General features: G+C 43.3%; 1 protein-coding gene and 1 non-coding gene across 2 annotated transcripts; both read left to right on the forward strand.

Moving 5' to 3' along the window:
• The first annotated feature begins 3563 nt into the window (after positions 1-3563).
• Positions 3564-3669, forward strand: LOC133240167 (U6 spliceosomal RNA). Its single transcript, XR_009734147.1, has one exon. It is a non-coding gene; the product is annotated as a U6 spliceosomal RNA (small nuclear RNA).
• A 2195-nt stretch (positions 3670-5864) lies between these two features.
• AGPAT5 (1-acylglycerol-3-phosphate O-acyltransferase 5) lies at positions 5865-53607 on the forward strand. The gene is made up of 8 exons (XM_061404073.1): positions 5865-6445; positions 21654-21723; positions 28190-28305; positions 31641-31730; positions 34512-34602; positions 44196-44357; positions 49915-50038; positions 51040-53607. Exons 1-8 carry the CDS (start codon positions 6227-6229, stop codon positions 51263-51265), a joined length of 1098 nt encoding a protein of 365 aa, XP_061260057.1. The 5' UTR covers positions 5865-6226; the 3' UTR covers positions 51266-53607.
• The last annotated feature ends 18482 nt before the right edge of the window (positions 53608-72089 follow it).

Below are 72089 nucleotides of genomic sequence, written 5' to 3' on the forward strand. Positions count from 1 at the left end.
CTGTGAGGCTGAGTATCATGAATCCTAATAATCAAGGATAAAAAACAAGTTTACATTTACCATGCTGGAAAGGTGAGTACTTTCCTGTACATAAAATATAAAATGTTTTTCATAATCAAAAGAAAGTTACACTCTATCACCAATCTGTAATACAGCTGGTCTTCCCAGATGGCACTTCCAATGCAGGAGATGTAAGTACATAGGTTTGATCCCCTGGAGGAGGGCATGGCAACCCATTCCAGTATTCTTGCCTGGAGAATCCCATGGACAGAGGAGCCTGGTGGGCTACAGGGTCACAAAGAATTGGACACAGCTAAAACACCTTAGCACGCAGGCATACACATGATACAGTTATATAATAAAACATTTTTCTGAGTATTCTATTTTTGTGGAATGTCAGCCTATAAACATTTATTTTCTCATTCTAAATAAATATCCATATTAAAATCCAATTTTGTATTTGTAGTTATATTCTTTTATTTTTTTCCCCTCCCGAAACTTATGTTCTTAAAGCACTCTCCATTGTCCCAACTGAGGAAGTTCCATGCCCCACAGAACCTGTTTCCACCCTTCAAGGATGAAACCAAACTCCATCTGGTTTACTCAAGCCTGAAACTGAAGAGGCATCCTTCACTCTTCCCTCCCCCTCCTTATCACTAAGGTCAAGTAACTCCCTCGGATCACACCTTCTGGCTATCTCTTGCCAAAGTCACCTCTTGGCTTGTTTTTCTGCATTATTTTTATTTGCCTCTGTAACAAATTAATCCCATCGTCCACCCCAGGCCAGCAAAGGTCATGGCCTCAGGGTCTTTATCTGTTCTCTCTTTTATCTCTGACACCCAGCAAGAAGTGGGATGTGGAATGCTGGATACTTATTTGCTAAATCAATATTTTTTTGTTAAAACTTGAAATGATACAGGAAGTCCAGCTGGCCTTCATTTAATCTTACTTCCTCTCCCCTGAGAAAACCACTGTCATCAGTAGTTTTTAGACTTTTACATCTAGAAATAGAGATTTTTGTTCTTTTTTTTTACAGAAATGGGATAATAGTGCATATATTATCTAGCAGGCTTTCCAGATGGCTCAGTGATAATCTGCTTGACAAGCAGGAGACACAGGAGACTCGGATTCGATCCCTGGGTCCAGAAGATCCCCTGGAGGAGGAAATGGCAACTCATTCCAGTATTCTTGTCTGAAAAACCCCATGGACAGAGGAGCCTGGCAGGCTACAGTCCATAGTGTTGCAAAGAGTCAGACTCTACTGAGCATGCATTATCCAGCAACTTGCTTTTTTCACCTAACCTGCAGATCTATGATGATACATTTGGGTCTACTTTTTTTTTTTAACTGCTGTGTACCATTTCATTTCTTGTGTCATCTTGGTGTATTCATGCAACCACTCTGCTACTGACTGTTCATTTAACTAGATTTATTGAGTCAATGGTATCTGTCCATTTGATCTGCCTCAGAAGATTCCGGGAGTCCAGAACACCTTGCATTTCACAATGTCCCATTCACTTGCCCCTTCTCCATCTTCCATACGATTCTGCACTCAGATGGGAAAGGTATAATAACTTTAGCACACAAAGAATAACTTAATTTCTTTTTTACTGAAGGATAATTGCCTTACAGACAGCTTCCTTGAACTGTTGTTGTTCAGTTGCTCAGTAATGTCCAGCTCTTTGCGACCCAATGGACTGTGGCACGCCAGGTTTCCCTGTCCTTCACTATCTCCTGGAGTTTGCTCAAACTCATGTCCATTGAGTTGGTAACTGAGGTATCATTAACACAAACTTTATTTACAGTAATTATCAGATTTTGTGATATACAATGATTAAATTGTACATTGCTAACAGCCATAGCTCAATCCAGAAGAAATTTTAACTCTTAGGACCCTGATAACACAGTCTGATCAATAAAAAAGACTTGGAAGCATAAAATATATTCTGTGAAGATAAAATGATGTGGCAGAAGTGGAATGAAAATGTTTTCAAGGAGATAAAGAATCAACGTAAAATTCTAATTGGGAAAAATCTTGTTGATGTTCAGTCACTAAGTCTTGTCCGACTCTTTGCAACCCCACAGACAGCAGGACTCTAGGCTTCCATGTCCATGAGATTTTTCAGACAAGAATACTGAAGTGGATTGCCATTTTCTTCTCCAGGGGGTCTTCTTGACCCCGGGACCAAAACTGAGTGTCCTGTGTCTCCTGCATTGCAAGCAGATTCTTTACCCACTGAGCCAACCCATGGGGTCCACTTAAAAGATTTCTGTAATCACTTAATTTAAAAATTTTATTCACAACTCATGGGAACTTACTTCTTTTTTAACTGATTAAACTTATGATAAAAATAATTGTAGATATTAGCTTAAAAACAAGTGAGGGAAATACACAACATACTTCGAGGGGGCATCTGAATTAAAAAAAATGTAGGACACATTACTTGCTGAACACAGGTTTCCTCCACCTTGAGAACCTGTGAGCTCTTAACTTCAGTCCTTCAGACATGCTGTTCTCACTTGGAAGGTGCTTCCTCTTCCTTCTCATCCCTAGTTTTACCCTAGCAAGCTCACACTCTCTACCTGAGAAGCCTTCTATGTGCCCAGCCTAAATGAGATCTCATTATATGTCCATATGGTACCATGAATTCCCCCTTTACATAAAACTCACCCCACTGCAAGGGGTTAAAATATGTACAAGGTAAGGAAGTACAGGCAGAAGGTGTGGCCTGAGTACAGCCTAAGAGGTGGACAGGAGAGTAAATTTGTGACTGGGAGTCTGCAGATAAAGAAGCTGCAGGGCACAGGGGATAATCGAGTGGGAAGGGGCTGAGTTTGGATATAAACAGAGGACAAGGGCAGCTCAAGTTCTCAGTGTCTCCACGTCAGAACCTGGCACAAAACTTTACAACCTGCTGACCAAGAGTAATACAAGGATGCTGCTGCTGCTGCTAAGTCACTTCAGTCAGTCCTGTCCGACTCTGCGTGACTCTAGGGACAGCCCACCAGGCTCCTCTGTCCATAGGATCCTCTAGGCAAGAATACTGGAGTGGGTTGCCACTTCCTTCTCCAATAGAGGGATAATCCACAAGAAGTAACATATTTACACATATCACACACATTTACTGACTTCATGTGTACAGATTGTAATGTTAACACTGAACCAGTTTTATCCCTTCATGTCTGCGTGCTTAGTCACTCAGTCCTATCGGACTCTTTGCAACCCCATGGAGTGTAGCCCGCCAGGCTACTCTGTTCATGGGATTCTCCAGGCAAGAACACTGGAGTGCATTGCCATTTCTTTCTCCAGGCGACCTTCCCAACCCAGGGATTGGGAAGATTTCGTTCTGTTCCTTTCCTTTATTGCAGGTGGGTTCTTTGCCTTCTGAATCACCAGAGAATCTTATCCCTTCATACATTTCCCTAGTTGTACAGATGTCTGGTCTCATTTAATTCAAGGAAGCATGGGGCCACTGATTGTGCACATTATCCATATCCATGACTTTTTCCCTCCAGTATGAATCTAGTTCTCACTGGGCATTGCTTTCCACAGAAAGAGGGGCGTGCTCGCTTTGGCAGCACATATACTAAAATTGGAATGATACAGAAAAGATTAGCATGTCCCTGTGCAAGGATGACATGCAAATTCATGAAGTGTTCCATATTAAAAAAAAAAAAACAACAACAAAAATCCTGTTGAAAATTTCTCTATTGTGAATGCTTACCTGCTGGCAATATACCTGTGCAAACACTTGTTCCTTGAGCAATTTCCATTCATCTGGCTTTGTCCCTCAGGGTGATCATTTACCAGTCATGTTACATGTCAACTGTGTACAGACGGTCAAATCAGGTAGCCACTGTTCTGGACCTGATTACAATTTTCCACTAAAATGACACTAAATGCATTTGGCTGGGCTTCCTTGGGTTCGATCACTAGGTCAGGAAGATCCCCTAGAGAAGGAAATGGCAACCCACTCCAGTATTCTTGCCTAGAGAATTCCATGGACAGAGGAGCCTGGTGGGCTACAGTCTTTTGGGTTGCAAAGGGTCAGACAGACACTTTCTCAGGCTTGCATCCAGAAAAAAAAGCTTTTTCTTTTTTCACTTAAAGGATTACACAGTAAACCACACTCACGGTAGTCAAAGGATGGTAGAAGAATTCAAAAGGCCTCAGAATCTGTTTTCCTAACAATAAAACAGCTGCCCTGATGTCTTAGATTTTTGTGAAGGTCACAGAAGTATGTCAGTACTTTATTTCACATGTCCATGCGGACATGGCAACCCACTCCAGTACTCTTGTCTGGAGAATCCCGTGTACAGAGGAGCCTGGTGGGCTACAGTCCTTGGGGTCGCCAAGAGTCAGACACGACTGAAGCGACTGAACTACCACGAAAGTACCTTCAAGAACTACACAAAAAATGAGGCTAAGCATAAGCTATCAGGAAGACATTAAACAGCCAGGCCTAGGGAAGTGAAGCAAGAGTGAATCTGATAAGCCTGGAAGGGAAGAGAGTTTGGGTGAGAATGGATCCATGTATATGCATGGCTGAGTCCCTCTGCTGTCCATCTGAAACTATCACAACATTGTTAATCTGCTACGCGCTGTGCTGTGCTTATCAGTCCTGTCCGAGTCTTTGGACCCATGGAATGTAATCCTCCAGGCTCCATGGGGATTCTCCAGGCAGGAATACTGGAGTGGGTTGCTATGCCCTCTTCCAGCGGATCTTCCTAACCCAGGGATCAGAGCCCCAGTTTCCCCGCATTGCAGGCGGATTCTTTACCATCTGAGCCACTACGGAAGCCAGTTTATCTGCTATACCGCAATATAAAATAAAAAGTTAAAAAAAATAAAATTTGGCATCCAACAATTAAAAAAAATGAGTGAATCTGATAAAGAAACTTGTAAAAAGGCTGTCCAGCTACGCGTGAACGTACAGTGATGTGAAATGTCATGTATGAAACGAGATGCCAGTCCAGGTTCAATGCACGATGCTGGATGCTTGGGACTGGTGCACTGGGACGACCCAGAGGGATGGTATGGGGAGGGAGGAGGGAAGAGGGTTCAGGATGGATTTTCTTTTAAAAATTTAAAATAAATTAAAAAATAAATAAAAATAAAACCAGCTTAAAAAAAAAAAAAGCAGAGACATTACGTTGCCAACAAAAAAAAAAAAAAAAAGAAAGAAGGGACCTGATTCGGACACACGCTAGAGGGCGAGTGAAGGGCAGGAAGCGGGGTCCTGGGCACCCGGGGGGAGCAGAGGCAGGAGCCGAGGAGAGCGGGTGGGCGCCGCCGTGAAGAGGAAGGGCAGCCTGACTGTAGAATCCAGGCCGAGAGCCCCTTTGGCTCTTCTGTAACTGCCCCGATTGTCTTCTGCTGGCCTTGACCCAGCCGGCCTGACGAATCTGTCATCTGGGCAGCCAGGGTCTGCAGCACCTTCTAAGTGCCGAGCTTCACCTGTGCGCCCCACGGGAATGGGACCTCTCGGCTCGAGGGCGCATCCCGGCGTCCTGAGGCCCTCGGTCGTATGAGCAGGTGGTGGGGCGTCCCCTCAAGCCCACCTGTGCTCAGAGCCCGACCACGGGGTACACTGCCACCCAGATCCACTCGGCGACCCGCACCCACAGCACCGCACGCCTACAGCCAGTCACCGCGTCGCTCCCGCGCGCGCGCCCCCGGAGCGGGGCGGGGCTGAGAGACCTTTGGAACATGCACAGTAGCCTGAACAGGGCAGTCCACGCGGCTGGGCAGCAGATGCGTTTCAACCGTCTACAGCGTTCAACCAATCAGGAGGCGAATTCTTGCCGCGGGACCCCGCCCCCGGCGGGAGACTATAGCAACGGGCGGCCTATCGGGAAGCGTGTTGTTGGCGTGGAGCCCCGCCCCCGGCCGGGGCAGAGGGTCATGGGGTGTGAGCGATCTTGAGCTCCCCAGCCCTTGAGGGCCGCGGCGTCCCTGCCCCCGGGCCGCGATCAGCGCGCCCCGCCCTTCTCTCGCCAGCGCGCCGGCCCTCCGGCGGCGGCCCGGCCCATGAGGCTGGGGGCGGAGGCCCGAGCGGGCGCGGGCCGGGCGTCTCAGGTGCGGCGGGCGGCCGGGCGCGGTGAGGGGGCGGCGGCGGGGCCGGGCGCGGCCAGCTGATTGGCCCGCGAGCGAGGGCCTCGCGGCGGCGGGAGGCGGCGGAGCAGCCTAGGGCCGGCCGAGCGCCGGGCGCGCGGAGACGGGAGGATGCTGCTGTCCCTGGTGCTCCACATGCACTCGGTGCGCTGCGTGCTGCCGGCCGCCGTGCTCCTGGGCACGGCGCCCACCTACGTGCTGGTCTGGGGCGCCTGGCGGCTGCTCTCCGCCCTCCTGCCCTCGCGCTTCTACCAGGCGGTGGACGACCGGCTCTACTGCGTCTATCAGAGCATGGTGCTCTTCTTCTTCGAGAACTACACCGGGGTGCAGGTGAGGCCCCTGCGCGCGGGCCGCCGCCCCTGCCGCTGTCGGGGGGCCGGGCGGCGGGGTGGGGGGTCGCGGGCGCATCTCCTAGCTTCGACCCGCCCCGTGTCCCCCAGCCGGTGCAGGTCCGGCCCTGCGAACACGTGCCGCCACCCCATCCTCTCCCTGTGGGCCACGTTCACGGTCGCGCTCCGGGATTTGGCCCGATGCTTCGGTGCGGGCACCCCGAGTCTCTGGGTATAGCTGCAGGAATGCTGTTCTGCGGCCACAAATGGGATCAACCGCTCCCCTTCCCCGTCTCCCGGCTTCTGTAACTGTCTGTCTCGTGCTTGGCGAAGTCGGTGCAGATGGACATTTAAGTAGGGCAGGCAGTTGACAGTTTCTGGCGCTTGGTCTGAGAGGAGATGGTCATGCTGGAACTCGAAAGTGCGCTCTTAGAAATCGGACACCTTCTCTGCAGACAGATTGGTGTTACTCTTTGGACAGGCAGTGCAACTTTGTGTTCGCGTTCTTCCCCAGGATGATTGAAAGCTGGGCATGAAAAGTAATACATTTGTTACTGTAGAAGCCTTAACGGAGATAACATTTTTGCCAACTTTGACTAGGCTTAAGTGTGTGGCTAATCTTTTTTGTTTTTCCTTCTGTTCCTTTCCTTCTCTGTAGAGAATGGATTATGTGTAGATTAAATTTGTAAAAAGTAGAAGGCCCTCTTTATTTTTTAAAGTCTTACACAAAAATAGCAACTATGGGAAAAAATTGTGAATTTTCCTTTTGTTCTCCAATTTGGGGGGGAAAATAGAGCTTAATTCTTGGTTTTCCTTATACCTAGCCCTCTTCTTTTCTTGTTGCGGGTGAATTGGAGTGAATGGGATGGCATTATTTTGTCTTTTTGTCTTTTCTCCCTGCTAGTTCTGTTGCTTACACCCTCTTGTCCACCAGCTATTATTTTGAATTTGCAGTTGCATTGCTGTTAATGCCTGATGACTCTGAACTTGCCCCAGTTGGAGGTTTGAGGGGTGGGAACTAGAAGCCAGGCCCTCTGTTTAAATCAGTATTTGTGTTTCCTAGAAAAGAAAGAAAGACTGCTTTTCCAGATAATGGTTTCCTGATCTTTGACTTTTACAATGGGCTTCATTTAAAATTTTCACTAATTCGGAACAGTCATTTCCCCACTGTGTTCTTACTTCACCACAGTTGTCTAAACGTATGGTTTTGTCATGATACGTATTGAAGTTTACATCATATGTCAGTTGGTTCAGGCTAGGAAACAGACTCAGAACATGTAACACAGTCATTTACCTTTTCGAAAAAGAATTCTACCTACAGTGGTTTTTTTTTTTTTTTTTCAATTTTAGTTAAAAGCCTGTAACATATACGGCTGAAATAATTTCTGTAGTAAGTTTCTTATTTTAAAAAGTGGGTCTGAACTTTCCAGTGTTTCTGAATTTGTATATCTCACCTTACATCTGTTCAGTACAGACCTCAGCACATGGTTTTTTAAAAGTTTAGTCTGTTGACTAAACTCCTTTTCCTGTTTGGAACCAGTCTGTTGTTCCATGTCCAGTTCTAACTGTTGCTTCCTGACCTGCATACAAATTTCTCAAGAGGCAGATCAGGTGGTCTGGTATTCCCATCTCTTGAAAAATTTTCCACAGTTTATTGTGATCCACACAGTCAAAGGCTTTGGCATAGTCAATAAAGCAGAAATAGATGTTTTTCTGGAACTCTCTTGCTTTTTCCATGATCCAGCGGATGTTGGCAATTTGATCTCTGGTTCCTCTGCCTTTTCTAAAACCAGCTTGAACATCAGGAAGTTCACGGTTCACATATTGCTGAAGCCTGGCTTGGAGAATTTTGAGCATTACTTTACTAGCATGTGAGATGAGTGCAATTGTGTGGTAGTTTGAGCATTCTTTAGCATTGCCTTTCTTTGGGATTGGAATGAAAACTGACCTTTTCCAGTCCTGTGGCCACTGCTGAGTTTTCCAAATTTGCTGGCATCTTGAGTGCAGCATATTCACAGCATCATCTTTCAGGATTTGGAATAGCTCAACTGGAATTCCATCACCTCCACTAGCTTTGTTCGTAGTGATGCTTTCTAAGGCCCACTTGACTTCACATTCCAGGATGTCTGGCTCTAGGTCAGTGATCACACCATCGTGATTATCTGGGTCGTGAAGATCTTTTTTGTACAGTTCTTCTGTGTATTCTTGCCATCTCTTCTTAATATCTTCTGCTTCTGTTAGGTCCATACCATTTCTGTCCTTTATCGAGCCCATCTTTGCATGAAATGTTCCTTTGGTATCTCTCATTTTCTTGAAGAGATCCCTAGTCTTTCCCATTCTGTTGTTTTCCTCTATTTCTTTGCATTGATCGCTGAGGAATGCTTTCTTATGTCTTCTTGCTATTCTTTGGAACTCTGCATTCAGATGTTTATATCTTTCATTTTCTCCTTTGTTTTTCACTTCTCTTCTTTTCACAGCTATTTGTAAGGCCTCCCCAGACAGCCATTTTGCTTTTTTGCATTTCTTTTCCATGGGAATGGTCTTGATCCCTGTCTCCTGTACAACGTCAGGAACCTCATTCCATAGTTCATCAGGCACTCTATCTATTAGATCTAGGCCCTTATATCTATTTCTCACTGCCACTGTATAATCATAAGGGATTTGATTTAGGTCATACCTGAATGGTCTAGTGGTTTTCCCTACTTTCTTCAATTTAAGTCTGAATTTGGCAATAAGGTGTTCATGGTCTGAGCCACAGTCAGCTCCTGGTCTTGTTTTTGCTGACTGTATAGAACTTCTCCATCTTTGGCTGCAAAGAATATAATCAATCTGATTTCGGTGTTGACCATCTGGTGATGTCCATGTATAGAGTCTTCTCTTGTGTTGTTGGAAGAGGGTGTTTGCTATGACCAGTGCGTTTTCTTGGCAAAACTCTATTAGTCTTTGCCCTGCTTCATTCCGTATTCCAAGGCCAAATTTGCCTGTTACTCCAGGTGTTTCTTGACTTCCTACTTTTGCACTCCAGTCCACTATAATGAAAAGGAGATCTTTTTTGGGACAGACTTCATCAAGGACCCATGCTAAATAAAATTTTAAATTATACTTGAGACCATCAGACATCCTTTTATAAATACATGAAGAACCAGTATCTAGTGATAATCTTCTAAATGTCAGGATTCATTTTTCTTGTGTATTTAAAAAAATGTTGCAACTTTCTCCTCTTTCTACTGGAATATAGGAAAAACTGATCATTGATATTTGCAGACCAAAATATATAGTGATACACAACATGCTTCCTCATTAAAACCTAAGTATTTTAGTTACCATTTTCTTCCTGCTTAAATCAGTTAGTAACAACTGGTTTACTTTAAAATAGATTTTACACTAATGACTGCTAATACCTACCTCCCAAAATGCTAACATGATACATTGTAATAGTCAAATATGAAATTCGGTATGAAATAAATTTAGTTTTTCAATTGACCTGTTTCAAATATAAAATAGTTTAAATACCACTAGAAGTAAGACAGAATTAAGTCTAAGATTTTGATGTTTATATAATGTGTTCAATTAGAATACTCGATTAATTTACACATTTACTTGAAAGATTGTTTCAAGTTCGTGAGAAACCCTCAAGGCCTTCATATCTGGAGGCCATTTATAACTGGTTCTTTATTTTGGTAGCACTGTGTCCTCAAAAGTAGTGCTAAACTCTTAATGAGATAAATTTGTATTCCGTATCCTGTAAAAAGCGGGCTTCCCAGGTGGCGCAGTGGTCGAGTCCTCCTGCCAATACAGGAGACGCGAGAGACTCAGGTTCCATCCCTGGTTCAGGAAGATCTCCTGGAGAAAGAAAATGGCAACCTACTCCAGTATTCTTGCCTGGAATATCCCATGGACAGAGGAGCCTGGCAGGCTACAGTCCATGAAGTCTCAAAGAGTGAGACATGACTGAGCATGCATCTTGTAAAAGCAGCTAAGCTATTAGAATGAAACGTGTGTTTAGAATCAGAGAAGGGACCTCACAAGTCCAAGCCCTTTATCACTTTTGGATTCTTTCTGCATTTCTGCTGAAATGTTGCCCAGATTCTTCCCAAATATTAGTAGTCCTATGTAGAATATAAATATTTCCTTGTCTCCTTTTATTTTTACCTTCCTCTACTTATTTATCATCCTTGTGAAGACTTTTAAAGACCTTAGACTAAGGTCTTTAAAAGCTAAATCTTCAGTTTAGCTAGGAGGCACAGAACCCAGAAGATGCTTAAGCAGAACACAACCTTTGAAAGAGGAAATTAAACATTTCTCAATCAAATACGATTCCAATCTAACACAGTTTAAGTCCGGCCAGGGAACAGACTTATAAGAAAATCTTAGAGAAATGTAATCAGAACCTTGTTTTTATACTGTCTAGAAATATCAATCCTGGACTGTAAGCAACACAGTTATTTTGGGTTGTATCCATATAAAAATTTTTTAATTACCTTATTTTTGTAAGTTACAGGTGCAATAAAATATTCAAACACTGCAAAAAGATTTTGAGACAGTTAAAGTTCCCTTATCTACACACCTCCTCCCAGCCTGCAACATTTTGGTGTGTAACTTTGGATTTCTACCAGGAGCTTTTAAATAAATGTATGAATTGTGGAGAGTCTCCTTCTCCATTTTAAATTAAGTTCTTGGATGGGTTTTATGGGTTGTATAGTAGCACTAAATGTAATCTAACCTATGGGGACACTTCTGTGCCATTATGATGGAAAACAAAAGAAAAGAGGGCTTTCTGTATATACAGTTTACTTTCCCTTTTTCCTAAATGGGTCTAGTTTTATAGACTTTATAGAGTCTTTTATAGACTTTTATAGAGTCTTTGTGACTCTGCTAGATTATTCAAGAAGGCTGTATCAATTGTTATGAACCACTCTGAGCTTTTATACTTCAAGCAGGAGTAACATGCTGTGTTTTATTCAGGTGATAACTGAGTAAAAATGAAAACTCCTAAGCATGGCCTTCAAGGCTGTCACAGTTCCGCCCTGGCCAGCTTTTCCATTCACTGATTTCACTTTTGCGAAACTGCTGCTTCCTTCCCAGTACCCGCTCCCCCGGTGCATTCGCAAGGATGCGCCCTTGCGCCGCTCTTCTCGGTTGCTTTCTTCCAGCTCAGGCACTCTTCCTCTTCACCTGTCACGATCTCACCCCATCTCAATGTCAGGATCATTTATGTGTAACATTAGCATGTGATATTAACATAGCAGGAGCATATTTTAATATATATATATAGTCCCTTTACATGATTGTAGCTCCTTGGAGGTGGCAATAGTGATTTGACTCGATGGTTCCCTTGAGTCGGACATGACTGAGCGACTTCACTTTCAGTTTCATGCATTGGAGAAGGAAATGGCAACCCACTCCAGTGTTCTCACCTGGAGAATCCAGGGATGGGGAAGCCTGGTGGGCTGCCGTCTCTGGGGTCGCACAGAGTCGGACACGACTGAAGCGACTTAGCAGCAGCAGCAGCAGCAGGAAAACATTTTATGTCAGTTTTTGAATTTTTACTCAAGGCTTTCTTACCTCCTTGTGGTTAATGTTCAAAGTGGAAAAAAAAATTACATAAGCTTCTAATACATGGGACTCCTTCTCATTTGACAATTTTTATTTGGAATTTTTCCAGGTAATTTGTTATATTCAAAAGATTTTTGGATGTTGGGTGAGATTCCTAGTTCTTTGCCATTTTCTGTTAGCTTGAGTAAACCAACTTTTCAACTCAATATTCTCATTCTTAAATGGAATACTTATTTTCCTGTTATTTTGAAGACTGAGATAATATGTGAAGCTGTTTAGCTCAATGACAGATCCATCACAGATACTCAGGAAAAACAAAATCTGTAAATGAAGACAGTATCAAGTGATACATATGACGAATATATTGTATAAAGAGAGCTTTGTGATTTGTAAGGTTCTACTTAAATGTTGCATAATAATTATTTTTATACTGATTATTAGACAAATGACTATGTTTATATTTTAACTTTGTTTCAGAAGGGCATCATACTTTTCCTGTTCAGGGAAATGTTTCAAGCTGGGCAGAAAAAGACCATCATTTCGTGTGTATTACAGTAGAAATCTTGTGTGTGATCTTGAAATAATATATTTCATTGACATAGAAATACATTTAAAAATTCACTTTAAATAATTATAAACAATCACTGTGTGAATTACATATGCAAATGCTGAAATTATAGCTGCATTGCTACATAATCAGACCTTTTTTTTTTTTTTAAAGGAAGATAAACTAGCTATCTATTTCTCTTATCCATTCATCATTTAACACAGTTTTGAGTGAACAGTTTCACCATATTGGATAATAATAATAACAACATGAGCTTCCCCTGTGGCTCAAATGGTAAAGAATCTGCTTGCAATGCAGGAGACCCAGGTTCGATCCCTGGGTCTGGAAAATCCCCTGGAGAAGGGAATGGAAACCCACTCCAGTATTCTTGCCATGGACAGAGGAGCCTGGAGAGCTACAGTGCATGGGGTCTCAGATTCAGACAGGACTGAGCGACTAACACTACTACTAATAGCAACAGTTAACGTTTTGCGGGGATCGTTACTAGGAATCATGTGAAGTAGTTTGCTGCTGCTGCTAAGTCGCTTCAGTCGTGTCCGACTCTGTGCAACCCCATAAACGGCAGCCCACCAGGCTCCCCCATCCCTGGGATTCTCCAGGCAAGAACACTGGAGTGGGTTGCCATTTCCTTCTCCAGTGCATGAAAGTGAAAAGTGAAAGGGAAGTCGCTCAGTTGTGTCCGACCCTCTACGACCCCATGGACTGCAGCCCACCAGGCTCCTCTGTCCATGGGATTTTCCAGGCAAGAATACTGGAGTGGGGTGCCATCACCTTCTCCGGTGAAGTAGTTTACATGGTCTCAATTATTTCAGACAACCTGTGGGGAGTATTACATTCATTTTACAGGTTACCAAAAAAAAAAAAAAGACACGGAGAGGTTAGGTACTAGTGCTGAAGTTCATAAAGTTGGTACGGTGATGGACTAGGATTCACATCTACGTCTTCATTTGAATCGAACATTTCTGCCTGTGTCTTAATGATGATTATATTGGAGCATAGAGGAGGCAAAATATTCTGTAGCTGGGCCTGCAAATTCAATCGACAGAAGTCAGAACAGAAGAAAAGGCATACAAATTCCATTGATATTAGTATTTAAAAAAATTTTTAGTATCTTACACGTTAAATAAGTGTGTTTTTATTGGAGCATCACAGAAAAGAAGGGAAAACCAAAAGAAGTGGTTAGACTTAGCCCAGGGATGTGTATGTGTTAGGCGCCGAGTCCGACTCTTCGTGACCCCATGGACTGTAACCTGCAGGCTTCTCTGTCCATGGAATTCTTCAGCCCAGGGGTGTATATATCACTGTATTAATAACAAAGGACAGTAGACTGTGGAAACACAGCTAGATAGAGGAGAGTTGTGTTGGGTTCTTGGGGCTGGTAAATGGTGGGACGGTCACTGGGATAAGACTGTTTAGTAAGGTTTGCTGACTCATTGATGAGTAGAGTTTAATGTCACCTTTACAAAGGGACATCACCGACTCGATGGACATGAGTTTGAGTGAACTCTGGGAGTTGGTGATGGACAGGGAGGCCTGGCATGCTGCAATTCATGGGGTTGCAAAGAGTCGGACACAACTGAGCGACTGAACTGAACTTAACAAAGGGAAGTTTAGGGGGAGGACAGCTGTGTGTGCTGTTTCTCAGTTGCCTTCAGCTCAAAATAATCCTCATGTCAAAGTGGCATATTTTGGGGTGGATATTCTGAGCCCTTTCTACAGCATCATATATATTGAAGGACAGCGAAGGAAGGTTTTTACAAAATTCATATTTCAGTTTGCATACTGAAAGAAAATAGATATTACTGAGATCAGTCGTTCAGTCGTGTCCAACTCTTTGCAGTCCCATGCACTGCAGCACACCAGGTCTCCCTGTCCATCACCAACTCCCGAAGCTTGCTCAAACTCATGTCTGTTGAGTCGGTGATGCCATCCAACCATCTCATCCTCTGTTGCCCTCTTCTCCTCCTGCCTTCAGTCTTTCCCAGCATCAGGGTTTTTCCAGTGAGTCGGTTCTTCCCATCAGGTGGCCAAAGTTTGGAGCTTCAGCTTCAGCATCAGTCCTTCCAGTGAACACCCAGGACTGATCTCCTTTAGAATGGACAGGTTGGACCTCCTTGCAGTCCAAGGGACTCTCAAGAGTCTTCTCCAACACCACAGTTCAAAAGCATCAATTCTTCGGTGCTCAGCTTTCTTTATGGTCAAACTCTCACATCCATACGTGACTACTGGAAAAACCATAGCTTTGACTAGATGGACCTTTGTTGGTAAAGTAGTGTCTCTGCTTTTTAATATTGAGATAAATGAAGACTTGTTTTTTGAAGAGAAAGTATGCTGTGTTTTATGTCCCCAAGGCATTGTTGAGTGGATATTCCACTGGGTGAGATATGTGATTACTTTAGATTCCGTTCTGCCATCCCTTTTCAGGATACAAAAGAGGGAGTCTTCAAGTAGTTTACAGATTATGAGAACAAACCGAAAGAAAGGTTACGGTGAGACCCCGGTGAGCCGACAGTGTCGCACCTAAACCCAGGGCTGCTGAAAGCTTTCTTTGTGCAACCTAAACAAGCTTGTTTGGGGCAGGGCTGTAACCAGCGTGTTTCAGTCACGATGAAGGTAATCAAAGAGCATTTTTATTGTCTGTTAAGTTAATAAAATTAAAAGAGAACATTGTTATTTTTCTCCAGAGGGATTTTACATGAGTTTTTAAAAAATGGATGATCCCCAAATTGAACAATTGTGATGAACCTAAAATTACTCAGAAACTTAGGAAGAACCAAAAAAGCCACGTTTTTCACATGCCTTGTGTGAAGGAACAAATTACCTGCTAGTGAAGTGATTGTAATTTGAAATACACGTACTAGAAGACTCACAGAATGATGCCTTAAAGAAGTCACTGGTGCATTTAAAGTATTTGTTTATACTCCAACTCTTTATTGTTGAAAGTGAGGTGTAGCTTTATCCGCTTGTGAGAAATACAGGTGCAGTGTATTGATTCAGTGAACATCTGTTGAAAAGCATCTGGGTGCTGGGCTCTGGGCAGAGGGATGAGGCTCTGAACAGGGATGAGGTCCCTGCCCCTGAGGAGCTTGTGGGCCTCAAGGGGAATGTGATGTGAGCTGGAAATAGGGGTACACAGGGAGGCAGGGTTTACTGTGATGCAAAAATGGGAGTGATGAATCTTGGGGTCCAGCTCATTAGGCAGGAGGGCTTCCGTGAGGAGGTGAATAAATGGTGTGAAAAAGCTGATCTAAGATGACTGCAATGAGAGAGCTCAGGTGGCTTTTAGGTAAGGCGATGGCACCCCACTCCAGTACTCTTGCCTGGAAAATCCCATGGATGAAGGAGCCTGGTGGGCTGCAGTCTATGGGGTTGCTAGGAGTCGGACACAACTGAGCAACTTCACTTTCACTTTTCACTTTCATGCACTGGAGAAGGAAATGGCAACCCACTCCAGTGTTCTTGCCTGGAGAATCCCAGGGACTGGGGAGCCTCATGGGCTGCCGTCTATGGGATCATACAGAGTCGGATACGACTGAAGCAGCTTAGCAGCAGAGTAATTTAACAATGTATATGTATGAGTATTTTGTAAGTTATTATGAATTTTTTAAATTTGGGAAACCCTTTTTGTTGTTTTAGTCGCTAAGTTGTGTCTGACTCTCTGTGACCCCCATGGGCTGCAGCATGCCAGGCTTCCCTGTCCTTCACTATCTTCCAGAGTTTGCTCAGATTCGTGTTCATTGAGTTGGTGATGCTGTCTATCCATCTCATCCTCTGCTGCCCCCTTCTCCTCTTGCCTTCAATCTTTCCCAGCATCAGGGTGTTTTCAAATGTCAGCTCCCATCACTTCAGGTGGCCAAAGATTTGGAGCTTCAGCATCAGTCCTTGTAATGAATATTCAATATTGATTTCCTTTAGGATTGACTGGTTTGATCTCCTTGCAAGCAAAGGGACTCTCAAGAGCCTTTAGTACACACACACATATGTGGTACATAAACTTTACAATCACATATTCCTTTCTTTGGCTAATCAATGTTTACTTGAAGTGCTTAGTATTCGGCATCTATTGCAGTAAGGTTTGCAGTTCATCATTTCACTTACTTTGCTTTTAGAGCTTTTAAATTTTCAAATATTAAGGGCAATTCTTTGTAACTTTCATTTCTGTTGAATTCCAAACAAGTTATAGTGACAAAAAAAAAAAAAAAAACTTAAAGGCAATGAATCTAAATACCTACTTTGAGATCCTAACTTATGTCAGAGGCTTACCATCTTCTTTTGCATCTCAATTGGAAATAGCTTTTATTTCAGTGAGATGAATATTGAAGAAGAATCTTTAAAAGTATGAACTATGCATTTACTTTCCTTTTAGTGGCTATGAATTAAGATTTTGTTCATTTCACATTTTGCCCATCTGTTTTGCCCACCAGAATTCGTTACTTATCTTACTTTTTCTAGATACCACTGAAGATCTGTTTTTAAACACTGGGCCTGTTGAACTTTAACAAACTACATTTTGAAAATGTCAGTTGTTTGGAAGCTATTTAAGGATGGGGGAAATTAGTGAGCCTCAGGGAAAGCAGAGGTGGCTTTCCTGCAAAGCTTTTTGGTTAATCAGATCAGATCAGTCACTCAGTCGTGTCCGACTCTTTGCGACCCCATGAATTGCAGCACGCCAGGCCTCCCTGTCCATCACCAACTCCCAGAGTTCACTCAGACTCACGTCCATTGAGTCAGTGATGCCATCTAGCCATCTCATCCTCTGTCGTCCTCTTCTCCTCCTGCCCCCCCTCCCTCCCAGCATCAGAGTCTTTTCCAATGAGTCAACTCTTCGCACGAGGTGGCCAAAGTACTGGAGTTTCAGCTTTAGCATCATTCCTTCCAAAGAAATCCCAGGGCTGATCTCCTTCAGAATGGACTGGTTGCATCTCCTTGCAGTCCAAGGGACTCTCAAGAGTCGTCTCCAACACCACACTTCAAAAGCATCAATTCTTCAGCGCTCAGCCTTCTTCACAGTCCAACTCTCACATCCATACATGACTACAGGAAAAACCATAGCCTTGACTAGACGAACCTTTGTTGGCAAAGTAATGTCTCTGCTTTTGAATATGCTATCTAGGTTGGTCATAACTTTCCTTCCAAGGAGTAATCGTCTTTTAATTTCATGGCTGCAGTCACCATCTGCAGTGATTTTGGAGCCCCCCAAAATAAAGTCTGACACTGTTTCCACTGTTTGCCCATGTATTTCCCATGAAGTGATGGGACCGGATGCCACGATCTTCGTTTTCTGAATGTTGAGCTTTAAGCCAACTTTTTCACTCTCCACTTCCACTTTCATCAAGAGGCTTTTTAGTTCCTCTTCACTTTCTGCCATAAGGGTGGTGTCATCTGCATATCTGAGGTTATTGATATTTCTCCCGGCGATCTTGATTACAGCTTGTGCTTCTTCCAGCCCAGGGTTTCTCATGATGTACTCTGCATATAAGTTAAATAAACAGGGTGATAATACACAGCCTTGACGTACTCCTTTTCCTAGTTGGAACCAATCTGTTCCATGTCCAGTTCTAACTGTTGCTTCCTGACCTGCATATAGGTTTCTCAAGAGGCAGATCAGGTGGTCTGGTATTCCCATCTCTTTCAGAATTTTCCACAGTTTATTGTGATCCACACAGTCAAAGGCTTTGGCATAGTCAGTAAAGCAGAAATAGATGTTTTTCTGGAACTCTCTTGCTTTTTCGATGGTACAGCGGATGTTGGCAATTTGATCTCTGGTTCCTCTGCCTTTTCCAAAACCAGCTTGAACATCAGGAAGTTCACGGTTCGTATATTGCTGAAGCCTGGCTTGGAGAATATTGAGCATTACTTCACTAGCGTGTGAGATGAGTGCAATTGTGTGGTAGTTTGAGCATTCTTTGGCATTGCCTTTCTTTGGGATTGGAATGAAAACTGTCCTTTTCCAGTCCTGTGGCCACTGCTGAGTTTTCCAAATTTGCTGGCATCTTGAGTGCAGCACTTTCACAGCATCATCTTTCAGGATTTGAAATAGCTCAACTGGAATTCCATCACCTCCACTAGCTTTGTTCGTAGTGATGCTTTCTAAGGCTCACTTGACTTCACATTCCAGGATGTCTGGCTCTAGGTCAGTGATCATACCATCATGATTATCTGGGTCGTGAAGATCTTTTTTGTACAGTTCTTCTGTGTATTCTTGCCACCTTTTCTAAATATCTTCTGCTTCTGTTAGGTCCATACCATTTCTGTCCTTTATCGAGCCTATTTTTGCATGAAATATTCCTTTGGTATCTCTGATTTTCTTGAAGAGATCTCTAGTCTTTCCCATTCTGTTGTTTTCCTCTATTTCTTTTCTCTATTTCTCTATTTCTTTCCTCTATTTCTTTTGGTTAACGGTTGTGTCTATAAACAAAAGTAGGAAACTGATGTCTTAAGGCCAGTGTGGTATATAGAATGTGGACTAAGCGCAAGTACTGAAGGTGTGGGGTCTTCTTAAGTAGTACTGTTGACCTATCACGGGTCCGAGCAAGGCAGCGTGGTTGGCCTGTGCTCGGCCTGCTGCCGTGGGAGGCTGTGGTCCTGGACCAGATGATGGCCAGACGCTACTCTGCTGCCGTTGCGTGTAGTGGTCGTTTTCCCTGCTGGAGATTGTTTGTCATGAGATTAGATGACTGTGCTTATGTTTGTGGTTTTCTTTTCACCCTCACCATGCTTGTTTTATTTTAAAGTGGAATATATTTAGTTTTATAGGAAATAAAGTTTGCAGTGCTATGTTTTCTATATGATTGATAACTATCATCCTGTGAATACCCACTATTTAAATTTTTAAGGTTATTTTTGACACATAAAAATTTTACCTATTCATGTTATTATGATGTTTTGGTATAGGTATGCATTATGAAATGACTACCACAATCAAACTAAAAAAAAAGAAATCCTTTTAATAACTTGTTTGTCAGCTGCCTTCAAAGGCTGTAGTCTCTTAATGAAGTGAAAGGGAAGGAGAGTCCCCCTGGGTGGCTCAAGTACTGCCTTCAGCCTGAGGGCAGGCAGGTCTCCAAAGAGTGGTTTTCAGATTGAATCAATTAAACCGCAGCCTGTCATTGTCAGTATCCCGTCCAAGGAAGTCAAGCCAGAGTTCTCTGTCGCAGTGCTTTGAACCCAGTCAGTCCTGCCTAGAGGTCCCAGAGCAACTCTGGCTCGTTGCTGAGAGGGTGGATCGCTCACAGACTAGGACTCCACTTTTAACCTTGCGTGGATCAAGTCATTGATCTTGGTTTTTTGTTTTGGTGTTGATAAACTTTATTAATAAAAAATTATTGAGCAAGCAACTTGGTGCTCTGGGATGACCTACAGGGCTCGGATGGTGGGGGTGGGGGCAGTGAGGCTCAATTTATATTAAAAGATTACTAAGCAAATATTTAAACACATATTACCTACATAGACTGAAGGCAGGAGGAGAAGGGGACAACAGAGGATGAGATGGGTGGATGGCATCACCGACTCAATGGACATGAGTTCGAGTAAACTCCGGGAGTTGGTGATGGACAGGGAGGCCTGGCGGGCTGCAGTCCATGGGGTCACAAAGAGTCGGACACGACTGAGCGACTGAACTGACTGACTGACTGACTGACTGACCCACATAGCGCTGTATAGTTTTCTGAGGAAGATAATAGAAATCTCATTCCGAGTCCCTGGTCTCCAGAACTTTGACATCTAGTTACATTTATCTACAGAGATACAGAGTCCTTTGTTCTGTTGTTAAGATATTAATGAGTAGTGTTATATTCAAAAGACAATCTCTCTGACTATCTAAAAAGATAGTTGTTGTTCAGTGTGTTGTTTTAAGTCGTGTTGTAAGTCGTGTCTGACTCTTTGTGGACTGCAAAGAGAGTCCATGAGTCTCCTGTGGACTGCAGCACACCAGGCTCCCCTGTCCTCCAAGTTCTCCCGGAGTTTGCCCAAATTTTTTGTCCACTGGGTGGCTGATGCTGTCTAACCATCTCATCCTCTGCCACCCTGTTCTCCTTTTTACTTCAGTCTTCCCCAGCATCAGGAAAAAGATAGATCTGTAGCTAATTCATAATCTTGAATAATCCATGATAACAAGATATGGAAACAGAAATGCCCTGAATAAAAAAATTACACTGTTAGGAGTCATTTCCTTTGAAGCCTTTAAAAATATACTGGCAGTTTCTTGAAATGATTGATTATGAAGTATTTCAGACATGCAAAACTACAGAAAGACTCCTGTAAGGAGCACCTGCGTACCCACCCCCAGTTAAAGACGTGAAACATGAGTGCTGGAGTTGCAGCCTACTGTGTACCCCTCCTCTCCTGCAGCCCACCTTCCTAGGGCCCACTTGAACTCCATCTGGGGAGCTCTGTATGGAGTCATAATAGAGTCCCAATCAGGATCCAGGTTTCCCCATTACTTCCCAGGTAAAGTTTTCGTCTTTAGCTTGGCTTTCAGCAGACACTGCGTTCTGGCTCAGCTCTCCCTCCGGTCCTCTCCCTGACTGCGTGCAGCCCCGGTTTGACCCAGACCCTGCCAGGCGCACCCGTGCTAGCCCCAGACGCTGCCACTCCATCCCTTCGTTCCCCCTTCCTGATGTCCCTTCATCATCTCCCGTGCTGTTACCACACCTAACAAATGCTACTGCAGTTCTGCGGTTGAGAGTTCTTTAAAATAGACTGTATTTTCATAATATTTGCATTATGTTTCATCACAGTGCTGTGTGCACACCTGTGTCTCCCCCGTAGGCTCTTTGAAGAACGATATACCTTATGAACAGGGTTTCAGATATTGTGAGAAATCAGGAAAAATTCCGGAGGATGACTGATCATTGTTTCTCTTAATGACCGTTAACCCGCCCTGTGCTCAACTTCTTTCTAGTCATATGCTGTTGTTGATGGTCTCTAAGGCTCCTAAGAGAAGTCTAATAGTTGTTAATCATGGATGGCATATTCATGACGTCATGTTTTTGTCAGTGTTTTGACATTGTCATATTTTGTATGTTACCGTAGTACATGTTTTAAAATATCAAAATAATGTTTCTCTTTTTATTTTATCTTTTAGATATTGCTATATGGAGATTTGCCAAAAAATAAAGAAAATATAATATATTTAGCAAATCATCAAAGCACAGGTTTGTATTTCATTTGCATGAAACTTGGGTCTCTCCACACACAGTAGAGAAGTAATTCAAAGTAATGTTCTGATTTTAAAAAATTAAATGGATTTTTTGTTGTTGTTAAAACTTGAATTTTCAATGCAAATATTATATGTAACCTTGTATTTTTGTAATTTTACTGTTTTGGAAAAATAGGACTGTGAAAGCTATGAATTTTCCTTGTCCCTCTGCTGGGTGTATATAAGCTATTTTCTTTCCTTTTTTCTCTTTCTTTGACTATCTCTTTAAAGACTCATGTATTCTCCCTTTTAAGTTTTGTTTTTGGAAGTGAAATTTGTGGATCATAATGTATGAACATTTTAGATTTTTTATTGTTAGGCTACAGAAAGGTTGTACCAATTTGTATTTATTCCTAAACACAGTATTATTTTCTGATGTCTGCAGTTCCTTTTGCTTCTTCAGATGTTTTGGTTTAGTTATAGCTTCCTTTTCTATCAGAAGAATCACAGAAGACTCTGGTCTCCAATATAGCAGTGTGTACTTTAAATTAGGTCAAGGTGCTTTAAAAAAAAAAAATTAAAAAGCTTTTTATATTGAAATAATTGTAGATTTCTAAGGATTTGCAAAAATAGTACATAGACTCCCATGACTCCGTCACCAAGTTTCTCCCAAGGGTGGCATCTTATATAACTATGCTACAGAATCCAAACTAAGAAATTCAGGTACTTTTTAGTTCTCCAAATACTTCAGTCAAAAAGACATCCAACTTCATTGTTTTTTCAAAGCTGTAACTGCTCTTGATGCACACTTCCTAAATTCCATTTTTGTTACTTTTAAAAATGTAGTAAGCAGAAGTTCAAGACTAAAAACAGACCGAAGAATGATTAACACCTGACTGGAAATCACTGATGCCTGTGGCTGTCCTTTCTCTTCACCCTGTCAGCTGTGTTTCTTCACAGTTCCTTTCATCACTACCTATACCTTCGGAAAGGTTATGAAGGAGAGATGCCTCTTTCTCAACTTAGCTTATTAATAGTTACACTCAGTTTTCTAGGTCAAGAGTTGATGTTACAAAGTGAATAGGAATTTGATGTATTTGTATTTCCCTAATTTTATTAGCCTAACTGCTAAGACTATTTGACTTAATTACATTTGACTTTAGGAAAGCAACCAGCCCTGTGGTCAGAGTCTGTTTCTAACTCTGGTCTATAAAGCAGCCTGACTTCCTCCTTTATTTTCACGCTTTCTCCAGTCATATCGAGCTTTTTATTAGTGACACAGTCTTGCTATTCTGGTCCTGCTACTGATGGCCAATCTTTACCAAGGTTCCAACATCCAGATGAAAAGGATTTCTGGTTCTAGGACAGGCAGTGGCTCATTTAGCCCATTTTTCTTTATATTGAACCCCTGGTTAATTTCACTTAGAGTTAGCTTTCTATTTAAAAGGTCTCTCTTAAAATTCCTTAGGTTCCCTGCCAACTTGCCTTTTTCCAGGCTTCAATGGAAAGAGTGTTGTAGGGACAGAGCCGTGGGCCCAGCTCAAACCTGTAGAGTGAGGACTCTGAACATTTCCCGAGGCCGCTGCTGTCCTCCGTGTGCTCCCCACGCGCTGGCCTTTATGTCCCTCACTCCCGAGTGCGGACTTTGGGGACTGGAAGGGTATTGCGGGAAGTGTGAGGGCGGCAGTCAGCGCCGGCTGACGGGGAAAGCTGCGCGCCTCATGGCAAGAACCTGGGCCGTCCATGCCCTCCTCTGACCTGGATGCAGGCCCCGCTCCAGTCAGCCGTTAGGAGGGTTGCTTTTTGAGTCCTTTAAAAAATCCAGGGAATCTCCTGACAGTCCCATGGTTACGACGCTGTGCTTTTCACAGCTAGAGCTGGGGTTCAAGCCTTGGTTGGAGAGCTAAGATCCTATAAACCGGTGGTATGACCATAAATAAAAAACCTGTAGCTTAAGAACATAACTAGACAGAGATTTTAAATTACTTTAGAATTGCAGGCTTCAGTTAGAATACAGGCACGTAAAATTTTGCCTATATCTGAGGTTCTGCAGGCCCCTTGTTTATCCGGGGATGTGGGCCCTGGGCCTGCTATGTCTGGGTGCCCTTTATGAAACCCTTTTGAGACCCTGAAAACCACCATCAAGTAAACTGAAAATGTCAGAAGCAGAAAGAACATTTCAAAGACTGCTGTTGAGCTCAGACTTCACAGCTCATGCTCTCCAAGGCCTGCCGGAGTGCAGGAGGCTTTTCTTGGCCGGGCTGGGCGCTGAGCTGGCGTCTCAATCTGTCCCTCTGCTCCTTTGGTTTCACTTGCAGTGAGCCCTCGCCATCTCTGTCTTCTCTGTCACTGTTGACTGACTTTTCTCCAGAGTCAGCAGGACTGCGGTGGCCACTGTTCCTTTCCCTTCGCCTTCCTTAACTCTCTGCTTTGAACACTCTGGACCTTTTTAATCTTATGAAACATTCCCTTTCCTTGATCTGGGTGACATTTTCCTTAACTAACAGCATGAATGGTGAGTAGACTTTCATCGAAAGGCCTGGGCTGTGGAGTCAGACCCCAGTTCATATGCTGTTCTACAGCATGCTGTGTGTCTGGGGCCGATGACTTAGCCTTTCTGAGCCTTGTTGGTCAGGTGTGAGTCATGTCTACTGGTCAGGGCTTTTAGGCAGTTTCCATAACCTGGCTCTAATCTCGCAGAGAGCCTGGCTCAAGGGCAGCCAAGAGTAGGCGTGATGGTGTTGATGACGGCTAATCCCTAGGTCACGTTGCATCCGTGATAGGCGAGTACTTCATGTGCAGGGTCCCTTTCAGCCAACACTGTGCCCTCAAGAATTGGAAACTCTTGTTCCATAGTAGCACAGTTGAGAAGCGCCTCGCTTCTCTTGCTGCCTCTCCTCTGCCCTTCCCTCCTCTCTTCCAAGTTAATAATATAAACTGAGGCACTGCCTCAGCTGGATCACCATGGAAGAATTCTTACACAGCTGCATTTCTTGATCTCTTAATTAAGTTATTCATGCTGGAACACAAAATGTGAATAGTTATTAAGGTAATATCCCAGCCATCAGTAACTCAGCTGTAGTCTGCTGTCTTCTATCTGAAACCTAGTTGAGAATTTTTAAAAATTTAAAAAAAGATAATTGAGTTGAAAAAATTGGAGGCACCAAGCTTATGTGTTTTGACTACTTAAATGAAAGTCACACAGCCGTGTCTGACTCTTTGCGACCGCATGGTATGTATAGTCCATGAAATTCTCCAGTCCAGAATACTGGAGTGGGTAGCCTTTCCCTTCTCCAGGGGATCTTCCTGACCCAGGGTCTCCTGCATTGCAGGCGATTCTTTACCAACTGAGCTATCAGGGAAGCCCTTTGACTACTTATGTTAGTTCTTAAAATTTTTCACTAAATATTTCAAAAGTGTAAGGGCATAGCCCAGGAAAGTTCATTACAAACATAACATTTTGTAAACTTGAAACTTTCTCCTTTGAGTTATTGGAAGGTGTATCTAGGCCATAGTATAGCCATGTGTGTTTAATATAAAAATGCATTTTCAAATTCCTCCAAATTTAAAAAAATGGAAAAGATACCAAATGTTGTTTTTAGCCTGTACCAAAATTTGTTCCACAGTGTTCTGTAGCCTGGAAACAATACACTGAGTTCTCCATTTATTCTGAGTCTCTACTTTTACATTAGGTCTAGTTTTAACAAACTTGATTATTTAGTTTCTACGACATGGTTAGGAAGAAATGTGTTTATCAGTGCCTGTTTAATTGATTTGAATTAGAGGGGAGGTGGGTAAGGAGACGAGAAAAGTGATAATTGACGTTCAGTAGAGTAGGTGTTGCTGCCTGACAGACACACACGCTGGGGATCGTTCGTTTACTGTAGGGGACGTCTTTGCTTCTCTCTAAAAGGGAGCTGTGACAAATTAGAGATGTTTTAGTTGTACCTCTGAAAGCATCAAGAAAGAGTTAAATGATGAATGATTTAAAAAAGGGAGATTTATACTAATTGACAAAACATTTTTCCAGAAGAATAATTTTTAATGTTTGAATCGGCTAAATCTTCTGTGGCATATTCTGTCCAGCGTGGTGCAGCGCGTAAAGGAGTCCACACAGCTAAGAGCTCATCCTCCTGCATTCCTCGGGAAAACTCCTTTTTGGTAGAAACTTGATCATAAGGATCCCTCTTGGCTTCCCCCTTTTTATACTTAGCATCTCCTCCTATTGGTTGTATCCTGTGCAAAATAGGGCTTTCCTGCCACCCATCAAGAAAGGGAATGCAAATGGGCATACACTCAAGGCCGGTTGACAGTTGCAAGTTACATAACAACAGGCTCTGTTGTGCATGTCTGTCCATAATTCAGTCTGTTACAATCAGATGTATTTGCTGCTGCTAAGTCGCTTCAGTCGTGTCCAACTCTGTACGACCCCATAGATGACAGCCCACTAGGCTCCCCCGTCCCTGGGATTCTCCAGGCAAGAACACTGGATGTATTTATGTATAAAATATTTATGAGCCCTTAATGGGCCCCTAGCTTTCTAAGGTTGCCTGAGGAAGCCCCTGCAGTTAGTTTGTCCCTGTGTGCCCAGGGCGCATGTGCAGGAGTTGGAAAGGTCTCTCTGTGAGCTCTCTTGGTTGTGTCTGGGGTGGGCTTTAGTGATCAGCTTGCATCTTTTTTGGCTAGGCCACCCCTCATGGCTCATGTGTACCTTCCTGCCCGACAAAAACATGTTCCTCCAAGAATCTGTTCCTTTTGTTCTCATTCACCTGAACCTGAATACACCTGTAATCCTATGACTGAATCCTTTCATAGATTCTTTTTTTTTTTTTTTTGAGTTTTTGTCTTCGTCATTTATTAGAATGTACATAGATATCTAGATTGAATGGACTTAAACATGAATATGGTATCATCACTTAAACATGAATATTGTTATTTTGAGGTAGAGGAAATATCACTGACCTAGGAGTTAGCCTGTCTGTTATCTGACCCAGCTCTGGCACATGACAATGAGTATTTCAGTTTTGCTAAAGTATAAGGTGGATTGGGAGGTAAGACAAGAGGTAAATGAAGTAAGAAGCAAAAGAATAGGAAGCATCTGGCCTAGTGAGGGCCACACATTCAGTGCACAGAAAATACCTACTCAGTGAATAAAGCTAAGAAAAAATGTTTTATTTTATAAACAGCAAACATTTATTTTTCACAGTCCTATAAGCAGGTTTATCCAAGATCAAGGCACCAGCAGATTTGGTGTCTCCTGAAGTCCACTTCCTGGATCTTAAATGCCAACTTTTCACTATGTCCTCACTTGGCAGAAGGGGCAGAGTATCTCTCTGGATCCTCTTACTGCTGCTGCTGCTGCTAAGTCGCTTCAGTTGTGTCTGACTCTGTGCAACCCCATAGACGGCAGCCTACCAGGCTCCCCCGTCCCTGGGATTCTCCAGGCAAGAACACTGGAGTGGGTTGCCATTTCCTTCTCCAACCTTTCATAGATTCTTATCGATGTTTTTTCAAGTATGCCTATCTTCCAACTCATCTGTAGATCCTAGAACAGTCTCCCTCACATTTCATTTTTATCATTTTTATTCTTATGAAGAAATAGAGTAGTTTGCAGACATTTATTTTCAAATCAGCTTTCTCTGGTCTTCAAGACTCTACTGTTTGCTGTCTTAACTTCACTTCATTTTCTCGTAATCTCTTTAAACCATCTCTGTTTGGCATCTTCTGTACCCTTTGCTGGTCCCTGTTTCTTTGCTTTGGGAAGGAAGGGCTAGATCCTCTGTTCAGAATTTGTTCTGCTGGAAAGACCAATTAACAGCGTATCTCTTCCTACAAGTTTTTTGGGTTTGGTGTTATCAGCTCACTGGTGGTTTTCTTTTTTTTTAACTGGTGCTTTCTTTTTGTTGTTTTTTTGACCTTTTAGTAATAACATATCTACATAATTAGAGTTTTTAGCAGCTTGGCTACATGTCCTTTGATATGTAAAGAATACACATTTGCCCAACATAGTTGTAAACTTTGAGACATCTTTGTTTTGAATTCTGTTATAGCCTATGATTGTGTCCTGAAAGTCATTGGTAAAGATAAAATGTCCTTGCCTTTTGTTGAGCATATTAGTATGTATGGAATATTTTCTTGAACGTGACAGTTTGATTTAGCCAATCTCTGCCTATCATTTCATGTTTTCTAGACTTTTAAGAATTAGAGAAGCTTATTGTATTCTTTGTTCCCGCATCATTTGTATTACTTTGATGGTTTATGGCTTTTGCATTATATCCCTGGAATAAGAAGCTTTTAAGAAATGTAAAAACAAACCTGAAAAAATCCACAGAATTTGTATTTTTCAAGTGTCTGGGATTGATTTAAAGAAATTAAAAAATTCTACTAGTAATATTTTCAAAGCACGTCTTCACAACAGTCTTGTGAAGAGGCTCTGTTTCTGTGGCGGGGATCATTAGGACTGACGGGTTCTGTCTTTGCAGTTGACTGGATCATCGCCGACATTCTGGCCGTCAGGCAGAGTGCCCTCGGACATGTGCGCTATGTGCTGAAAGATGGGCTCAAGTGGCTCCCGCTGTATGGCTGTTATTTTTCTCAGGTAACTTTTTTCTATGCTTCTTTCTTTCTATATGTATGAATGTTTAAGTTTTTTGGGTTTATTTTTAATGGGTTTACCAGTTCATTCTAAATTAATGTGGTTTTATTTGGCATTTTTAATGGTGTGATGGTGTGTATATATATATATATGTCTGATTACCCAAATTGTTAAATAAAAAATGCAAATGTACAAAAATCATATAAAAATTTTTAAGATAAAAAATGTGATGGACCCTTAATAAATTAAAAAGTAATTATCTGTAGGATATAAAAAAATAGTGAACTATATATGTAAAGTACCTAGCATGAATGTCAGGTACATAATAAATATTCAGTATATGTTATTTTATAAAAGCCCTTTAAAATCACATCATACTCATCAGGTCACGAAACTATACAACAGGTTCTTTAATATTCAGAAGGGGATTACTAGCATTTTTCTATGCCTTTTCTGAATAAATTATGGTTATGCAATTTTCTGGGGGCTTCTCCAGTGGCTCAGCAGTGGAGAATTCGCCTGCAGTGCAGGAGACACAGGAGACATGAGTTCGATCCCTGGGTCGGGAAGATCCCCTGGAGGAGGCTCTGGAAACCCACCCCAGTTTTTCTTGTCTGGAGAGTCCCATGGACAGCGGAGCCTGGCGGGCTACAGTCCATGGGTGGCAAAGAGTCAGACATGACTGAGTGACTAATACAGATACACTTGGAATTCTCTAAATATTAAGAATGAAATTTGTATAGAAGACATGCTTGATAATAAGACTTATAATAATACTCGATTAAAGAAGAGAGGCTAAAGTTATGCTAAGCCCTGAAAAGACAGATATCTGGAGGTCACCCCTTGGACAGTCCATGCTGCCCACAAGTCCCGTGATCAGAGTTCCTGTGGTGTTGGAGGTTAGTCTTGACTGTCCATTTCCTCTTTCTTTTTCTTATTTCCTTCTAAAGGAAAATAAAATCCAAATATATTTTAATGAAAAGTATTTTAAACTATTTTGTTCATGTATAAATGGGAATAAATTAAAAAGTAGTGCACTTTGTGTTACCACTCAGTTGTGTCTGGCTCTGCAACCCCATGGACTGTAGCCTACCAGGCTCCTCTGGCCGTGGGATTCTCCAGGCAAGAATACTGGAGTAGATTGCATAACTTTATGCCAGGAAGTAAGATTTTCTTTTAAGCGGACTTGTTTTTTACAGTCTGTATGAAGCAGAAATAATGCTGTTCAAAAATAGTTACTTACAAGCAAAATGTGAGGAAACAGTCAAGTTTTTTATATATTTTATATGTGGTGATGTTGTATTTTAAATGTTTTGTTGTTGTTCAGTCTCTCAGTCATGTCTGACTCTTTGCAGCCCCATGGACTGCAGTACACCAGGCTTCCCTGTCCCTCACAATCTCCTAGAGTTTGCCAAGTTCATGTCCATTGAATCGGTGATGCCATCCAACCATTTCATCCTCTGTCACCCTCTTTAGTTTTAATATATAGATATTCAGAAAATTAAACGTTTCTAAACCACCAGCTTGTGAACATTGACAGGTGTAGTTTACCTTGGAAATTCAGAACAGAATCCTCTCTGCTCCCTTGTCCCAACAAATGCAGATGTTTTGGGAACCTTACTGTTGTGTTTGAAAAAAAAAAAATCGAAAAGGCACTAGAGAGCTTTTGCTCATTTAAGCCCTGTGAGTGTAACTAGAATATGTGTGGCAGCTGTGACTGACCTGAGCTCTCTACACTTTCTTCCACTCTGCTTTCAATTCTGGCCATCTTTATTGTAATACGTATCCATTCTCTTATATTACACTTGTATACATATTTTGCTTCATCACTAATCAGGGAGTTCCTAAGGGAAAGATAGCTGGTCTTCACTTCTGTAGCTTCCATATACCTGGGAAAGAACTCAGATTTTTTTTTTTTTTTAATGAAAATTGAGTTTAATAAGCACATTAAGTGATTAGTAGGAAATAGTGTGTGAAGAAGAGACATAATGTCATTGAAAGCTTGGGGAAGTTTCACATTGCAGTATATGTTTCCTGTGGCTCTAATTCTAAAGAATTTGTGAAGAATGACTTTATCCTCATGGGTCCTCTCAGTTTGGGTAAGTAGTACCCAAACTACTACTTACTTACTTGGGTAAGTACCTGCACTCTTAGAGCACTTGGAGTTTCTTTTCTGTACTCAGGCAAGTCAGCCGATGTGTGAAGGAACCACATCCAGAATCTAAGGCCACCCTTCCCCTCCTCTATATCCTGTCCCCTCCTTGCTTCTCTTTATTTCCTTTTACTCATATTCTTAAGACAAAATCAAATTCAGCCAGTCTGTTAATTTTACAGATGAGTTCGAGTTAGCATAGAGGAAGACAAAAAAAAGACCGACCTGATGCAAAGTTTCAGTGACGTGCACATGTGAGGTTTAATTGAGGTTATCTTAAATTTTATGAGGACCTCCCTGGTGGCTCAGCGGTAAAGGATCCGCCTGTCAGTTTAGGAGACTTGGGTTCTATCCTTGGGTCGAGAAGATCCTTTGGAGAAGGAAATGGCAACCCACACCAGCATTCTTGCCTGAGAAGCTCCATGAACAGAGGAGCCTGACAGGTTACAGTCCATGGGGGTCACAAAGAGCTGGACACAACTGAGTGACTGAACAACAATTTTTATGATGGTGTTTATATTAGCCTGCCTGGGCTCCCATAATAAAATACCACACTATGACTTAAACTACAACAGAGGTTTATTTGCTGCCAGTCTGGAGGCTGGAAGTTCAAGATTAAAGTGTCAACAGAGTTGGTTTCTCTTGAGGCTTTGGTTTGCGGGTGACTGTCTTTTCCCTGTGTCTGTCCTTTACTTGACTTTGTGTCCTAATCTCTTCTTACAAGGCACCATTCCTATTGGATCAGGCCCCACTCTTATGACCTCATTTAACCTTAATTATTTTCCTAAAAACCCCATTTCCAAATATAGTCACATTTAGGGGTTAGGGCTTCAACATAAGAAGTCAGTGGAGTAACTGAAAGCTAAGATCCATCTGATTGAATTTTTGATTTGGAAAAAGAAAAAAGTGTTTTTAAGGTAAGAAAGCATTTTTAATTGCCAGCAGAAGTAAATGTTTGTGTAGTTTCCTATGATAAGCCACACCCGGTTTTATTTGAATTGTATTAGATTCAGCTAATGTTATTTAAAGGCTAACATTTAAATGTATTAAATATAACTTAATTCCTAAAATGTGATTTTATTCTTCATCCTTTGGAAATAAAGTTAACCCTTTTGATGACTGGTCATTGGACATTTTAGTAGTAAATATGTCTTTCCCCTCATTTTTTTTTTTCTTAACATGGCAGCATGGCGGAATCTATGTTAAAAGAAGTGCCAAATTCAATGAAAATCAGATGAGGAAAAAGCTGCAGCGCTACATCAACGCAGGAACTCCGGTAAGATTATGCTCATTTTTATTTTTTTTCTTATCAACTCTCAATTTGTAATTTAAGGATTAAATTAGCATTTAAGAATTGTTTTGAAAATATATTATCCCATGTGTAATAAATAATTCAGAGTTTTTGAAGCAAAAAACCTTCTAAATATGGGTAAGCAGTTATTTTTGGCCGTCAGAAAGGTTGCTGCAGGTGATTTGATCCTTTCCGAGTGGTTGTCAATCTTGACCTTAAAGAGGACTAAGGAGAACATTTGGTGTCTTCAGTCTATACATAGAAGCAGAACTGCCCTTGTAACCTTACACTTGAGCTACTTAGGAACTCCTCTGACTCCTCTTCTTCAGCCTCAGGTGGAGTTTTAGAAGGACTGTTTTCTGTCAGTATGAATTTGGATTTCTTGTATCTACTGAGTTATTTGAAAAGTCAGAAAAAGTATGAATATCTGCAAATGAAGAATCACTGCATGTAAACATTATTTTATGAAACCTGTTGCCCACAGAAGAAGCCTCAGCATTCTCCTTGCAGAATGCTCATTGCTCCCCTGTGGCTCTCCACTCCCTCCAAGGACACGGCTGCAGGGGAGCCATGCCTCCCTGAGCCTCGTTCCCCGGGGCCCTGCTTGGTTGTCTGTCCTGGTGCTCGGAAACGGAGCTCACAGGTTCAAGTTTTCCCCTTTTTTCCTTCCTCATCCCCTCTCCCCTCCTCCTCCCCCCAGCTGCCCTCCCTTTCCACTTCCCTCTCTCTTCTCTCTGGCTCATGGTGCCTCCTTTCCCTGTGTGCTAGGTGATCTTTGTTTGCTCTTAATTGTATTTGGAAAAATTATTTGCAAAAATCAGCTCGAGCATAAGATGAAAGAGAACACTGGCGTTTGTTCTAGCCCCGTCCCTGGAGGCGCCTCTCCCCTGGGCCCACCCGAGCCTAGTTCTGAGCTTGAGGCTACCTGGACCACCCAGGCCATGCAGTGAGACAAGACCTTCTGAGACCTGCGTGCCTACCTGCCTTGCTTTTACCCCAGGAGTGTGGCTCTTTTGGTGTTCCCTTCACTTCTGTTTCACTCTTACTGTTTCTAACAGAAGATCTGTGGCCTTAGATTTTTGTTCCCTCACTTTTTGTATCTCTTAAATTCTTCTCTGGGCTTACTTCTGCTTTTCTGTGTTTGCTTTAGTTTTGGTCTTACATCTTGTCAGCTCTTAGATGCTCTTAGGATGATGTTACATCCAGCTTTCTAAATTGTTTTCAATAGGAAAGTCAGTGCAAAGAACCTACTGTGTGCTGTGCTTAGTCGCTCAGTTGTATCCGACTGTTTGCAACCCCATGGACTGCAACCTGCCAGGCTCCTCTGTCCTTGGGGATTCTTTAGGCAAGAATACTGGAGTGGGTTGCCATGCCCTCCTCCAGGGAATCTTCCCAACCCAGGGATTGAACCCAGGTTTCCTGCATTGCATGCGAATTCTTTACCAAGAGCCACCAGGAAAGCCCAAGAATACTGGAATGGTTAGCCTATCCCTTCTCCAGGGAGTCTTCTCAACCCAGGAATTGAACCAGGGTCTCCTGCATTGCAGGTGGATTCTTTACCAGTTGAGCTACGAGGGGAGCCCTCAAATAACCTAGTCTTTCACTTTGGGCTCCCAGAGAGCATTTCTGTTTTTCAGGGGCAAGAGTCTAGTGTTTTGGTGGTCGCGCAGTGATACTGAGTGACGGGCTGCCAGTCTCATGAGGCAGCGCTACAAGTGGCTATCACTTCAGGTCACTGCGGGGATGAGGCCACTTTCATGGAATCTGGGTGGTCGCTTCACTGTTTAATATTTAAGTGCTGTGAAACAGATACGTATTTCTCAGACTCTTTAGTAGGCTCTTTTGTTTCTGAAAGTTAATCACATAATTGGCAAGGTAGAATATATTTATAAAGTTAACTTCCATGTGACTTAATATTCCTCACTGAAATCAATGATTAATTGATTCAGCTCTTATTCACCAGTAGTAGTATCTGAGAAAGCTTTCCAGGCGGTGCTAGTGGTAAAGAACCTGCTTGCCAGTGCAGAAGACAGAAAAGACATGAGTTCAATCCCTGGGTCAAGAAGACTCCCTGGAGTAGGAAATGGCAACCCACTCCAGTGTTCTTGCCTGGAGAATCCCATGGACAAAGGAGCTTGGAGGGCTATAACCAATGGGGTCACAAAGACTCAGACACAGCTTAGCATGCATGCACATCATTTGAGAGACTGTAGGATTTTTTCCCCCCAAATTACTAAGAAATATATCTTCTGAATAAACATTGCTATGGGAATCTTTTGAAATATGAATATCTATTACCTTTTATATTGTGGAGATTTATATATTTAAATATGGTTTCCATCGGATGAGGTGTACTTAGGGACCCTGATGTCTAAAATTTACACCTTTTCCAAAGTGATTTTGGAGAATCTTAGTGGGGGGAACCTCTTTCAATAATGAATTGAGGCTTTGTATGAGTCAGCATTTCATGGCAAGCTTTTAAATTAGTGAATATTAGCATGTAATTAGAAATGTTGTTAGATTATTAATGATTGACATCTGAATAAATGTTGGACTGCATTTTTAATATATTCTATGCTATGTCATGACTTAATTGAATTTGTGCATTTTGGTTGTTCTGCTTGAAATAAAGGTCATAGGTAACAGAATTTTTTTTCACCACCATGGGAAATACTCTTAGGATTAACAGGGTTATCATTGGTAAGTTAACAGCAACAACAAAAACACTCACATAAAACAAACCAAATCTTCTTTATGTTTTCACAGATGTATCTTGTGATTTTTCCAGAGGGAACAAGATATAATCCAGAACTAACAAAAGTAATTTCAGCTAGTCAAGCATTTGCTGCTCAAGAAGGTAAGTAAAAAATTAACTACATTTGAAACTATTATTTTTAAATGTGTCTAAGAGTAAATTTAAGTGCTTGCTGTATATGTATTCTGGTACCATAGATTAAGGTAGAATCTATCCAGGGACATGATTATTTAGATGGAACCTTTGTTTGCAGTGTGGCTTCTCTGTGGTGGACAGAGTTTCTGTTCTGTAGGTTGACAGACCTAGATTGGAATCCAGATTCTGACATCTGTTAGCCGTATGGGCACAAGCTGCCTGATGCTACTGAGCATCAATTGGCCTACCTCTTAAAAAACATATAGTCAGCCTGCCAGATCTGTGGATTCTGCATCTATGGATTCAGTCAACCACAGGCAGAAAATATTTTAAAAAAATTTTTTCAGAAAGTTCCAAAAAGCAAAACTTGAAATTGCCATGCGGGCAGCTATTTACATAGCATTTGCATTGTATCAGTTATTATAAGTGGTCTAGAATTGATTTAAAGCATATGGAAGTTGTACATAGGTTATATGCAAGCACTTGGCCATATTTTACATAAGGGCCTTGAGCATCTGGGAATTTTGGTATCCAGGGAGTAGATGGGGGTGGGGTGCTCTTAGAAGCAGTCCCCTGGGGATACCGGGGTGAGGGGGGGTATGCTTGTTCCCATAAGTTCAGTTCAGTTCAGTCGCTCAGTCATGTCTGACTCCTTGCGACCCCATGAACTATAGCATGCCAGGCCTCCCTGTCCATCACGAGCTCCTGGAATTCACCCAAACTCACGTCCATTGAGTCAGTGATGCCATCCAGCCATCTCATCCTCTGTCGTCCCCTTCTCCTCCTGCCCCCAATCCCTCCCAGCATCAGAGTCTTTCCCAATGAGTCAACTCTTCGCATGAGGTGGGCCAAAGTACTGGAGTTTCAGCTTTAGCATCAGTCCTTCCAAAGAACACCCAAGACTGATCTCCTTTAGAATGGACTGGTTGGATCTCCTTGCAGTCCAAGGGACTCTCAAGAGTCTTCTCCAACACTACAGTTCAAAAGCATCAATTCTTCAGCCCTCAGCTTTCTTCACAGTCCAACTTTCACATCCATACATGACCACTGGAAAAACCATAGCCTTGACTAGATGGACCTTTGTTGACAAAGTAACGTCTCTGCTTTTGAATATGCTATCTAGGTTGGTCATAACTTTCCTCCCAAGGAGTAAGTGTCTTTTAATTTCATGGCTGCAATCACCATCTGCAGTGATTTTGGAGCCCCCAAAAATAAAGTCTGCCACTATTTCCCCATCTATTTCCCATGAAGTGATGGGACCAGATGCCATGATCTTAGTTTTCTGAATGTTGGGTATACCTAAATCTGTGTAAGGATTAAAGGTATGTGAAGCTCCTAATGGAGAATATTACACAAAGTTAGTCTACAGTACTTAAAGCTATTGACGTCCCCAGTAACGAGGATGTTCTTAGCATCCATCTTTTAGAGACCTGGATAGCTGATACACTGGTAGGTGTACAGTTTAGCCAGGCGGGCTGTGTTCCCAGAGGTGTCTGGGAGGCTGGCTGGATCACGTGCGTTCTGTCTGAGCAGGTGCGTTGTTGCAGCACTGGCCGGGGCCTCTGCGGTGCTTCTGAGGATGATCTGTGTGTCTCTGCTCTGACCCCTATACAGTGAGCAGTTGAAATGGGCTGGTGCATCAGAGAAACAGAGTGTCTGCTTCTAGTTAATTCTGGTTAATCAATCATGCTTGGAGGTGGAATCCTTGTGGTGTTACTGAAGTTCTCTCCCGAGATTTCTGTCACACTCGTCTCCTTTCCTCCCGCCTTTCTGGCACTTCCCACTTAATCTCCTCCCTGTCCTCTTCTGCTTCATCCTTTCCTGTTTCCTGTCGAGTCTTTTTCATTTATTTCGCTTTCTGTGTTTTTCACAGTGGCCTTCCTCTAAATCCATAGCTGTCACCACCATTTATTTGACTGCTGATGCCTCACAAAAAACTGTCTCTCACCCACACGTCTCTGCCTGACTCTTGACTTTCCTGTACAGCTGCCCAGTAGAGAGTTTCACTTGCCTGGCTCAAAGGCATGACCCATACTGGCTGTGTCAAATGCAGTGCTTCTCTTCCCACACGCACCCTGTCAGCTGGGCCTCTCTCTGCAAGGTTCTCTCAGCTTTTCTTTATGTTTTATATCAAGTATCCTTCTTGAACCAGTGTTTAGTCTTAGATGAACATTAGCTTTGGGCTACATTCTCAGGCGTATATTATTCATATAACCTTCGACAAGTTGCTTTATTTTTTGGTCTGTTTTCTTATTTGTATCAGCAATTATCTTCATAGGGCTTTTGTGAGGTTCAGTGACATAATGTTTATAGAAAGTCTGATATCAGATCAGATCAGATCAGTCGCTCAGTCGTGTCCGACTCTTTGCGACCCCATGAATCGCAGCACGCCAGGCCTCCCTGTCCATCACCAACTCCCAGAGTTCACCCAGACTCACGTCCATCGAGTCAGTGATGCCATCCAGCCATCTCATCCTCTGTCGTCCCCTTCTCCTCCTGCCCCCAGTCCCTCCCAGCATCAGAGTCTTTTCCAATGAGTCAACTCTTCGCATGAGGTGGCCAAAGTACTGGAGTTTCAGCTTTAGCATCATTCCTTCCAAAGAAATCCCAGGGCTGATCTCCTTCAGAATGGACTGGTTGCATCTCCTTGCAGTCCAAGGGACTCTCAAGAGTCTTCTCCAACACCACACTTCAAAAGCATCAATTCTTCAGCGCTCAGCCTTCTTCACAGTCCAACTCTCACATCCGTACATGACCACTGGAAAAACCATAGCCTTGACTAGACGAACCTTTGTTGGCAAAGTAATGTCTCTGCTTTTGAATATGCTATCTAGGTTGGTCCTAACTTTCCTTCCAAGGAGTAAGCGTCTTTTAATTTCATGGCTGCAGTCACCATCTGTAGTGATTTTGGAGCCCAGAAAAATAAAGTCTGCCACTGTTTCCACTGTTTCCCCATGTATTTCCCATGAAGTGATGGGACTAGATGCCATGATCTTTGTTTTCTGAATGTTGAGCTTTAAGCCAACTTTTTCACTCTCCTCTTTCACTTTCATCAAGAGGCTTTTGAGTTTCTCTTCACTTTCTGCCATAAGGGTGGTATCATCTGCATATCTGAGGTTATTGATATTTCTCCTGGCAATCTTGATTCCAGTTTGTGTTTCTTCCAGTCCAGCGTTTCTCATGTTGTACTCTGCATATAAGTTAAATAAACAGGGTGACAATATACAGCCTTGACGAACTTCTTTTCCTATTTGGAACCAGTCTGTTGTTCCATGTCCAGTTCTAACTGTTGCTTCTTGACCTGCATACAGATTTCTCAAGAGGCAGATCAGGTGGTCTGGTATTCCCATCTCTTTCAGAATTTTCCACAGTTTATTGTGATCCACACAGTCAAAGGCTTTGGCATAGTCAATAAAGCAGAAATAGATGTTTTTCTGGAACTCTCTTGCTTTTTCTATGATCCAGCGGATGTTGGCAGTTTGATCTCTGGTTCCTCTGCCTTTTCTAAAACAACCTTGAACATCAGGAAGTTCACAGTTCACATATTGCTGAAGCCTGGCTTGGAGAATTTTGAGCATTATTTTACTAGCATATGTATATTACATATACATACATTTACTGGGTCATTACTTCTAACTTAGAATGTGGAGATTTGCCACAGGTAAATCTGTTAATAATGGCAAAAAGCTATAGCTGATCCTAAGGGATAAAATAGAAAGACTAATTCCTTTAAGAAATACTTATTTTACAAAGCAGAGGAGTCCTTATACAGATAGTGGTAAGGACACATGTTTGTGATATATAAAGAGATGAGATGGGAGAAGCACAGACAGCAGTCCGTGGGAGTTGAAGGGAAAGAGAACCAGCTAACAGAGGGTGTCCATCGGAAAGGTAGAATTAAGACCGACACGTGTGGTGAAAGGAAGAGATTCTAGGTGTAAGAAACAATAATAGCAAAGACGTGGAGTTATGAGCAAAAAGTTTGATGTCTTCAAGCCCTGGATGAGTGAGGAAGAGCTGTGTGAGTCCAGCCACCACAGAAGACTCTGAGTTCTGTCTGCGCGTGGTGGTCTGGACTTCACTCCAGAGTTGAAGGGAAGCCACTGAGCAGTAAGTATTCTTTTTAATTAGTTCATTGTGTTTTATCTAAGAAGTCACCGTCTTAATTCCCTTGTTCTAAAAGCATGTAGTAACTGAGACTACAAAAGTTTGCAGGGGATGGGGGAAAAGGGTTCCATGTGCAAGTGGGTTTAGAGATTGTTGCATTTATATCCTTTCCTTGGAGAGTTATTCACATTCGTATGTATTAGTCTCAGAAAAATTCTATTGTAAAAATGTCTTCTTTTGTTTAAGGAGCTGTTTACTAAATTTATATAAGAAAGAAAACAATGACCTAGAATTGTTACACAAAAGTTGGGGGTTTTATGGAGTACCTTCTTAGGATTTCAGAATATTGCAGCTCTCCTAAATTATTCCTTCTGTAACGATTCTACATTGCTGAGCCCTGACTGTAACAAAATATATATTTTACTCTTTGAAGCTTTAAAGAGTTTATAGGTGAACTTGTTTGAGACTCTTCATAAAGTCTCGAGTTATGAAGGCTAATAAACTATATAAATTTTCAGAAACTCTTATGTGTCATCTCATATCCACTTTAATTCTCTTTGGGAATTAGAATTTTATGTTAGATGAGATGAAAGAGAACAATAAACTTACTATTTGGGAATTTTTTTATTGTTCCTTTTCATGTGTCTTGTAAAATCTGGTGTATTTTATTGTGATTAAGGAATCAACTACGTCTTGGAACATGTGTTTTTAATGAGTTGATTTGAGTTGAACTTGGGAGAAGTTAACCTAGAGCGCTTTAAGTCCTCATAGACTACTGATTTCATTTTTTATTTCTAAATATGTCACACAGTCTGCTAAGGTGGTACAACTGGCTGTATAATGTCTTTCAGGAGTTTATGATTTAATAGGAGAGAAAGCATGATTGTGTTTGTTATTCACTGATGTATAACACATTATCCCAAGCTGTAGCGACTTAAAACCACAAACGTTATTATTTACGTTATAAACTTAGTAGCTTATATATAACTACTAAGAGTTACTTATGTTTAAAAATCCAAGCTAATTTTATAATGCTAAGGCAAGTACTTGTAACTAATTCTTAAAATAGCATAATAATGATATATACTTGCATTTTAAATCTAATAATACCTTAGTCACCAGTAACTGACCATTACTGGTCTGTCATCTTTCTGTGAGTTACAGATCTTTCTCAGAAAAATGGATAATTTTTCTCATGGATACAGTTTATAACTGCTGACTATTCTTTAAATCCTGTAACTGGGAAAACTCACTGTTTATTAAAAATATATTTTCTTATAACTCTAATGGTAATTGTTTTCCACCGCCCACAAAGGAAGTTGATTTGTGAACAGTATAGCTAGAAAGAGTGTTTCCTGTTTTCTTTCCTTTTAGCTCACAACTAAATGAGATTGCTTGAAAATAAAAACAAACGAACTCATTTTTCCAGCTGTTAAGCTAATTTTTCTTCTGGAAAATTGAAACTTAATAGCACTTCTTGTTAGTTTGTTGTATGTTTTGCTTCAAAACACTAATTTTACTCCTAAAGTACACCTTCATTTGAATCTGACTTAGTAAACAAATAGAAAAACAAACCCAAACCAACCTTTTTTAATTTAGATTTTTAACATTTGACGCTTGTTTACATGTTGAGGTCATTACACCATATACCACTGATGTGGTGATGTCTGGTTAAGAGGTAGGGGTGGTGGGTGTGGGTGTGTCTGTCTGTTTAATAAATCCTAAATATTTCAAGGCCCTGGCTATTACTCTTTCCTAGAAATATTTTCCTTCAAAAATGTATTAGTCACAAAATATATTTATTGATAATTAGAGTTGTTACTTAAGGTATGTCTGTATTAGAGTGTCATGAATTCTTATGTTGTTTTATTGGATTATAATTGCTTTACAAAGTTGCATTCGTTTCTGCTGTATAACAGTGTGAGCCATCCATCCCCTTCCTCTTGAGCCTCCCTGGACCCCTCAGCCCATTTGCCTGGGTCATCGCAGAGCCCTGAGCTAAGCTCCGTGTGCTTTGAGCAGATTCCCGCTAGCTATCTGTTTTGCATACGGCCGTGTGTGTACGTCAGTGCTTCTCTCTCAACTCATCCTGCCCTCTTCTTCCCCCTCTGTGTCTGCAAGTTTCTTCTCTACGTCTGCATCTCCATTTCTGCCCTGCACATAGGTTCATCTGAACCATTTTCCTAGAATCCATGTATATGCGTTAATATACGATATTTGCTTTTCTCTTTCTGACTGACTTCACTCTGTATGACAATGAAGACTCTAGGTTCACATCTATATCTCTATAGATGACCCAGTGTTACTGTCTACTTCATGGATTGTTAGATTAATGATCTCTAAATTTGCTTTTTACCTGAAACTAAGTGTTAGTCATTCCTTTAAAAAAAGACTTATTCATATTTCCAAATAAATTAGTTCACCTTTGGTCATCTGTCCAAAGTGGACTTTCCCCCACTTTCTACCCTACAGGCCTCTATCTTGGCCTTTCTCCAGCATGCTCTTTTTCCTCAAGCTTTTACCAGTTCATATGAGAAGGCAATGGCACCCCACTCCAGTACTCTTGCCTGGAGAATCCCATGGACGGAGGAGCCTGGTAGGCTGCAGTCCATGGGGTCGCACAGAGTCAGACACGACTGAAGTGACTTAGCAGTAGCAGTAGCACCATAAGTAAGTGAAAAAAAATCTTTAAGTGTGAGTAATCTTTTTATGTTGGGCTGCCCAGTTGGCACAGTGATAAAGAATCCATCTGCCTATGCAGGAGATGCAGGTTCAATCCCTGGGTCAGGAAGATGCCTGGGGAAAGAAATGGCAACACGACCTAGTGACTACACACACACACACACACACACACACACACACTCATCTCACTTGACTCCCACAAATTAAGTACAAATCCTCAGAATGCGTGTGTGTGCGCTCAGTCACTCACTCAGTCATGTCCAACTCTTTGCAACCCTGTGGAATGTAGCCTGCCGGGCTCCTCTGTCCATGGGATTTCCCAGGCTGGAGTGGGTAGCCATTTTCTTCTCCAAGGAATCTTCCCAACCCAGGGATCGAACTTCTGTGTCCTACTTGACAGGAAGATTCCTTACCACTCAGCCTGGGAAGCCCGGTGTATGTCTGTATGTATATATGGCAATATATACACATACATATATATTGTAAAATTTCCTACTTGGATCAATAAAGATTTTCCATTCAGTGGTATTTATTTAACAACAAAATTTCAGTTATATGAAGCATCACCATGTTGGCCCTCAGGGAGAAGTTTGGTCTAGGGTAAGCTAGAATATTGTTAGTGCCAGCTAGAAGTCAGGAGGTCTGGAGGTGGAAGCAAGGCAAAGCAGATACTAAAACAGATTAGATGTTGACCAGGAAGAATTAATTTAATTAGCTAACATTTTTCTGTTCCAGGCTCAGGGGTTTTCTGAGTTCCCTAGAGGCAGTGTGGTGGGCTCAAGCTCAAGTAGTTAATTACGAATGCCTATTGTTTGACTCTGTACTGAAATTCTAACTGGTCTCTATAGTGTTATTATGAAGTTAGTTTTATAATAATGATCCGAGATTTGGGGATAGTGGAGTGGCCCTATACCTTCCACAGTGAGAACATTCTGTCTTCACTTTCTTCACTTACTAGTGATGGGTGTTTCTTATTCATCTGCCAGTCAATTTTCCCAAACTTTTATTATAACTCATTTTTAGGGAAGTATTACTTTTCTGTCTTCTTACCTTCTTACTGACTTACTTAGATTCTAATAATTAATTGCCCCAGGGTGATACTGTGGAACTGTGGACTTCATAAAGTTGGGTGAATTCCAAGAGCAGAGAAGGAAGTATTAACTAATTTAATTGACAAATGTTTCCCAGCCTGGTATACTGTTCAGGTTTTTGTTATAAGTTTGTGAATAAATTAAACTTTCTGCCCCAGGGACTCAAGTCAGATATGTGGTTGTGGGAATCTTTTTCTTTCCCACACCACTCTGCATTTTAAAAATTCTTCTGCAGGAAGATCCCAACATGCTATAGCTGTTCTTTCTTATGCAGCTAATTTTCCCTGGAGAGAAGCAGTAGAAAATCCAAATTGAGTTTTTTTTTTTAATGGTTTGTTTTCCTGTCACTTTTTCAGAGAGCTACACTTTTCTGTTAAATTGTCAATAAATATTCTAAACCAGGAAGTGAGGGGGTGGCGGCAGTGGCGGGGAGTAGGAAATAGGAAGTTCAGTTTAGTTCAGTTGCTCAGTTGTGTCCGACTCCTCGAGCCGCCATGGACCGCAGCACACCAGCCTTCCCTGTTATTCACCAACTCCTAGGAAGTAGGAAGGGAAAGGAGCAAATTCTTAACACTCACGGGAGCACTAATAAACATGTTGCATTAGTCTACCATTTATATGATAGTATTTTCTCACTTGAGGCTTTTAAAAGTGTGTGTGTGTGTAAATAATTGTACTTTCATACCAAGACTTGTGTGCATTATTCATATGCAATTTACATGGGTGTCCACAGCTGCATTACTCATAATAGCCAAAGGGTGAAAACAACTCAGACATACGTCAGTGGATTAGCACAGTCTGGTATATCCATGCAATAGAACATTATTCAGCCATAACAAGTAATAAAGTACTGATGTACACGCCAGACACAACAATCCACATGCTTTGATCTCGTTTATATGATTTGTCCATAATTGGGAAATTCATAGAGACTGAAAGTAGCTTTGTGGTAATGGGGAGTGGAGTGGAAGAAGAGGGTGTCTTCCTGGCCGTGTCTGCTAGGGTGAAAGGTCTTTGGAGTAATGAAAATGGTCTGGAGTTTGATAGTGGTGATGGTTGTATAGTCCTTTGAATAAACTAAAATCAACGGAGTTGTGTACTTTACAGTGGTGAATTTTATGGTCTGTGGATTAGATTTCAGATTTTTTTAAAAAGTTTACTGAGAAACTAGATTCTTTAGTTACCCTAAAATATCAAGTCAGTATTTCACATTTTATATGGATCACAGCAGCTCTCAGTTCAAGTGTTGCACGCAGTGGGGGTTGTTTGGGGAGTTGCACTTCATCTCTATTTGAGTAGACATAGAACTAGGAATCCTGGACTTGGAGTCAGGAATTAGGAATTTTACCCCTGAATCTTGAGTGACCACGGGCAAGGTGCTGCCACTTTCATTCTGTCCTCAGAAAGGAGGATTGTATGTTTGCTCTTGTCTGAGTTTTCCAAATTGGAGGGTTTCTGAGAGGCATAAGCCTTTTGAGGGCAGGTTTTCCAACAGCGTCCTGCACGGTCTTGTACATGTTGGTGTGTGGTAAGTGCATTAAATGAATGTTGGTTTAAGCTGAGAAAGGCACATGAAAGTGCGGTCTCAACTTTCCTATAAAATCAGTTTAGAAGTTACAGTCTGTTGCCAAGGGGTTTTGTAACTAATACACGGTCATGGTGACTCAACGTCTCTTCTAGGCCTTCCAGTATTAAAACATGTGCTGACACCAAGAATAAAGGCAACTCACGTTGCTTTTGATTCTATGAAGGATTATTTGGATGCCGTTTATGATGTTACAGTGGCTTTTGAAGGGTCTGTGGATGATAAAGGGCAGCGGAAGGAAGCACCATCCATGGCTGGTAAGTTTGTTTTCCAGTAAGTCATATATGTTAATGAATGTGGGGTATATTTTTTTAAAGGGTAAGTGTGTTCTATTATGTTACATTGATATATTTCAAAATGTGTACCCTTGATGTATTTTTTATTAATCTGTAATGGCAGTAATTTCGTTAGCTCTGCTTGGTTGTCCAATTAGTCCTTTGGATTTTCCCGGTATCATTAACTCGGCCTCTTTCTGCCTAAGGTTCACACATAGAAATGGAAAAGCTCCATAAAGCAGAGGAAGGAGAGACCAGGGAAAATGCTAAGCTAGCAACACTGAGTTGTGCCCTCGGTCAATATTCTCTTTATGTGTGTTTTTCATGCAACATTTGTGAACTCTAGTATCACAGATAAGAAGAAGGACCATCACGCATGACTTTTTCTTTTTTCAACCATGGACTCAAGTATTAAGAACTTCTGGGCCATGATTTTAAGTGGGCAGCATGTTTTAGTTCAATATAAGCGCACTTTTGACTGTTGGAGACCTCTGGATGTGGGGCTGGGCAGCAGGAAGCATGTGGAGTTTTCCATCCACTTTTCAAGGTATATTGGCCTAGTATTTCCCCTCGGCAGCTCTGGATATGGAACCGGCTTGTCTAGCGCGTCTCAGCAGGATCTCTTGAAGGCGAATGTTCGAAAGGGAGAGTGACTCCCAGAGGAAGGAGGGGAAAGAGGACAGGGGGGTGAGCAGAATGAGGCTGAATGGTGGAAAGCGGCTGGCGGAGGAGGAAGAGCACCCGGAGGGGCCCCATCTACAGACTGACCGCTCTCCTGATTCACTGTCACCGCAGAGCGAAGTGGGAGCTGCAGAGAAAGTGTGCGGGCTTGTCTCTACCAAAACCCGTCCACCTGCTCTCCCCCCCCCACCGGTACCCCTTATCTTCTATTGCTTGTCTATTGTAGGTACAAATTTAATTTACAAACAAAAGGCAACGTATAATACTTTTTACTCTTTTCGAAGCATTGAAAGAGTCCTTGACCGAGTTTTACATTTGAAGACGGACATACATGTAGTTATTCAACAGTACTGCCATGAGTTTATCAAGCATTCTTTAGAAAACAAGGCTAAACATATTTTTTTGTTTATGGAAACCAGATGTAGTTCCCATAATAACCTTTTTAGAAGGCTGCTTTTATTGAGTCAAGGTCCCATGGTAAGAACCCGTGGGCCAGGCAGTGTCCCCAGGGTCCCCAGGGTGCTGCTGACCGGGGCCTCGGTGCCCAGCCCCAAGCTCCTTCACGTTGTCGCCACCTGCTCGGGGCCCTTGGGGCTGCTGGTTTCCTGCCTGTCACAGAGACCCTCCCGCTCCGCCTGTGGTGGCTTCTGAGACGAGGGGCGGTGTGTAGGCTGGGCCACCTTCCTGCCGTCACCCTCATCCGAGCTGTGACCTTGTCCCTGACGAAGGTGCCCCTTTGTAGCTCACAGAGCTTTTGCACTCCCAGGGCACAGCATGTATAGAAGGCAGTGCTTGGTGTTGGTGACTCCGTCTCCTCACAGTTAGGCCAGAAGTGCCTTTTGGGGGCACACATCTTAGGGCTGGGTTTCCCAGGCGAGGCCCTTCCTCTTACTGCTCCACTTGTTCAGCACCTTAGCTGGCTTTGGGTCGTCTGGACACAGGGCCTCTAGTTTTGAAAAGGTTGGCTTTTCTCTTACATTCAGAAGCCACGTACAAAAAAATTATTTCAGTCAATTAAGAATAAATATTTCTTCAAGCAAAAGCACACCAGAGTAAAACTAGAAGACTGAAGACAAGGGGACTGCAGGAAAAAAAAAGCTAATTTCCTTAATGTACAAAGTAAAGGGTAAGAACAGCCAGTTCACAGAAAAAAATGTTCATAATAAGAAAAAGTCAAAAACCATTTTTTGCTATCAAACTGGCAGAAACCCCAGATAACAGGTTAGATCCCATGCCTGTGGGTGAGTAAAGTGTCCTAGGGACTTTTGCACTTTGTTGGTAGGAGTGCAGCCATTTTTTCCATAAAGTTGCCAGATGGTTTATTGATGTGCCATGGGCCAGTGTGGCTCCCAGCCCTGCAGGGGAATGCTTCCATCCGAGTTCCCTGGGGTGCCTCAACCTGGCTGCTCACAGGCTGTCCTGAGCGGGGGTGGGGCTGTGTGCCCGTGACCCTGGGGGGATGACCCTGCCACGACCCTCCTGGTGACCAGCGTCTGGCAGCCGGGGCCTCCCAGCAGAGTGGCAGGCGGCAGGCAGTGAGCCGTGTCCTTCCCATTTCATGGTCCGTTCCGCTCAGGGCCCATCAGGGGGTCCTCCTGCCCTTCGCCTGCTCTTTCCAACAGTGTCCAAGTGCTTCTGTGGACAGAGTCCATTGGGCAGAGGTGAGACACGGCCATTCGAGTGTGATTGATTTATAACTCCTGTTTCTAAAATGAGTGTTACACTTGAAGAAATTGTGAGCTAAAGGACAACAATTGATATTCTGTTTAAGTATTTTATATAATTCTCAGGTAACTTTTTTCTCTTAATATTTTCTTATATGAAAATAAGACATACTTGAAGGGGAAAATTACAGGTAACTCAGAAGAAGGAAAAAAAACTCTACAAACTCACCTATCCAGATACAACCCCAGATAATACCTCAGATATTTTTCTCAAAGTCTTTTGTAATGTCTGTATGTTGGTGTGTATATCTGCCTGTATGTATTTATATAGACATACATATATATGTGTGTATGTGGTTCCTTTTTTTGGCTTAAGAGTGTCATGAACATCTTTACATGTCATTATATACACTTAACATGATTTTTTAAAAGGCTGCGTAGTGTTCATCGGTGTGCGCATATAACCATTTACCTACTCAGTTTTCTGTTGGGCTCAGGTCGCATTGTTCTGCTCTTGTTTTTACCCAGAGGGACGGAAGCGGGTTATGAGCCAGGCCGGGCAGAGCGGGAGGCAGGCTCCCCGGGCCCCTGGGTTGCGCCCCGCCCCTCTCTGGGGCTCCACAGGCACAGAGCAGCGCGACTCGGTTCCTTCGGAGACTCGGCCTTGTGGCCTGTCTAGAGCCCTGGAAGATTTCCCGTGCGGCCCTGGAATACAGCATACTCTAGGGACCTGCTGGGAAAGCTGTAGTCAGAAAAAAATCACACCTTCATTAGAATAATTTTCCCTACATTCCCTAAATATTACGGGATAAAGTTTGCTCATGCCCTGTGAAATGTGCCCCAACTAAAATAGTTTTTACTAAAGTAGATATCGGAGCTCATGAAATACTGAGGAAAATATTTCCGTCACTCATTTCTCGTCTCTGGTGGGAGTACCTCCTGGATGTCGCTGGCGCTGATCTGAGCTTGTATGGTCTGTATCTGGATTCCTGACCACAGGGACCTGGCTTGTCTCGATGCTGAGCCTTGGTTCCTTCACCCCCACAAAGGAATGACAGTCCTTGCCTGCAGATGTGCGTGAAGGTCAAGTGAAGTGACGTGCACAAACGTGCGTTGTAAATACCAAAGCACTATGTACCTTCTTAGGTTTTCCTGGTGGCTCAAACGGTAAAGAATCTGCCTGCAACATGGGAGACCTGGGGTCAATCCCTGCGTTGGGAAGATCCCCTGGAGAAGGGAATGGCAACCCACTCCAGTATTCTTGCCTGGAGAATTCCATGGACAGAGGAGCCTGGCGGGCTACGGTCCACAGGGTCAAAGAGTCGGACATGACTGAGCGACTTTCACATGTACCTTCTAGGTGAGAAAAAGCCAAAAGCATCCAGGGGACCTTTCGGGTCCTTTCTCACATGGGCGTCTTTAAGGATGGGTGACACGTTCCAAACACTTGAGTTCACACGCATTCATTTCTGACCCCAGAAGTGCACCTGGTTTCGTGTCCCTGCAGATTCTGTACATCTGTGCCCCGGGACTCGGGGGACATCCAGGGTAAATGCAGTGTCAACCGGATACCCGCTTAATTAAGGGGCAGGAAATGTTAGGGGCAGGTGTAGATGATTAAGTGAAGGCAGGAAAGTTGGTGCCAGCTCCTGCATTTTTACATGTCAGAAATAGAAGTGCGGTGAGGTGAGGAGCCACATGCAGCCAGCAAACTCCAGTGACTGACACTCCACACGCGTGTGTGCTGGGTCCTGTTCTGCCCCATCACCCTCACGACAGCCTCCCGGGCCGGGTCTGCTACTGTCACGTCTTGTGGATGGACACACGTGGAAAGGTGTGCAGAGAGGCTGCACGCTGAGATCTGCCCAGGCTGGTGAGGGGTCAGAGCCCAAGCCACCTGACTCACTGTCTTTGCTCTTCACCTGTGCACAGTTCTGCTCCTGAAAGTACTCCTACGCTGGTCTTTGATTTAAAGAAAACGGAACTTGAGAAAAAGAGAAAAATATTGTAAAAGTGCAGTCTTCTTATGGCAGTGTTTTGCACATTTATCATCAAAGCTAGTTCACTCCTAAGAGTATATAAACATAAGATAATTTTTGATGACTGAAGTGCGTTACTGAGGCTTGACACCAGAAGTGGAGGAAAGCAGTTGCAGAGAGAATTCACAAGAAGGGCTGTGTGCGGGGTCCAGAGGTGGAGCCTTTAAGGATCAGCTTCCTATCTTCCTCCAGCTTTACAACACACCAGCCACTGTTTCCTGAACACACCTGTGAGCACATTCCAACTTGAGATAAATGGTCTTATCCCCCTACTTGCATGCCCACCCAGGGAACACAGTTGTCTCTTAAATCTCTTAGCAACATTTCCTCCTTCTCTTAGGAATTTAAATATGTTAGCATGGTCATGTCTTCACAGAAAGTCACATCCAAAAAAGGAAATTTCCGGGCTCAAAGTTCTTTCTTATCTGGAATAAATCCTGACCTCATCCCTTGTGCAACCTGGGCTGAAAAAAAGACTGTCTGCTAATTTTTAGGTTAGCATTTTTTAGTAACTAGCTGTTGAAAGGCCCAGAGCTATTCCACAAAAAGAAATTTGGTTCCCAGAGCAACTAAAATATGTTAAAATATGACAGGGATCAGGGAAGCAAGGCGCACCAGTGAGTAGACACCACTGGCAACTCATGGAGTTGGGGGTGGGCAGAGGCCTGTGGAGCCATGGCAGAGCCACGGGTCAGCGCTGGGGTCTGAGGGGTAGGATGGCTCCATGTGCCCAGCCCAGGCACATCCATCCGGTCCCAGTGACCTGTGACAAGCACTCGGCCCCATGAAGGTGACTGGTGGGCCTGAGGGTGGTTGGCATATGGGAATCTGTTTAGAGGGTGGGTGCATACTTCGGGTAGAGGCTAGCCTCCTGACCTGGGCTGCCTGTTCAACTTGTAACAGTTGTTGCATGAGAAGTACCATCTGGTTGATTTAACTCATGACCTAGGGAACTATGGGAGACTTGGAAATTATACTGCTTCAGCCTGAAACCCCAGACCACCAGTTTGTAATCTTTCTTTTCTTTTTTTTTTTGTCTTTGCTAAAGAAAGACTCTGAACTTTGTTTTAAAACTTTTTTAAACCTCATTTTGTTGGTATTTTATATAAATGAATTCTAAACTAATAAAAATGAAATATTTTTGTTTCTTGTTAGAATTTCTCTGCAAAGAATGTCCAAAAATTCATATTCACATTGATCGTATAGACAAAAAAAATATCCCAGAAGAACAAGTATCCATGAAAAGATGGCTTCATGAGCGTTTTGAAATAAAAGATAAGTGAGTAATGACAGTTCTCGCCCTTCAAATACGTTGGCTCAGCTTGGTCACTAAAGTAAACTGTGAAATGAGTGTAAACAGATTATTGTCTTAAGAGTGCTTTTTACAAACTCAAATCTCATTCCATGTTTCGTCTATTCATGTTTTAACCTTGACAGTTACAAGTCACTGTAAAAGATCTTGTTATGGGGGGCTGTCCATCATTATTTACCACATTTCAATAATTTGTGTAAGATGTAGTTTTTTTACAAAAAGACAAACAGAAAGCTTCGCATTGTGGTGCTCCAGGCTTGGGGGAGGGTGTGCGGCCTGAGGGCCAGCAGGGCGTGGGTGGAGGATGGTGCCTCACATGTATGTGGAACTGACCCCAGGGCGTTTGGTGGAAAAACAGGGGCAATTGACATTTTTGTGGCCAAAGTGTTGTTTTGCTGTTAGTGTTTTGGAGCCTAAACAGTTTCTGGGGTTGACCTGGTGTCTCTCCTGCTAATAACATGACTTTGGAGCAAATGCTGAGTGTTACTCTTAAGTACCAGGTGGGGGCCTCTCGGGATCGGGGAGGGGAGCGTGTGAGGCTCCCTGTGATTTACACAAATTCCTAAAAGTAGAAATTTTAGAATTTTGTTTTTAGGAAGATAAAAACGGAGTTCTTAGGCTTAGAGATGATATTTAGACATTGAATTTTCTTGGATAAAAACTTCAGGATATATTATTTACTGTTTGTTTTGCTATCGATGGATATTTTTTCTGTTTTTTTAAAGCTGTGTTTTAAATATTGATACTTTTTTCCCTCTTCTTGAAAAAAGTGGATTCATGAGTTATAGGATCCACCATTAAAATGATTTTTTTTTACTGTCTAGAAACTCCAATTAAAGCAACTCTTTGAGTATTTCCTTATAAGGACCTGTAACTTCTCTAACAGGCACCCAATAAATGTTGAATTAAAATATTGAAATGACTAAATCTGAAAGTTAAAGCAATTTTCTTTTTCATTCTGGCCGTAGATTGCTTATAGAATTCTATGATTCACCGGACCCAGAAAGAAGAAACAAATTTCCTGGAGAAAGTGTTAATTCTAAGCTAAGTCTCAAGAAGACCTTACCATCATTCTTGATCTTAAGTGGTTTGACTGCTGGTTTGCTTATGACTGAGGCCGGAAGGAAACTGTATGTGAAAACCTGGATTTATGGCACCTTGATTGGCTGCTTGTGGGTTAGTATTAAAGCATAAACGAGTAGCTGTCTCCAGGCGGTGGGATGCGCTATGCTGTTTATTGTTCGTGGCTCCACGTTACATCCGATTGCTCCTGAATTTAATAAGAAGTGTAAATAAAGCCTTGTTGATTGAACATTGGATAAAATAGAATTTCTGACTAAAGCCAATATTCAGTTGGTCTTGGGCAAACATACACAGTTTTACAACTTTAGTCCAGAAGCTGTTGGAAAGGGAAAAGGTAAATAGAGTTTATATTATTCTTGGCATTTCCTATGAACTAATGTCAACTGCAGAATATTGATAGGATTGTATATTTGTTGTGTTAATCAAATAGTGGCATTCATGAACATTAATTTGCAATGTATTTTACTATATTCATTTTCAATTTTTTTTAAGACTTGACTGGGCCAACTCTTATCACTAAAGTACTTAGTGTTTTGCAACTGTGAAATATTTTGCCTTTTGTTTAATTTCTCCAAGTCAATGAAAGAAATTGTAATTAAGAATCAAGAAGGGCACAAGGAAAGGGCCGGGGAATGTTGATGGGAGAAGCTCTGTGTTAGCGCAGGCTTTTATTGTATTGTGTTGTGTTGTTAGCTGATTTCACTTGATATTTGCAAAATAGTATTTCTAATATTTACTGAAACAGCTTCATTTGCACACCCTGTACTCTATACAAAAGAATAATGTAAAAAAAAAAAAAAAAGTAAAATTGTGATCCAGATTCATTGTAGCAGAACTTTAAATTGCTCAGCTTTTTGAAGATTTAGGCTAAGCTCCTAGAACTTCATGACATTTGTGCCATAAGTACTTGAAAACCTTAAGATTTCCTGTTATTTTTTATGTCGAAATAATCAGTGTGAACCTTTGTTAGACCTGAGTCCACAGATATCTAAGATGGTGGGAGCTCTCAGACACCTGACTAGACTTACTAGCACGTGCCTTTTGCCTGTTACCCTTGGGTTCAGTGAAATGTCTAATCCAAAAATCATGTTTTTGTGTCATCATGGTCGGTTTCCGTTCTACTCGAGTTCCTTTCCTCCAGATCATCAGCAGAGGTGCTGCCCACAGCGGACACGGGGCCTCACCGGAAGCACTGTGTCCTGACGCAGGTCTCACCCGGAAGTGCTGTGTCCTGACGCAGGCTTCAACCGTTTAAGCTCTTGTGAGCCAGCCCACTGTCCGCGGCAAAGGCATTTTGTGTTGTTTTACGTCAAGAAGTTGCCTTCCTCAAGCCGGTAAATACAGACTTAATCCATCAGGACAGAGTGAATTTGTTTAGTTCCCATTAGTGTTAATGGGGCCGCGTAATTCATCAGAGTCACCTGAAAAGAGTGGTGTTTCAGGATCCACGTCACACAATTTTCAGTCCTGGAACAACTAACCCTCAAGAAGAGGACCTTTTAAAGTGTGGAACTTTTATGTTACAGTTCAAGCTCAATGGCCTATTAATCCCTTAAGATACCCATTTCTGCTTCCGAGTAATGGGTTTTTGCTGTAAAATTGTATCAGTGCCCCAGATGAAAACGCCTCTTAAATCATGATAAACAAAATAGAAATAATAAGAGAAATTTTGTCTGGTTTTCCAGAACCAGAGTAAGTTATTTCAAGAAACCCCTCTTAAGAGTTGGGTAGTATGAACTGGTTTGTGCATAGTTTAGTATGTGTATGTATATACACACATTAGTATGTAATGTGTGTGTGTACACACAGTCCCACAGGATACCATCGGCCTCACTATAAATGAAGGTGCAGGTAAAACTTTTGTTCTTACGCCACATTGCAGTTTTCTCTTACCCTCTAAAGCGCAATTGTGTCAATGCCATGTCTTTGTTAAATACTCTTTTTAACAGTCCTAAAGTTAGGAACTATTTCTAATTAGATCACAGTAAATTAAGTTGTGTAACTTATTTTGAATGTCATGGATATGCTCTAAATTTTAAGAAGCAATACCACTGGAATTATGTTGACTATAACTGATTTGAAGAAGGCCAAGTGAGCTGCACAAGATCACTTGGACAGCATGTTTCTTATAACTACCATTATATTCTTCTCACAAAAGGTCTATAAAATGTTTAAAATTTTTTTGTATCAAAATATTTTGAAAAGTAGAAGCTTCTTTCTAACATGTATTGATATGACTTGAATTATTATTTTCTGAAATTAAGAACTCTATATACCAGTAAATAATTTCACATAATATCATTTAAGGTTTTGTTTATATTATTGTTGACTTATGGCTTAGACTTGTTTTTTCTTTAAAAGACTGCAGTCAATGTGCATGCTTTTATCTTTTTCACAAAAGGGTGTGTTTGGATGAAAGTAAAAGAGATAATAAAATCTTTCACTGTCTCTGATGTCTGTGCTGTTTAACATTTTGTGACCCAAAAATTCACCAACAGTCTCTCTCTACATAAAATAGGCCCTATGGCTGGCCCTGCATTAAGGACATTAAAATCTTCAAAATTGTGACACAGTGTGTTAATTTGGTTATATAAGGTCATCCATATATTTTATAAGATTTATGAATGAATGTTAGTAGCTCAGTTGTGTCTGACTCTTTTCGGCCCCATGGACTGTAGCCCGCCAGGCTGCTCTGTCCTTGGGATTCTCCAGGCAAGAATAGTGGAGTAGGTTGCCATTCCCTTCTCCAAGGGATGTTCCGGATGCAGGCAGATTCTTTCCTGTCTGAACCACCAAGATGTATGGAGATTCTTAATTGCTTGACAATTTTGTAATTACTAGGATACCACACTGAGAAGTGTCAGATGCTTAAAATTAGCCAGGTTGGTGAGTCAAGAACGAATCCGACTGATCCTTACATCACACATACTGGTGACTTCTTTCATCTGTATCATTTCCATGTAATTTTTTTTTTCCATTTAGAGTGGTACAATTCTTCTTTATATCCAGATTCGGTTCAGTTCAATTGCTCAGTCGTGTCCAACTCTTTTCAACCCCATGGACTGCAGTACACCAGGCCTCCCTGTCCCATAACCAGAACATACTCAGACTCAAGTACATCGAGTTGGTGATGCCATCCAACTGTCTCATCCTCTGTCGTCCCCTTCTCCTCCCTCCTTCAATCTTTCCCAGCATCAGGGTCTTTTCAAATGAGTCAGCTCTTCGCATCAGGTGGCCAAAATATTGGAGTTTCAGCTTCAACATCAATCCTTCCAATGAACACCTAGGACTGATCTCCTTTAGGGTGGACTGGTTGGATCTCCTTGCAGTCCAAGAGACTATCAAGAGTCTTCTCCAACACCACAATTCAAAAGCATCAATTCTTCCAGTGCTTAGCTTTCTTTATAGTCCAACTCTCACATCCATGCATGACCACTGGCAAGACCATAGCCTTGACTAGACGGACCTTTGATTTCAAAGAAATATCCAGTTACATAAATTTTATTCTTTCATAATGTTATATGGTTTATACTTAACCTTCACTGAATAACTCCATATCAGTAAAATGATCTGAATAAATTGACCACTAAAACTAAGAAATGTATAACCTTTGCCCATGAAGCATAGGTGCAAAGTAACTGCCAGATGTATAGCAGACTCACATTTGAGAAAATGGAGAAATGTCTATCCTGGGATTTCATGTGTAGAATTGCAAATGTATACAGTAAAAAATAAGATTTGTTCTTCAAGTGTCGACTTGAGGAAGAGGTTTTCTTGGCACATATTCCAGATACCACCTTGTAGTAACTTACATATCTTTGCTTATAAGTAGGAATTTGAAGGAGGGGCAATCTCTGTTATGAGTTACACCTACTTTTAAACTAAAGATTGGCTAACTTGGAATGTTGTGTTATGATTTAGTATAACTGTCTTTATAAACACAGTAACTGAACCTAACACCTTACATAGGTAAAATCTCCATTGACTGAATCTAAAACTTTATTCAGATGTTTTGGTGTGCCATTTGGCAATCACTTATCTGTGTCAGTTTAGAGTAGTAACAATGTCACATTATCCCCAAGATTTCACTGATGTGTTTTCAAATTTATGGATAATTAAGTAAATTCATTGCTTCTACTAACTGGGGAGACATTCTGGGACTATTTATACCTGAGGTCAAAGAGTCAGTTCAGTCACTCAGTCATGTCCGACTCTGGGACCCCATGAATGGCAGCACACCAGGCTTCCCTGTCCATCACCAACTCCCGGAGCTTGCTCAAACTCATGTCCATTGAATCGGTGATGCCATCCAACCATCTCATCCTTTGTCATCCTCTTTTCCTTCTGCCTTCAGTCTTCCCCAGCATTGAGGTGTTTTTCAATGAGTCAGTTCTTCCCATCAGATGGCCAACATATTGGAGCTTCAGTTTCAGCATCACTCCTTCCAATGAATATTCAGGACTGATTTCCTTTAGGATGGACTAGTTGCATCTCCTTGCAGTCCAAGAGACTCTTAAGGGTCTTCTCCAACACCACAATCAAAAGCATCAATTCTTCATAGCTCAGCTTTCTTTATGGTCCAACTCACATCCATACATGACCATTGGAAAAACCACAGCTTTGACTAGACAGACCTTTGTAGGCAAAGTAGTGTCTCTGCTTTTTAATACACTATCTAGGTTGGTCATAGCTTTTCGTCCAAGGAGCAAGCGTCTTAATTTCATGGCTGCAGTCACCATCTGCAGTGATTTTGGAGCCCAAGAAAATAAAGTCTGACACTGTTTCCACATGATGTGTTGGGACTGGATGCCATGATCTTAGTTTTCTGAATATTGAGTTTTAAGCCAGCTTTTTTCACTCTCCTGTTTCACTTTCATCAAGAGGTTTTTCAGTTCCTCTTTGCTTTCTGCCATAAGGATGGTGTCATCTGCATATCTGAGGTTATTGGTATTTCTCCCAGCAATCTTGATTCCAGCTTGTGCTTCAGCCCAGCATTTTGCATGACGTACTCTGCATATAGCTTAAATAAGCAGGGTGGCAATACACAGCCTTGATGTACTTCTTTCCCAATTTGGAACCAGTTTGCTTTTCCATGTCTGGTTCTAACTTGCTTCTTGACCTGCATACAGATTTCTCAGGAAGCAGGTAAGGTGGTATGGTATTCCCATTTCTTGAAGAATTTTCCACAATTTGTTGTGATCCACACAGTCAAAGGCTTTGGCGTAGTCAATAAACCAGAAGTATATGTCTTTCAGGAACTCTCTTGCTTTTTCTGTGATCCGGTGGATGTTGGCAATTTGATCTCTGGTTCCTCTGCCTTTTCTAAATCCACCTTGAACATCTGGAAGTTCTCGGTTTGTGTATTATTGAAACCTAGCTTGGAGAATTTTGAGCATTACTTTGCTAGCGTGTGAGATGAGTGCAATTGTGCGGTAGTTTGAGCATTCTTTGACATTGCCTTTGGGACTGGAATGAAAACAGAGATTCTTGGTTATTATCCTGAGTGGGGGGCGGGGGAGGGGGAGGGGAAGGGAGGAGCCTGTTTTTCAAAAAGTCACCCTAAATAGAAAGCTCAATAACTTTCTACTGTGTTGAAGAAAATCTGATTTGTGCAGCAAACTCTCAATAAATGTTTACTGATGGTGGGGAGACAGCTCAGTTATTCATCCATATTAATGATGATTCATGATTTTGTCTGTGACTAAGAAAGGCATGTTCTGCAACTTTATTTTTATAAATCTTTATATCTGAAAAAAGAATGCTTATTTACTAAGTCTTGTCTCCTTATAGTATGTTCAGAATAAATTCTGACTTACATTCTTGGGTTTATTGATGCTTCATTAGTTCAACCAAAAAAGGGAAACTATAAATCTCAAAAATTAGTTACCTGGCAATATGCATGGGTGCATGCTAAGTAGCTTTAGTTGTGTCTGGCTGTGTGACCCTGCGGACTGTGACCCGCCATGTTCCTCTGTCCATGGGATACTCCAGTCAAGAATACTGGAGCGGTTGCCATGCCCTCCTCTAGGGGAACTTCCCAACCCAGGGACCGAGCTAGTGTCTCTTTTGTCTCCTCCATTGGCAGATGGGTTCTTTACCACTAGCACCACCTGCGAAGCCCCTCCTGGCAATATATGTGATGACAAAGGCTGTGTTTGCAGATAGTTATTTCATACATATGTGATAGGTAGGTATGTTGCATTGACAGATATAATGATAGAGTATTATATGTTACTTTTGAAGCCCATTTTCCTTTGGTTCTTCTCGAGACGTGCTTACTGTCTGGTGGGGCAGTGTGCTACTCCAGGGGCGTGATCTCTCATCTGATCCCCATAGCAGGTCCCATATGGCGGGAAACTAACTGTTGGCTGTCGAGAGTAAGCAGGCAGCAAGTGGACTGCCAGCTTTTGGCTTGCAGTTTCTCCACTTGACATTTGACCTTGAGCAAGTAAAAATGGTCATGTCATTTTTCCAGTGGTCATGAATGGATGTGAGTTGGACTGTGAAGAAAGCTGAGCACTGAAGAATTGATGCTTTTGAATTGTAGTGTTGGAGAAGACTCTTGAGAGTCCCTTGGACTGCAAGGAGAGCCAACCAGTTCATTCTGAAGGAGATCAGTCCTGAGTGTTCATTGGAAGGACTGATGCTGAGGCTGAAACTCCAATACTTTGGCCACCTGATGCAAAGAGTTGACTCATTGGAAAAGACTCTGATGCTGGGAGGGATTGGGGGCAGGAGGAGAAGGGGATGACAGAGGGTGAGATGGTTGGATGGAATCACCAACTCGATGGACATGAGTTTGGGTGAACTCCGGGAGTTGGTGATGGACAGGGAGGTCTGGCGTGCTGCGATTCATGGGGTCGGACTCTTTGCAAAGAGTCTGACACGACTGAGCAGCTGAACTGAACTGAAGTTAAAATGTAAAGTTTCTGTGACCCAATTTTTTAAATCTGTTAAACAGTCATAATAATCGTGTTTACCTCAAAGGCTGGCTGAGGTCTCAGTAAGTCTGCATCTGAAATACTGTATGCAGCACATGGAATGTAGCAGTACTAAATACGTCTGGTTCTTCAAATCCTCCTCCTACCCCTGGTTCTACAGGTGAGGAGATTCAGAGTTCAAATAAAGTAAACGAAAGTCACTTAACTAATACTTCTGACAGAGAAAAGCACTCCTGCTTAATGAGGATGTAACGCAGTATTTCAGACTTTGTAAGTGTCTTTAAAAAGTGGATGATCATTACTCTGACCATAGTTATTTAAAGATTACAGTGGTTTTTAAAATCTAGATAAAAGAATATAGAGATTACAAAAGGGAAGATTCTCCATCTTTCATAAAAATCTGTTCTTTCCAAACTGACCCCACATTGGTCCTGAAGGCTGAGGAGTGTCTGTCCCCTCAGACTTGCAGCACAGACTCCTTCTGAGGTCGGCGAAGGTGGTGTGTAACAGCAACCTCAAAGGGCTTTCTGTGCAGTGTGTGTGTGTGTGTGTGTGTGTGTGTGTGTGTGTGCTCAGTTACTCAGGCATGCCCGCCTCTGCACATTAACTGACTGTAGCCGGCCAGGCTCCTCTGTCTGTGGTATTCTCCAGGCAGGAATCCTGCAGTGGGTTGTCATTTCCTCCCCCAGAGGATCTTCCCCACCCAGGGATCGAGCCTGGGTCTCCTGCATTGGCAGGTGGCTTGTTAACCGTCTGAGCCACCGCCACGGGAGCCCCAAACTACCCTGTATACTGTGTCTATGTATATGTCCATAAGTGGTTCTGCTTTACACTAGAACTAGCAACTTTCTTGTTTGAAGTTTTTTGGTATGCTGTTCTAATTTGGCATGTGACAAGGATAAACTTGATATTGTGAAATGAAATAAAGTATATTTTAAAGGATCAAGGCAACAATTTATTCCTTTCTTTTGCTGCTGCTGCTAAGTCGCCCCATAGAGGGCAGCCCACCAGGCTCCCCCATCCCTGGGATTCTCCAGGCAAGAACATTGGAGTGGGTTGCCATTTCCTTCTCCAATGCATGAAAGTGAAAAGTGAAAGTGAAGTCGCTCAGTCGTGCCCGGCTCTAGGCGACCCCATGGACTGGAGCCTACCAGGCTCCTCCATCCATAGGATTTTCCAGGCAAGAGTACTGGAGTGGGGTGCCATTGCCTTCTCCGATTCCTTTCTTCATGTGTGCTAATACCTTTATCCTTTTTTTTTTTTCCTTTTTGCCTCTGTATTCCTTCCCCATCTGTTTCTAGAAGTTGAATAAAGGTCAGAAGTAAACCCATACAGAGCACCCTCCCCTGGCCCTTTTCTCGGGGACCTCCAGGCCGAGCTTGTCTGACACTCTTACTCCCGCACCCACGCTGGTGTCTGCTGGCTCTGGTGTCAAGTCTGTCGCTTTGTTCCCTGACACATTTTATTTCTAACTGCTGGCCCACACAATGCATGTGTGTCTGGCATTGGCTTCTGGTGGGCAGACTGGTCTACAGGATGACAGAGGTCGGTTGGGGTTTGTGGGTCCTGAGATTCCATCCCAGTTCCTGGCATACTAGGCACCCAGCATGTTTATTTACCTCATTCGATAGAGACAGTGAAACTGAAAGGAGCTCAGTTGTATCTGGCTCTTTGCGACCCCATGGAATTCTGCCAGGCTCCTCAGTCCATGCAGTTCTCCAGGCAAGAATACTGGAGCGGGTAGCTATTCCATTCCATGCAATTCTCCAGGCAAGAATACTGGAGTGGGTAGCTATTCCCTTCTCCAGGGGATCTTCCCAACCCCAGGGACTGAACCCAGGTCTCACACATTGCAGGTGGATTCTTTACCATCAGAGCCACCGGAGAAGCCCAAGAAAACTAGAGTGGAGTTTTCCAAGGGAAACTGAGTTCCTTCTCAGGGGAACTTCCCGACCCAGGGATCGAATCAGAGTCTCCTGCATTGCAGGTGGATTCTTTACCAACTGAGCTACCAGAGAAGCCGATTTAATTCAGATGACCATTATATCTACTATTGTGGTCAAGAATCCCTTATAAGAAGTGGACTAGTGCTCACAGTCCACAAAAGAGTCTGAAATGCAGTACTTGGGTGTAATCTCCAAAATGATAGAATAATCTCTGTTCGTTTCCAAGGCAAAGCATTCAATATCACAGTAATCCAAGTCTATGCCCCAGCCACTAATTCCGAAGAAGCTAAAGTTGAATGGTTCTATGAGGACCTACAAGACCTTCTAGAATTAACACTAAAAAACGATGTCCTTTTCATCACTGGGGACTGGAATGCAAAAGTAGGAACTTAGATACCTGGGGTAACAACAGGCAAGTTTGGCCTTGGAGTACAAAAGGAAGCAGAGCAAAGGCTAACAGTTTTGTCAAGAGAACACACTGGTCATAGCAAACACCCTCTTCCAACAACGCAAAAGAAGACTCTACACTTGGAAATCACCAGATGGTCAATATCAAAATCACGTTAATTATATTGTTTGCAGTCAAAGATGGAGAAGCTCTCTAAAGTCTGCAAAAACAAGACCGGGAGCAGACTGTGTCTCAGGTCATGAACTCCTTATTGCCAAATTCAGAATTAAATTGAACAAAATAGGGAAAATCACTAGACCATTCAGGTATAGCCTAAATCAAATCCCTTATGATTATACAGTGGAGGTGACAGATAGATTCAAAGGATTAGATCTGATAGAGTGCCTGAAGAACTAAGGATGGAGGTTCATGACATTGTACAGGAGGCAGTGATTAAGACCATCCCCAAGAAAAAGAAATGCAAAAAGGCGAAATGGTTGTCTGAGGAGGACTTACAAATAGCTGAGAAAATAAGAGAAGTGAAAAGGAAAGGAGAAAAGGAAAGATATACCTATTTGAATACAGAGTTCCAGAGAAGAGCAAGGAGAGATAAGAAAGCCTTCCTCAGTGATCAGTGCAAAGAAATAGAGGAAAACAATAGAATGGGAAAGACTAGAGATCTCTTCAAGAAAATTAGAGATACCAAGGGAACATTTCATGCAAAGATGGGCACAATAAAGGACAGAAATGGTATGGACCGAACAGAAGCAGAAGATATTAAGAAGAGGTGGCAAGAATACACAGAAGAACTATATAAAAAAGATCTTGACCCAGATAACCATGATGGTGTGAAGACTCACCAGGAGTCAGACATCCTAGAGTGCAAAGTCAAGTGGCCCTTAGGAAGCATCACTACAAACAAACCTAGTGGAGGTGATGGAATCCCAGCTCAGTTATTTCAAGTCCTAAAAATGATGCTGTGAAAGTGCTGCACTCAATATGCCAGCAAATTTGGAAAACTCAGCAGTGGCCACAAGACTGGAAAAGGTCTGTTTTCATTCCAATCCCAAAGAAAGGAAATGCCAAAGAATGTTCAAACTACCGCATAATTGCACTTATCTCACATGCTAGCAAAGTAATGCTCAAAATTCTCCAAGCCAAGCTTCAGTAGTATGTGAACCGAGAACTTTTAGATGTTCAAGCTGGATTCAGAAAAGGCCACAGGAAACAGATCAAATTGTCAACATCCGGTGGATCACAGAAAAAGCAAGAGAGTTCCAGAGAAACATCTGCTTTATTGGCTACCCCAAAGCCTTTGATTGCATGGATCATAACAAACTGTGGAAAATTCTTAAAGAGATGGGAATACCAAATCACCTTACCTGCCTCCTGAGAACTCTATATGCAGATCAAGAAGCAACAGTTAGAACCGGACATGGAACAACGGACTGGTTGCAAATTGGGAAAGGAGTACATCAAGGCTGTATATTGCCACACTGCTTATTTAACTTCTATGCAGAGTACCTCATGCAAAATGCTAGGCTGGGTGAAGCACAACCTGGAATCAAGATTGCTGAGAGAAATATCAATAACCTCAGATATGCAGATGACACCATCCTTATGGCAGAAAGCAAAGAGGAACTGAAAAACCTCTTGATGAAAGAGGAGAGTGAAAAAAAGCTGGCCTGAAACTCAATATTCAAAAAACTAAGATCATGGAATTCAGTCCCATGACTCCATGGCAAATAGATGGGGAAACAATGGAAACAGTGACAGACTTTATTTTCTTGGGCTCCAAAATCACTGCAGATGGTGACTGCAGCCATGAAATTAAAAGATGTTTGCTCCTTGGAAGAAAAGCTATGACCAACCTAGACAGTGTATTAAAAAGCAGAGACACTACTTTGCCTACAAAGGTCTGTCTAGTCAAAGCTGTGGTTTTTCCAGTGGTCATGTATGGATGTGAGAGTTGGACTGTGAAGAAAGCTGAGCACTGAAGAATTGATGCTTTTGACTGTGGTGTTGGAGAAGACCCTTGAGAGTCTCTTGGACTGCAAGGAGATGCAACCAGTCCATCCTAAAGGAAATAAGTCTTGAATGTGCATTGGAAGGACTGATGTTGAAGCTGAAACTCCAATACTTTGGCCACCTGATGGGAAGAACAGACTCATTGGACAACCCCCTGATGCTGGGAAAGATTGAAAGCAGAAGAAGGGGAGGACATAGGATGAGATAGTTGGATGGCATCACCGACTCAATGGACGTGAGTTTGAGCAAGCTCCGGGAGGTGATGATGGACAGGGAAGCCTCGTGTGCTGCAGTCCATAGGATCACAGAGTCAGACGTACTGAGGGACTGAACTGAACTGAACCACAGATACACACCCGAGGCTGGATGTTTCACAGTTAATCACTGGGCCAACAGATCAAATATCAGTTGAAGTCTTTCTAAAGCTACTATGTCTCACTTTTATAGTCTGAAGTCAACAAATTCTTTTTAAAAGTCAATTTAAAAATTCTTTTTAAAAGTCAATATTTAGCAAGTGTTATGGAAGCTATGGTTTGGGAAGGTCATCAAGGAACTGATGGTGATGAAGACAGAAAAGCACAACCAAGGAAGACAATGTGAGGCAGATATGATGCTATCAAAAGGTTTTCATTCTGGATTGGGCTTTGAGTGGTTATATCTTGTCAGTTTCTGTGTGGAGGAAGAGGGGTAGGGTGGGGGGGTGGGATTTTTTGTATATCTTCAAGTTTTTCCAAATTAAAAAATGTTAAATTTACTAGGCACATAGGTTATTTTGTTCAGCACTATTATCAGAACATAATTCCATATGGTATCATGATGGCTAGTAGTAATTCAGTAAAGTCCTAAAATCTGCAGTATTTGAAAAATCCTCTTTCTGGTTGTCTCTAAATGAATTCAATCAGTTAATGTTATGTGGTAGAGTGACTGCAAATAATTATTGGAAAATATCTGTGTGCTGTCGCATCTGCTTCTAATGAAAAGAGAAGCTCTTGTTACTTCTGTCTGTTCCTTTCATTCTTTCCAAAGGGAATTACTTGGGATGAATTGTGTTGAAAGGCAGTATGTTTATAGCAGCCTCAGAAGACACATTAAAAATGCTGACAGCAAAAGAATGAGACTTCTTATTTTTAACAAGGCTGCAGTTGATTTTGAGAAGTGCATAGGAAACAAGATAATTCCCCTAAGTTGTTAGAAGAACAATCTTGTAATCTTGTGAATAATGTCGTGTTGTGTGTGCGTGCTCAGTTGCTCAGTCGTGTCCAGCTCTTTGCGACCCCATGGACTGCAGCACGCCAGGCTTCCCTGTCCTTCACTATCTCCCGGAGTTTGCTGAAACCCATGTCCATTGAGTCGGTGATGACATCCAACCATCTCATTCTCTGTTGTCCCCTTCTCCTCCCACCTTCAATCTTTCCCAGAATCAGGGTCTTTTCCAATGAGTCAGTTCTTTGCATCAGGTGGCCAAAGTTTTGGAGTTTCAGCTTCAGCATCAGTCCTTCCAATGAATATTCAGGATTGATTTCCTTTAGGATGGACTGGTTGAATCTCCTTGCAGTCCAAGGGACTCTCAAGTAGAAATAGATAGGGGTCCCCAAATGTCCTGTTCACAACAGTGAACATTTATTACCTTTTTTTTTTTTTTTTAAATCTCATCCAAAAACAGAACTGGGCCCTAAGAGATGTGTGACATTTGCTTTAATGTCCATAGACGATGAAACAGGTCCACGGAGACAAGGCCAGTCGGAAAAACACATCCCCTGTCCAGGGAGTCCAGGGATTTACAGAATAAAAGCCATTGGTCATTTCTTTTGAAACTGTAAATGTGTATGAGCAGAAGAGCACTAGTTCGTTGATAATATTGCATAATACTTAGAGTTTCACATTAAAAGTTATTTTGAGGCCTACGTCCAGATACCCCGTGGGGAGCGGTGGTGATCATGGACTTTGGGGTGAAAGGCAGGTGTCAAGTGTAGACAGAATAAGCTGGAGCCCCCGCCCAGGCGAGGAGAGCAGGAGGAGCAGCCTGGGTCTGGGGGCGGGAGAAGCATGTTTGACGGAAGCACGGGGCAGTGGGTGGCGGGGGTGGGAAGACGCCGAGAGGAACCAGCAGGTCTCACCGGGTCGTGGTGCCGGACTGGGGACCTGAGCTGCCTCACCCCTCCCATCCCGTCCAAGACTCCGAGGACAGGCAAGTCCATCCTGCATCACGGCTGAGGCCCATGAAGCCCACCCAGACTAAATAACTTAGGCAGAGTTCCTGAAGAGCCAGGGGCTGAGCCAGGTCCAAATCTGTGCGTGTGAGCCCAGCACCAGGGACCGCTCACCCCAGCGCCTCCGAGGAGGCCTCTAGACAACCCTCGCCGGCTGGGACGAGGGGCAGCCCCGGCCCGGCCTCTGCCAGCGTGGCGGGGCCCCCCATCTCCTTGGGGAAGTCAGCAGCCCTCGGTCACCGGCAGGGCTCTCTCATCTAGAAAGGTCATCGCGACCAGCGCCTACGTGGGAAGCTCTCTGGCTGCACACCGCCCGCCCAGCAGGCCTGGGAGAGCTGGCGGGCACAGCCCCGTGTGGTCGCGGAAAAACACAGGGTTTCCTCCCCGCCCACCCCTTTCTCCAGGACAGAACTGCCAGGCAGGACTGAAGTTGGCCTAGACGTGCGTCTGATTCTCCCTGGGGTCAGACTTCCTGCTGTCTTGCTGTTCTTCCATTGATGAAGTTTCTGCCTGCAGGAGAGCCATGCCTTTGACAACGTGACCTCCTTGAACCGACCCAATCAGGAATCAGAAAGGACAGGCTGTCATGCGCCTCCTCCTCCGCCAGGGTTTCTCAGCTTCTCTGTGCTCTGGTTTGGCTCCTTCAGACACGTTCATGCCCTCTGTGTGTCGGGGGAGGAGGCTGGGGAGGGGAGGTTCGGGTATACAAAGTGAGGCCGGCAGGTCGGCTCTGTCTGTAAATGCAGCGGGCGACTCTGGGACAAGGAGTGGATTTGGGGAGAGTGAACACACGCGCGCTGCGGTTGGGTGTCTGTCTGCGGGGTGCCCCCTCTCCGTGTGGACTGTCAGGGAGAAGCACTGGGCAGGTGTTGCCCCAGGAAGGAGTGTCTGCCCTCTCGCTCCCCAGCCCTGTCCGAATTCCCAGCCTGGCCCAGCCCAACCCACGAATCTTTCTGCTCCCAAAATGCCGCTCATATCTAATCTGGGCAAATCCACTGTTGACCTGTCAGCTGTCTTTCCCAGGGCCCAGCAGTGTCCAGGGGAAGCAAAATGACCGATTGGGTTTGTGAATGAATACGTGTCAACCTGCCCCCGCCTCCAGGTGGGAAAGCAGTGTGGGCTTGATTCTGGAATCACGGGGATTGTTATCCAGGACTTCAAAATGTGACTGGTGTTAGAGAAGGTCTTAAACGGTGATTACGGTAAAGTGAGGTCATGGGTTGGGACCCTGATCCCAGAGGACAGGTGTTCTTTACTGCTGTTATTCTTTCATTGCTAAGTAGTATTTGACTCTTTGCGACCCAATGGACTATAGCCCACCAGGCTCCTCTGTCCATGGGATTCTCCAGGCAAGAATACTGGAGTGGGTTGCCACGCCCATCTCCAGGGGATCCTCCCGACCCAGGGATGGAACCCGGGTCTCCTGCATTGCAGGCAGATTCTTTACCACTGAGACTCCTGGGAAGCCCGTCTTAGAGAAAGAGACACCAGGGATGTGTGTGCAAAGGAAAGTCCAGAAGACGGAGTGGGAAGGCGGGCCTGGAGCAATCTAGGAGGTCACGTGGTTTAAAATTAGGGCTTTATTATTTCAACTCATTTTACTTCAGAGGCAGAAGCCAACAAAGGTCCTATTTGAGGAAGCCAGAAAAAGCCGCCATCCCGTGTGTCCTCAGAAAACTCTTCTCAAAGGTGATCGATGTGAAGTTCAGGGGAGTCCAGAGCATGGACTTGCTCCTCCCTCTCTGCAGGCCTTCCTGTTTGTCCTGGGACCGCAGCATTGGAGGGCGGGGACGGCAGAGGTTGTCGGAGTCACAGACCCCCTAAACCAGCACCTCCAACAGGCCCGAGGCTCCCTACGTACCCAGTTAAGGTCACAGCCGCAGGCCTGGGAAGACAGGTCTCCTCGGGACAAGCCACGAAGGAGGCAGCTTTCTGCGGGAGGGACCAGCCTGCCCGAGGTACTGAGGGACTCACAGTCAGCCATGTGAACACAGCGAGGCCCAGCCCAGCCGGTCCTGTGGACCCCAGGGCCCAAACAGCTCGGGTTTCCCCGCAAAGGATGGAGCGGCCGGAAGGGCCAGGCTGATGGGAAAACCAAACCAACAGCCGGCTTTTCCCGCCACATACCGAGGAGACCCCGCCTGCGGATGGAGACCGGGAGTCAGGGGGGCCTGTTGGCGGCCCCGTGGCCCGAGCGAGGCTTCCTAAACGGCGGGGTCGCCGGTTCCGTGTAAGACGGAACCTCCGAGGACCTGAGATGAGGATTCCTAGGTAGCGCATCTCAGCTTCCGTGACCCGGGGAATATTTTGGCTCCAGGCTTTTTTCTCCCAGACGGGCTTCCAGATTTAGTACATTTGTGTTTGGCTCTCTTTTGTTGTTGTTTTCGAAATCCCCGCCTAGATTAGACTTCTGTTGAGCGTTTCTCTACGCAAAGCCGCTGCCCAGGGGAGCGGGAGCTGGGCCGGGCTCTCAGCGGACGCGGGTCGCAGAAAGGGGTGGCGCGCCATCTCGTGGCCAGCAGAGGGACGACAGTTTGGCCACTGGCTTCAGCCCAAGTCCTTCAAAGATGAGTTTGAGAACCAAGACGCAGAAAGCAAGACAGCGGCTTCAAGGCCGAGTCATCCTGTTAACACGGAGGGACGCTACGTAGCTGCCCCGCGGCCAGGCCTCGGTTCTTTCCCGGGCTCTCGCTTGCTCCCAGGTAATTTGCTCCAGGCACCCCGAGTCCCTCCTGCGTCCTGAGTGCCGGGAGAAGGTGCCCAGGGGCTCTGTCTTCCGTGGGGAGGACACCCCGCCTGCTCAGGCGCCCAGAGCCCTCATCAGTCACCCCTGCCTCGCCGTGCGGGGACAGAAGGTCCCTCCTGTCCTGTCGGCCTCATGCGTCCAGCTGGACCCTCCCCCTTTCACACCAGTCTCGCACGTGAGGCAAGTGGGGTCAGCTCCCAGGTTAGGACACAGCCCTGCCTTTGGGGGCTTCCTTCTCCCAGGGGGGAGACCTGCTGTTGCTGGCGTCACTGGTGGAGACCCGGCTGCCATGTGCTGTAGAGACTGGTTTTCCCTCCGTGCGAAACACCTAGAGACAGAGAGGTCAGCTTTCTCTTTGGACACTAGGAAAGATCTTCGCTGCACTCCTAGAAGCAAGGGGACAGTTTCCAAGAGCTGCAGGGTGGGGTTCACAGAGAGCCTGGCCTCAGAGGCCTGGGGTGCTCTCTGGGATGTCTGAAGTCAGGAGATACGAAGGAAACAGCCCTCTGTAATTCCCTTTCCATCGCTGTTGTTCAGTCACTAAGTTGTGTCTGACTCTTTGCAACCCCTTGGACTGCAGCACGCCAGGCTTCCCTGTCCTTCACTATCTACTGGAGTTTGCTCAAACTCATGTGCATTGAGTCGGTGATGCCATCCAACCCTCTCATCCTCTGTCGCCCCCTTCTCCTCCTGCCCTCAGTCTTTCCCAGCACCAGGGCCTCAACTAGTGGAAAACTGTGCCCCTAAATGCACGTGGAGAGGTCTGAAGAAGGTTGGGAAGACATGCCTTGTGGAATGTTACTAAATGGTAAGGGGCCCATGTATAACCTGCAACAGGTCATAATTTTTCTCACTATTAAAATGTGTTCATTTCCAGACTGAACACAGCTGGCACAGACAGGGGGTTGTGCAGTGTGGGTTTTGCTCCAGTGTCCATTGGTCATGGTAGCCTGGAACTCCTGCCCCTACTGAGTGTCTCTGAGGAAGTCTCCTTGAGTCTTGGTTTCCTCATTTGCAATCTGGGAACAGGTAAGAGTTCCTTCCATCTTGGGTTGTTGGTAGGACCAGGTGAATCAGTGCATCAGGGCTGGCATATAGGTGTGAGATAAATGTTTGCTATCATAATCTGAATTGCTGTTGACTCATTCAAATAAATCCAAGGAAATAAACATTAATTTTAAACTGGTGTATTTTTCTGTTACTAGAAAAATTGGCTAAAAAATTGTTGTTTAGTCACTAATTGTGTCTGACTCTTTTGCAATCCCATAGACTGCAGACCGCCAGGCTCCTCTGGCCATGGGATTTTCCAGGCAAGAATACTGGAGTGGGTTGCCATTTTCCACTCCAGGGGATCTTCCCAACCCATGGATCGAACCCATGTCTCCTGCATTAGCAGGAAGATTCTTACCACTGAGACACCAGGGAAGCTCCTGGCTAAAAAATAGAACCATATTATTTTTCTTTCTTTGGTTTGGTTTTTCATGAAAAAAAAAAAAAAAAACCTCTCTGCAAACTTAAATGAGCAAATGACCTAAAGGAAATTTACCACCATGGGGAGTCATTAAATTTGAAGGCCTCCCTGGGGGCCTCGGAGAAGCCATCACTCCATGACTCCAGCCCATGGAATCATTTGAGAATGCCCTTCCCGGGACTGGATAAAATGATGCAGGCTGATTTTCCATCTGCAGGGCTGTGAGGATGGTTCCCACTGGCCCCTGACCCATCTGAGGCCTATGACTAGGTGACTGCTTTCTTTCCACATGGAAAAACTGCCTTTAATGGGAGATCATGATCATGGAACCCTTTGCATCTCACGATGGACAGCGTTTCCTAGTTCATTTCATTTCCCTTGACCACCAGAAGGTGCTGACTCTGTTGAAAACATGAAAGTCCATCTGCTTTAACTAGCCCATCTCCAAACCACAGCCATTAGCCTCGAGTTGGAAAGCATCTTTCCTCCTGGGGTTGCTGCCTAGGTTTGAACAGGAATGGACTTCAAACAGGCAGCTCGTTGAAAGAGGGCTGGATCTAGACAACCTGGTCTTACATCCTAGCATTACTTGCTGTGTGATCTTGAGGAATCCTTCTTTCTCAGTTCCTGCGTATTCATCAGTAAAGAAGGACGGATGCTGAAGCTGAAGCTCCAATACATTGGCTACCTGATGCGAAGAGCCGACTCACTGGCAAAGGACTTGATGCTGGGAAAGACTGAGGGCAGGAGAAGAAGGTGGCAGAGGATGAGGTGGTTGGATGGCATCACTGACTCAGTGGACACGAATTTGAGTGAACTTTAGCAGATAGTGAAGGACAGAAGAGACTAGTATAATGCAGTCCATGGGGTCACAAAGAGTCAGACTCAACTTAGTGACTCAGTTCAGTTCAGTCGCTCAGTCGTGTCCGACTCCTTGCCACCCCATGGACTGCAGCACTCCAGGCCTCCCTGTCCATCACCAACTCCTGGAGTTTACTCAAATTCATATCCACTGAGTTGGTGTTGCCATCCAACCATCTCATCCTCTGTCATCCCCTTCTCCTCCAGCCTTCAGTCTTTCCCAGCATCAGGGTCTTTTCAAATGAGTCAGTTCTTCACATCACGTGGCCAAAGGATTGGAGTTTCAGCTTCACCATCAGTCCTTCCAATGAATATTCAGGACTGATTTCCTTTAGGATGGACTGGTTAGATTTCCTTGCAGTCCAAGGGACTCTCAAGAGTCTTCTCCAACACCACAGTTCAAAAGCATCAGTTATTTGGCACTCAGCTTTCTTTATAGTCCAACTCTCACATCCATACATGACTACTGGAAAAACCATAGCTTTGACTAGATGGACCTTTGTTGGCAAAGTAATGTCTCTGCTTTTTAATATTCTGTCTAGATTAGTCATAACTTTTCTTCCAAGGAGGAAGCGTCTTTTAATTTCATGACTGCAGTCACCATCTGTAGTGATTTGGGAGCCCCAAAAATAAAGTCTGACACTGTTTCCACTGTTTCCCCATCTATTTCCCATGAAGTGATGGGACTAGATGCCATGATCTTTGTTTTCTGAATGTTGAGCTTTAAGCCAAGTTTTTCACTCTCCTCTTTCACTTTCATCAAGAGGCTTTTGAGTTCCTCTTCACTTTTTGCCATAAGAGTGGTGTCATCTGCATATCTGAGATTATTGGTATTTCTCCCAGCAATCTTGATTCCAGCTTATGCTTCATCCAAGCCCAGCGCTTCTCATGATGTACTCTGCATATAAGTTAAATAAGCAGGGTGACAATATACAGCCTTGACGTACTCCTTTTCCTATTTGGACCCAGTCTATTGTTACATGTCCAGTTCTAACTGTTGCTTTCTGACCTGCATATAGGTTTCTCAAATGGCAAGTCAAGTGGTCTGGTATTCCCATCTCTTTCAGAATTTTCCAGAGTTTGTTGTGATCCACACAGTCAAAGGCTTTGGCATAGTCAATAAAGCAGAAATAGATGGAACTCTCTTGCTTTTTTGATGATCCAGTGGATGTTGGCAATTTGATCTCTGGTTCCTCTGCCTTTTCTAAAACCAGCTTGAACATCTGGAAGTTCACGATTCATGTACTGTTGAAGCCTGGCTTGGAGAATTTTGAGCATTACTTTACTAGCGTGTGAGATGAGTGCAATTGTGCAGTAATTTGAGCATTCTTTGGCATTGCCTTTCTTTCTTTTCCAGTCCTGTGGCCACTGCTGAGTTTTCCACATTTGCTTAGTGACTGAATAACAACAAAAAAAGAAAACCGAGGAGTGTGGCGTTTTGTTATACGATGCTCAGATGAGGCATAGATAGTGGCTGAGTATGAGGACGTGGGTGGGAAAGGCTGGCGGGTTGGTGAGGATCAGGTACCAGAAGGACTGTGGAAACCCTAAGAGCGAGCTTGAGGAACATTGGTTACCATATGTCAAAGGCAGATAATTATTTATTTGCTAGGACAGGTCAGCACCAGGTAACACAGCCAGTGTGTGTTCAGGAGGAAAAAGTCTGTTTCCTGGAGACTTCCAGAAAAGTCTCTGAAACAGTAGGTGCATGTGATATATTAAAAATATTTAAGTCCTAGCTGTATTTCACGAACACAGTGATAAGCACACACGCAGTGGGAGGACAGTGTGAACACGGGAGACACACAGTCCTCCACGTGAAGCCAGTGGGTTGGAGACAGGCCCCCCCAAGCCCAGGAACAGCAGCAAACCACCAGGGGTTAGAGGATCCCCGAGGGCTTTAAGGGGGTGGGGCCCTGCTGACACCCAGAGTTTGGACATCCGGCCTCCAGAACCGAGATAATACGTTTCTGTTCTGTCCCTGTGAGGGCATCAAAGCCCACAGCTTTGTTTTGAGGCAGCTCAGGAGGAGACACAACTGTTACAGAAAGACATCTGAGAAACGGTGCCCTCCTGGAGGGGGCGGAAATGCAGCTCCGGGCAGGAAACTTTCCCAGAGAGAGCGGCTGATGGAAGTTGAGGCAAGGCTGGGGTAAGCCGGCTTGGAAACAGGCCTCCTGGCGTCTTGAGTGCCGTGGGACGCTGCCATGTCGCTTCCAGGAGCATTTTCATGTACCTTTTGATGCTGCAAAGGATATAATATTTTTAATGATTAAAAGCCAGTCTGCAAACGATCGACTAGACTTCACACAACAGCAGCTACGGTTAAATGGCTTATTTCTCC

This window comes from Bos javanicus, chromosome 27, assembly GCF_032452875.1.
Source record: "Bos javanicus breed banteng chromosome 27, ARS-OSU_banteng_1.0, whole genome shotgun sequence".
Taxonomy (NCBI): Eukaryota; Metazoa; Chordata; class Mammalia; order Artiodactyla; family Bovidae; genus Bos; species Bos javanicus.

What these genes read in the sequence shown, in the direction of transcription:
- AGPAT5 (XM_061404073.1), top strand. Translation starts at nt 6,227, where the DNA reads ATGCTGCTGTCCCTGGTGCTCCACATGCACTCGGTGCGCTGCGTGCTG. An exon ending in AGAACTACACCGGGGTGCAG is followed by an intron (nt 6,446 to 21,653) that starts GTGAGGCCCCTG and finishes TTTATCTTTTAG; the next exon opens with ATATTGCTATATGGAGATTT. An exon ending in ACATCAACGCAGGAACTCCG is followed by an intron (nt 31,731 to 34,511) that starts GTAAGATTATGC and finishes ATGTTTTCACAG; the next exon opens with ATGTATCTTGTGATTTTTCC.